The sequence below is a fragment of the Microtus oregoni genome, unplaced genomic scaffold (genome assembly GCF_018167655.1).
Source record: "Microtus oregoni isolate MIOR12 unplaced genomic scaffold, Mior012 000000F_ref0000247, whole genome shotgun sequence".
NCBI lineage: Eukaryota > Metazoa > Chordata > Mammalia > Rodentia > Cricetidae > Microtus > Microtus oregoni.
The window spans coordinates 42,878,683-42,949,124 of NW_024543059.1; the positions used below are offsets into that span (position 1 = coordinate 42,878,683).

The window sequence follows — 70,442 nt, forward strand, 5'->3', positions numbered from 1 at the left end:
GGGCCCGATCTTGACTTTTCCTGTAGTCAGACTGATGAATATCTTAAATGTCACCATAGAACCTTCATCCAGCAACAGATGGAAACAGAAGCAGAGACCGACATCAGAACACTGGACTGAGCTCTCAAAGCCCAGTTGAAGAGTAGGAAGAATGAAAATATGAGCAAAGAGGTTAAGACCATGATGGGTTCACCCACTAAAACAGTCTACCTGAGCTAATGGGAGCTCACCAACTCCAGCCAGACTGGGATGAAACGAGCATAGGACCGAACTAGGCCCTCTGAATGTGGTTGACAGTAGCATGGCTGGGCAGAATTGGAGGGGCCACTGGCAGTGGCACCAGGATTTATCCCTACTGCATGTACTGGCTTTTGGGGAACCTATTCTCTTTGACTGATACCTTGTTCAGCCTAGATATAGTAGGGAGGGCCTTGAACCTTTACCAAAGCAATGTGCCTTACCCTCTCTGAATATTGGATAAAAGTAGGTTGGGAGGGCATGTGGAGGGAATGGAAGGAGGGAAGGGAGATGGAACTTGGGTTGGTATGTATAATGGAAAAAGATAGCTTGTTTACTTTTTAAAAAATAAATATAAATAAATAAATAAATAAATAAATAAATAAATGGCTCTCCGCAACTTCCTGGAGAGCATTAGACTCCGCTGCTCCTGTGACATCACTGGGTCTGAGAAGTCACAGCCTTGTTCCACTTACCTTGCTGTGCATGAGAATCCCTGAGACAGGGTCCTTTTTTCTGCTTCAGTCGAACGGAGAATGGAATGGTGGAAAGTTCATCTTCTCACAAAGACACAAAGTCACTTCATTTAAAAAATAAAAGCATTTTTAGAACACACTAAGCTTGAGGTAATCCTTTCTGATGCCATTAGTACCCGGAGATGCCAAGCTTGGCATTCTACAACCTTCAGAAGCCCGTTTACACTGTGGGCTTGACACTTTTATTTGGAGAGAGAGAGAGAAAGAGAGAGAGAGAGAGAGAGAGAGAGAGAGAGAGAGAGAATATTCTCCACTGGAAAGGAAGAGGAGGAGGATGGTGATGCTTAGATGTGGGATTTAAAACAAGCTGAATCTGGATGAAGAACTGGATACATACAACAAAACATTTAAAGCTTTTAGACTTTTATGACCTCAGAGATAGGGAGAGTTTTCTTAAAATACCCAGAGCCTAGTGTGAAAAACAGGCACATTTCTCAGACTGCAGAGATGGCTCAGTGGTTAAGGACACTCACTGGTCTTACAGAGGATCTGGTTCTAGTTCCCAGCACACACATGGCAGCTCACAACCCTCTGTAACTCAAGTGCCAGGGATCCAACACCTTCTTCTGCCCTCTTTGGGCACCAGACATGCACAGACACACATACCGGTAAAATACATAAAAATTAATTGTTACACTTCTCACTATTGTTCTCCATAGACAGATGAGATGTAAAAGCCTCAGCTGGTCATGGTAGCGCACATCTGTGACCTTAGTGCCTGTGAGGCTAAGGAAGGGGATTGTCACAAATTTAAGACAGTCTACGCTTCACAACAAGCCCCTGTCTAATGATGATCTGTATGTCTTCAAATTGTGAAAAAATTAATCTATAAAAAATGTAGCCTCTGTATCAAAAATAATAAATCTTATAAATAACAAATAAACCAATAAGAAAGAGGCAACTCATTGAGAAAACAGACAGAACATAGAAAGAGCAGTTCACAGAACAGGAAGCAAAGCTGAAGGGACTGTTATCAGGATCTCCAAGTCTGACTTATTTAACATGCATGAAGGTCTGGGGATGCACATGTCTGCCAACAATGCCCGAGGCCTGAGGTTCAGTCACCATTTACAAAGATAAGAAAATCCCATGGAAATGGAAATTTATTAGTATAAGGTACGGCTCTGCATCCACATGGTTGAAATCTGACCACTCCGGGTATAACGAGGACAGTGGAGAAGGGAGAACTTCCACACTGAGGAGAGACTTGACCCGAGCACAATTAGTCTGCAGGACAGGATGACCAAAGCTACTTGATTTCAAGACTGGAGACCTGTTTGGAAGGCGTGAAGTGCATCCTGCCTGCACATTGTTAAAGATGCAGACAAGACTAGGCCAAAATGAAATATACCAGAGGCCATTATACAGACCAAATCTTAGCATCGTTTCATGAAACTTTCATTTCCGTGGCACACAGAATGCCGGTGTTTCATAGAGCTTCTGTCTTGCTACATACACACCACACACATACATCACACACACATACATCACACACACATACATCACACACATATGTACCACTAACAAACATAGGACACACACATAACTATATACACACATACACCACACATAACTATATACACACATACACCACACATACTCCACACACACCACACAACTTCACACACATACATACACCACACACGCATACACTGTACACACATCACACCACGCACAAACACTGCACACACACACACACACACACACACACACACACACAAACCAGATAGGAGGAGGGATCTATATAACAACTGCCATGCTGAGGTATATCAACCATTAGTTGTCTATACATTACAACATCTTAAATTTCAGCATCCACTGTGGGTTTTTCCTTTTGTTTGCTTCTTTCTTTGAATAGAGTCAAGTTATACAGTCTAGGAAAGCCTGGTGCTCGCCATCCTCGTGCCACCACCTCCAGCAGCCAGAATTATAGGCCAGTGCCACCATGCCAGAAAATTCCAGTTAGGTTTTGTTTTTGTTTTTTTTAATTTTTTTCTCTGTGGGTCATACTACTACACTGATGTTTGCATACATGCTTTGTGAATTTTCTTTTCTCTTAGAATCTCAGGGGCACGAAATGGGATTAATTGTGACTCTTGTTTATGGTATCTTCTGATTTGTCATTATCCAACCAAGCTTTCTTGTCTTTCTCTCACAGAATTACATTCTATAACCAGAAAGTAGCCATTTTATCTTTTTTCTTTTCCCCAATACCCCTTTCTGTTGACTTTGGATGAAACCGTATGTCAATTCTCGCTTCTCCAGTGACTCATAGGAAGTCAACCATCCCGCCTGAGTTTAAACCATAACCTTGACAACTTATTTTAATTTACCATTATGACTACACCGCAGCATCACGTGACTGGGATTTCCTGGTCACTTACACTGCATTTTCTCTCCCCCTTCCTAATTTAGTTCATTTTGGATAGGCTCTGTAGGGGGGACAGTGATTTGTTTCCATTCCTTGTTCTTCCTCACACAGATAGCCAGCTGAGCTTTCTGACCTCTCCTGGAAGGAGAAGGGGCAGGCAGAAGTGAGATGGGAAAAGGGAGCAAAAAGCTGTACCCATGAAAATTTCAGAAGATGGTTCTGTGTTCTCTGGGCCTAACCGTTATTTTAGCTGACATCCTCCCCTACTTCCTGTGTGTGTGTGTGTGTGTGTGTGTGTGTGTGTGTGTGTGTATGTGTGTATGTGTGAGTTTACACCTGTGGTGGATTTTTCATATGCTAACAACCCCCCTGTGTGCCTGCAGATATTTCTACGTTTTCAAGATAGGGTTTCTCTGTGGAGACCTGACTGTCCTAGAACTCACTCTGTAGACCATTCTGGCCTTGGATACAGAGATCCACCTGTTGCTGCCTCCTGGGGGCTGGGATTAATGCGTGCAGCACCACTGCCCTGCTCAGCCCCGCTTTCCTATGCAACCCAGTATGGCCTGCCAAAGAACAACACTGTCCCAGGGGCCTATGACCTCTGACATCAACCATTAATCAAGAGAATGCCCTACAACGCAAGGCAAAGTGACCCGCACTTTAATCCCAGCATTCAGGAGAATATTTGTGAGTTTGGACACCACACTTCTCCCACTTCCTTCCCTGTACCCCAGTCGTGGGTTTGTTGAGCTCTGTGCTTCATGTCTCACCGTCGAAGTTTCAGCCCAACACCAACAGACAACATGCAGCAGAGCTCACGTGGGAGGTTTCTTTGGGGAGGTGCAGAGGGGGCCTCAGAGAGAGAGAAGGAGAGAAAGAGAGAGAGAGAGAGAGAGAGAGAGAGAGAGAAGACAGAGAGAGATGAAAGAGAGCTGGTTTACCTCCAAGCATGGCTCAGTGGGGCAGGGCTTGTCCAATATGTGCAATGCCTCAGCTTCCATCCTCAGTCCTGCCAAAGAAGAAAGGAGAAGGAGGAGGAGATGGAAAGACAGACTAGATTTGGGTCAGCAAAATGGGTCTGGGGGTGGAGGTGCTTGGTGCCAAGCCTGGTGACCTGAATCAATCGAGGACTACATGTTTCTGCTTTCTGAGCCAGGATCTCATTGCTGCCCAGGATGACTTTTAATTTGCAATCCCACAGTCTCAGCCTCCTAAGTGGCTGGAACAACAGGCCTGCATCACCAGCCCTGGAGGCTGATGTATTTCTTATGAATTAGTAGTTAAACACACAAGCTGATTAATTTTACATTCAACTTTTAAAATGTTTATTATACATATTGGTCATATATAACACTGGGTATCATGACATTATGCTCTTATATGTATGCCGTGTTCTTTTTTTCCCCCTTTTTAACATTTATTTATTTATTAAAGATTTCTGTCTCTTCCCCGCCACCGCCTCCCATTTCCCTCCCCCTCCCTCAATCAAGTTCCCCTCCCTTGTCAGCCCATAGAGCTATCAGGGTTCCCTGCCCAGTGGGAAGTCCAAGGACCACCCACCTCCATCCAGGTCTAGTAAGGTGAGCATCCAAACTGCCTAGGCTCCCACAAAGCCAGTACGTGCAGTGGGATCAAAAACCCACTGCCATTGTTCTTGAGTTCTCAGTAGTCCTCATTGTCCGCTATGTTCAGCGAGTCCGGTTTTATGCCAGGTTTTTTCAGACCCAAGCCAGCTGGCCTTGGTGAGTTCCCAGTAGAACATCCTCATTATCTCAGTGTGTGGGTGCACCCCTCGCTGTCCTGAGTTCCTTGCTCGTGCTCTCTCTCCTTCTGCTCCTGATTTGGAGCTTGAGATTTCTGTCCGGTGCTCCAATGTGGGTCTCTGTCTCTGTCCTCTTTCATCGCCTGATGAAGGTTAATATTCAGGAGGATGCCTATATGTTTTTCTTTGGGTTCTCCTTCTTATTTAGCTTCTCTAGGATCACTAATTATAGGTATGCCGTGTTCTTTACTCAACCTTTAGTTCCCTCTCCTGCCTCCCCAGTGGCCCTCAGTTTCCTCTCCTGCCTCCCCACTGGCCTTCATTTTCCTCTCCTGCCGCCCCCCACTGGCCCTCACTTCCCTCTCCTGCCCCCCCCCCCCACTGGCCCTCAGTTCCCTTTCCTGACCCCCCACTGGCCCTCATTTACCTCTCCTGACCCCCCTCTGGCCCTCAGTTTCCTCTCCTGACCCCCCACTGGCCCTCAGTTCCCTCTCTTGCCCCCCCCACTGGCCCTCAGTTCCCTCTCCTTCCCCCCTCCCCAATGGTCCTCATACTTCAGACAGAGGGTAGCAGACAGAAATCACAGATCAAAGCCAGGTGCTAACACTGGGACCGGATGTTGGTGGGCCCAGCAGTCTCTGCAGACCTGATGTTGGTGGGCCCAGCAGTCTCTGCAGACCGGATGTTGGTGGGCCCAGCAGTCTATGCAGGACCCAATGTTGGTAGGCCCAGCAGTGCTCAGGTGCACCGCAGGCAATTGCAGTGCAGAGGCTGTGAGTTCAGAAAGCAGAGCATGCCAAGGTAACCCATTCTTCCCTCTCCCCATAGTCAAATGAGATTTTCTAACTTATCCACTATGCAAATACATGGCTCCTGCCCCTCGTTACTGCTCTTTTGTCCCTGCCTACTTCATGCACACCGTCCCCCAGTGATGAACTCACAGATGCCCCCTCTGCAGCTTTTGAGAGGCCAGACACAGCAAAGAAGATGAATTAAGAGGCAGGTGAGATGGCTGAGCAGGCAGAGACACGTGCCACAAACCTGCCAACCTGAGTTTCCAGGGAACAAGATGTGGAAGCTAAGAGCTCTGACCCAGCAAGTTGTCCTCTGACCTCCGTATTTCTTGCTGTGACGGGATCCTAGTGTGGGAATAAATACACACACACACACACACACACACACACACACACACACACGCATGCACGCACACACACAGTTTTGTTTTGTTTGGCTTTGTTTCTGTTTCGAGACAGGGTTCCTTGAAGCTGTAGCTGTCCTGGAACTCACTTTGTAGACCAGGCTGGCCTCAAACTCACAGAGATCTGCCTGCCTATGCCTCCCGAGTGCTGGGATTAAAGCGTGCACTACTGGGGAAATTTAGACCTCCCAGTCTCCCTTAGCAGGTGATGCTGAAGTTTGGGGGACCTCACTTGGAGCAGCGTGGAGTAGCTGTTATCAGAAGCCTGAGTAGAGCCCGTCTCTCAGCCCCCGTGGCCCCTGCTCCTCTCAGGTCTATTCATCCTCTGAACCCTGACCCCCAGATTCTTGACTCCCCTTTAACAGTGCATTTGCCAGCACTACTATGTTTTTGGGGGGGCGGGAGAAGGGGTTAGGAATTGTTCATCTTGAATTTCATGAGATGTCCTTACAATTCTAAATTTGGAGACCCTGTTTTTGTTTTTATTTTTTAAAAAATCTCACATTTCCCACTTTCTCTTCTATTAGGTTCAGTGTGTTCAGATTGATATTGAGGTCTTTGATCCATTTGGACTTGAGTTTTGTGCATGGTGATAGATATGGGTCTATTATCGTTCTTCTACAGGTTGACATACAGTTGTGCCAGCACCATTTGTTGAAGATGCTTTCTTTCTTCCATTGTATACTTTTAGCTCCTTTATCGAAAATCAGGTGTTCATAGGTTTGTGGGTTAAAATCCGGGTCTTCTATATGATTCCATTGGTCGTCTTCTCTGTTTTTATGCCAATACCACACTGTTTTCATCACTGTAGCTCTGTAATAAAGTTTGAAGTCAGGGATGGTAATGCCTCCAGAAGTTCCTTTATTGTATAAGATTGTTTTAGCTATCCTGGGTTTTTTGTTTTTCCATATAAAGTTGATTATTGTCCTCTCCAGATCTGTGAAGAATTTTGATGGGACCTTGATGGGGATTGCATTGAATCTATAAATTGCCTTGGGTAGAATTGCCATTTTTACTATGTCGATCCTCCCAATCCAAGAGCAAGGGAGATCCTTCCATTTTCTGGTATCCTCTTCAATTTCTTTCTTCAATGCCTTAAAGTTCTTGTCAAATAGATTTTTCACTTCCTTGGTTAGAGTTACCCCAAGGATATTTTATGCTGTTTGTGGCTATCGTGAAAGGTGATGCTTCTCTGATTTCCCTCTCTGCTTCCATATCCTTTGTGTATAGGAGGGCGACTGATTTTTTGGAATTGATCTTGTATCCTGCCACATTACTAAAGGTGTTTATCAGCTATAGGAGTTCTTTGGTGGAGGTTTTGGGGTCACTTATGTACACTATTATATCATCTGCAAATAATGAAAGTTTAACCTCTTCCTTTCCAATTCGAATCCCCTTATGTTGTCTTATTGCTATTGCTAAAACTTCAAGCACTATATTGAAGAGGCATGGAGAGAGTGGACAGCCTTGTCGAGTTCCTGATTTTAGTGGAATGGCTTTGAGTTTCTCTCCGTTTAGTTTGATGGGCACAGGTGATCGCTTCCTAGGTATAACCCCAGCAGCACACACATTAAGGGCAACATTGAATAAATGGGACCTACTGAAGCTGAGAAGCTTCTGTAAAGCAAAGGACACTGTCACTAAGACACAAAGGCAACCCACTGACTGGGAGAAGATCTTCACCAACCCCGCAACAGACAAAGGTCTGATCTCCAAAATATATAAAGAACTCAAGAAACTAGACTTTAAAATGCTAATTAACCCAATTAAAAAATGGGGCACTGATCTGAACAGAGAATTCTCAACAGAAGAAGTTCAAATGGCCAAAAGACACTTAAGGTCATGCTCAACCTCCTTAGCAATCAGGGAAATGCAAATCAAAATAACTTTGAGATATTATCTTACACCTGTCAGAATGGCTAAAATCAAAACACCAATGATAGCCTTTCCTGGAGAGGTTGTGGAGGAAGGGGCACCCTCATCTATTGCTGGTGGGAATGCAAACTTGTGCAACCACTTTGGAAAGCAGTGTGGCGGTTTCTCAGGAAATTCGGGATCAACCTACTTCTCGACCCAGCAATGCCACTCTTGGGAATATACCCAAGAGTTGCCCGATCATATGACAAGGGCATTTGTTCAACTATGTTCATAGCAGCATTATTTGTAATAGCCAGAACCTGGAAACAACCTAGATGCCCTTCAATGGAAGAATGGATGAAGAAAGTGTGGAATATATACACATTAGAGTACTACGCTGCGGTAAAAAACAATGACTTCTCAAATTTTGCATGCAAATGGATGGAAATAGAAAACACTATCCTGAGTGAGGTAACCCAGACCCAAAAAGATGAACATGGGCTGTACTCACTCATAATTGGTTTCTAGCTATAAATAAAGGTCAGTGAGTCTATAATTTGATATCCTAAAGAAGCTAAATGAGAAGGTGAACCCAAAGAAAAACATAAAGCTATCCTCCTGGTTAAGGGAAGTAGACAAGATTGCCGGGCAAAAAATTGGGATCTTGGGGGTAGGGTGGGAGGGGGGTAAGGGGAGATGGGGAGAGAAAAGTGAGAAGGGGAGGATGGGGGCAACTTGGGGAAACAGGATGATTGGGATAAAGGAAGGTTGGATAGGGGAGCAGGGAAGCACATATCTTAATTAAGGGAGCCATCTTAGGGTTGGCAAGAGACTTGAACCTAGAGGGGCTCCCAGGTGCCCAGGGCGATATCCCCAGTTAGTTCCTGGGGCAGCTGAGGATAGGGAACCTGAAATGACCCTGTCCTATAGCCATACTGATGAATATCTTGCATATCACCATAGAACCTTCATCTGGCGATGGATGGAGATAGAGACAGAGACCCACACTGGAGCATCGGACTGAGCTCCCAATGTCCCAATGAGGAGCAGAAGGAGGGAGAACATGAGCAAAGAAGTCAGGACCACAAGGGGTGCACCCATCCACGCTGACAGTGGGGCTGATCTATTGGGAGCTCACCAAGTCCAGCTGGACTGTGACTGAAAAAGCATGGGATAAAACCAGACTCTCTGAATATCTCGGACAATGAGGGCTGCTGAGAAGCCAAGGTCAATGACACTGGGTTTTGATCCTACTTCATGCTCTGGCTTTGTGGGAGCCTAGCCAGTTTGGATGTTCACCTTCCTAGACCAGGATGGAGGGGGGAGGACTTTGGACTTTCCACAGGGCAGGGAACCCTGACTACTCTTCAGACTGGAGAGGGAGGGGGACAGGAGTGGGGGAGGGGGAGAGGAGTGGGAGGAGGGGGAGGGAAATGGGAGGCTGGGAGGAGGCAGAAATTTTTTTTTCAATAAAAAAAAAGACAAAAAAATCTCACATTTTCTCAAGTAAGTTCAAAAATAGGATTTGGACCTACATTTTCTAGCTCACTAACATCATAAATCTTTATTCTATCTTCTCCCTCACCTCCCCCCCCCTCTCTCTCTCATCTGCCTCCTTCCTTCCCTCCTTCCTTCTTTCCTTCCTAGCCTGGAACTCCCAGACCTTTACCACTAAAGCGCTGGGTTAATAAGTACGTGACCCTCCACCCTTGGCAGTTTTCCTGGCATCTTTTTCCCTCCTTCATGTGCTTGTGTGAAATCTACCTGGCAACTTGTGACGTCACACAGCCCACGATCTCATCCTCCTGGCAAGTGGCACCGTGAGCCAACACCATGAAATCAGGCAACCAGTGACTTAGCTCCGCCCACACCGAGCCCGAATTCCCTGGCACCCGGGGTCTTCTCAGGCCAGCGCGGGCCAGAGAAAAGTAAGAGCTCCCTGCGCGAGCTGCAGGTCACCGGGCTGTGGCGCCCTGGGTCTCTCGGCCACCTCCGCTGACGTCCACGGGTCGCGTGCCCAGGCGGGTAGGGACCGTTACGCCCTGCTCAGACGCCAGCCTTCCCCTTGGGAGCCGGGCCGCAGCCCTCGAGGCGTTCTTCCTGTCCGCCAAGGGGACGGGACCACTAAAGGGAAGCTGTCGGCGGGGCTGTCTCCGAAGACCCCCAAACGGACCCTAGATTGTGAGTAACCCTTACAAAACACATTTTTAGCTTGGGCCGGACAGCACACTCCTTTAATCCCAATACTGCAGTTGCGGAGGCAGGAGGATTTCTGAGTTCGAGGTCAGCTTGATCTACATAGGGAGCTCTGGGATAGCTAAAGCTACACAGTGAGACCCTATCTCAAAATAATTAGACTCACTCTTTTAATCCCAGCATTCGGGAGGCAGAGGCAGGCAGATTGCTGGGAGTTCGAGGCCAGCCCACTCTATATAGCCAAGTTCTGGGACAGTCAGAGGTACATAGAGAGACCCTGTCTCAAAATAATAAATAAATACGTCATAGGAAATTACACGTGATAATAAAAGAAAATATGTAGAATTGATGAGAAACTCATATAGTACATATGAGATGTTAATACATAGTTTTGTGTATGATAATAATCACCTATAATATACTATAACAAAAGATTCCCTGTTCTCAGTGTTATAGAATAAAAAAAGCTATGTGATATAAGTTTCTAAGTTTAGCTGCCTCCCCTTCTGAAACCTAAAAGGAGCAAACATTTAACATGAAGGATTTGGCAGTGGGGTCTTTTTGTTTTGTTTTGTACTCTTGAGACTAAGTCTCACTGAGTAGCCCAAGTTGGCCTTAAACTCTTGAACCTTCTGTCAGCCTCAGGAGTTCTGGTGTGCTGGGCATAAAATCATGCTAAAAAACTTGTGGTATCTCTTGAAAGTTCACAGTATCTACAGCAGGCACAGACACTCGCAGCAGACTGTAGCTTCAATTCCAGGAGATCTGACCTCCACAGGTACCTATACTCATGTGCACCCCTCCACACACACAATTAAAAAAAAAATCGGCCAGGAGGTACCTCACCAGCAAGTAGCATTCTCTCTTCTCAAAACTGGCTGGCTGGCTCCTGCTCTGTCCCCAAAGAGGATGCTGGCTGCACTCAGCCTACAGAAGAGGCCCAGAGGTACTTCCTAGCCAGAGAAAGCCTGGGATCTGTGATCCTGGAACCAGAGCAAGGCACAGCCATTTACAGCTGGGTGTGCAGTGCTGTTGTCACTGGCTCTGGGAAGTTGTTAGTGTGTAAAGTGCTGTTAAAACCCTCACTGGGGAGGGCACCCCTCTGAGTGCCAGTCTCAGTGCTGCCTCCTGGGGTTCAGACAGGACGCTTACAGCAGCAGGAGCTGGCTAAAGGGATCTGCCATGTCTTCTCTGTGTCCTTATTCAAGGTTTCCCGTTCCCACAGGCCTTCCAGACACAATTAGCAATTCTCTGGCAATAGCAAGGCACATGTTTGACAGGGCCTTGAAGACAGAAAAGTCTGACAAGTCCTTGCCTGTTGTCTCAGAGGGGGCGTGGCTGTAGGCTCCCAGGCAGACACTGGGAGGATTATCAGAGGGTGTTCCATGCGCTAAGGACATTTCATAAGCTGGATGTTTGGGGTGAACAAATGTGGAGAAAAGGGAAGAAAGTTCAGCGTTGCTGTGCATTTTCTTCTGCTTCCTTCTGCTGTGACTGGGAACACAGCATTGTGGAAACCATGGCAACCAGCATACAGGAGGAAACCAGGTGGCACCTCATCCCCATTAGCATTTTTGCTAAATGGAAACCACTCAGCACTAGATCCAAGGCCTTGGTGAGAAGGAATTCCTTTCTCTGGGGCTAATTGAGAACACACACACACAACACACACACACACACACAAATGAGTATAAACTCACAAGAGAGAAAAATACAATTGTTTTCATTACTTAAGATTTACTTTTTTTTTTTTTTGGTTTTTCGAGACAGGGTTTCTCTGTAGCTACGGAGCCTACTGGAACTAGCTCTTGTAGACTGGGCTGGCCTCGAACTCACAAAGATCCGCCAGCCTCTGCCTCCCGAGTGCTGGGATTAAAGGCGTGCGCCACCACTGCCCGGCTAAGATTTACATTTTTAAAATTTATTTATTTATTAAAGATTTCTGTCTCTTCCCCGCCACCGCCTCCCATTTCCCTCCCCCTCCCCCAATCAAGTCCCCCCTCCCTCGTCAGCCCAAAGAGCAATCAGGGTTCCCTGCCCTGTGGGAAGTCCAAGGACCACCCACCTCCATCCAGGTCTAGTAAGGTGAGCATCCAAACTGTCTAGGCTCCCACAAAGCCAGTATGTGCAGTGGGATCACAAACCCATAGCCATAGCCATAAATAAAGGACATTGAGCCTATAATTAGTGATCCTAGAGAAGCTAAATAAGAAGGAGAACCCAAAGAAAAACATATAGGCATCCTCCTGAATATTAACCTTCATTAGGCAATGAAAGGAGACAGAGTCAGAGACCCACATTGGAGCACCGGACAGAAATCTCAAGCTCCAAATCAGGAGCAGAAGGAAAGAGAGCATGAGCAAGGAATTTAGGACCGCGAGGGGTGCACCCACACACTGAGACAATGGGGATGTTCTTTTGGGAACTCACTAAGGCCAGCTGGCCTGGGTCTGAAAAAGCCTGGGATAAAACCGGACTCGCTGAACATAGCAGACAATGAGGACTACTGAGAACTTAAGATTTACTTTTATGCTGGTTGGTGGTGGCACGCGCCTTTAATCCCAGCAATTGGGAGGCAGAGGCAGGTGATCTCTGAGTTTGGGTCCAGCCTGGTCTACAGAGTGAGCTCCAGGACAGTCAAGGCCGCAAAAGGAAAACCTGTCTCAAAAAGCTAACCAAACAAAATCCCAAAATGTACTTTTATTTTAAATGTTTGTGGTGTGTGTGTGTCTGTGTATGGGCGTGTGTGTGCCTAGGTATAGTCATGTGCACATGTGTGTGTCTATGTATGGGCGTGTGTGTGCCTAGGTATAGTCATGTGCACATGTGTGTGCCTGTGTATGGGCGTGTGTGTGTGTGTCTAGGTATAGTCATGTGCACATGTGTGTGTCTATGTATGGGCATGTGTGTATGTGTCTAGGTATAGTCATGTGCACATGTGTGTGTCTATGTATGGGCGTGTGTGTGCCTAGGTATAGTCGTGTGCACATGTGTGTGTCTATGTATGGGCGTGTGTGTGTCTAGGTATAGTCATGTGCACATGTGTGTGTCTATGTATGGGCGTGTATGTGTCTAGGTATAGTCATGTGCACATGTGTATGTCTATGTATGGGCGTGTGTGTCTAGGTATAGTCGTGTGCACATGTGTGTGTCTATGTATGGGCGTGTGTGTGTCTAGGTATAGTCATATGCACATGTGTGTGTCTATGTATGGGCGTATGTGTCTAGGTATAGTCGGGTGCACATGTGTGTATCTATGTATGGGCGTGTATGTGTCTAGGTATAGTCGTGTGCACATGAATGCAGGCTCCTGCAAAGGACAGAAAGAGAGTGTCAGAGTCTCTGGAGTTACAGGTGGTTTTGAGCCACCCCAGCTAAGTCTAGGAACTGCACTTGGGTCCTCTGCAGGAGCACTCTGCATTTGTAAAGGCTCAGTTCATGTATGAAACTGAGAAATACATACTTTATGCATTTTTCGAGGCATAAATGATGTGTGTTTGGCCTTTGCCTGAGCAGCGTGTTTAAGTAACTGCCTCCTTATTGTAAAGATAGTTTGAAGGCAGGAATGGAGGCTCACATCTGTAGCCCAGGACTCAGGAGCAGGAGGCAGCAGGGTGAGGAATTTAAAGCCATCCTCAGCTACATCAGATGCTTAAAACCAGCCTGAGCTAATGAGATCCTCCCTCAGAACTAATATGTCATGCAATCCAAAGCTGGATAAAACCAAACATTCAATGCCATATGTTTTTTAAAAGTATGTCCTATTTAATTTATTGTGTTGTATGTGTGTGCATGCCACGGTCACATGTGCAGGTCAGAGGACAGCCTGCAGCATAACTCCTCTCCTTCCACCATGTGGGTCCCGGGAGTGAACTCAGGTCATCAGGCTTGGTACCTATTTCCTGTGCCTCAGCAATCTACTCTAAATCAAGCATCCCCCCAAAAGGCCAGGCAGTGGTGGCGCATGCCTTTAATCCCAGCACTCGGCTGGCAGAGGCAGGCGGATTGCTGTGAGTTTGAGGCCAGTCTGGTTCACAGAGTGAGTTCCAGGACAGCCAGAACTACACCGAGAGACCCTGTCTTAAAAAGTCACATGCGCACACACATTTACACACACACACACACACACACACACACACACACACACGTACACACACATACACACACTAAAATAAAATAAGTAATTCAAACACCCCCACATCCTAATCCAATCCTGAAAGGAACACTTTCTGTCCCCCTCCCCACACCTCCCACTTCCCTGTGCCTCTCTGGACACTGGTTCTATCTTAAAGTCTGCTGTTTTTGGTGACCTCAAGACCCCTTTAGGTGTGGAACCAGTGAAGAGATTCCATGGACCAATCTCCTAAAGCACTTCCCAAGGATAAGAAGGAGAAAGAGCCTGTGGAGAAAGAACCCATGTATAGGGAGAGGGGCATGAACCCCACATCTGTGTCCCGGGGCGTCAGGACCAGAGAGGTCCGAATTACCAAGATCCCAAACCACTTCCAGGCGAAGAAGACAGAGAATATCCTGATCTTGGTGGCCTTCTCCATTGGACTTGGAAGCGTGTGGCGTTTCCCATACCTGTGCCACCAGAATGGAGGAGGTGAAGCCAGAGCCTATGCTGTGAGGTTAAGGAAGGGGTGTTGAGACCCCCCAGGGAGGAGTGTGAGGGCTGAGGGGCTCCCAGCTGCCTGAGCAAGATCCCACCCCTCCACAGGCAGCTTTCTGCTGATGTACCTCATCCTGCTGCTGCTGATGGGGATCCCCCTGTTGTACATGGAGATGATCATTGGACAGTGGCTTCGGAAGGACAACATCCAGGCCTGGAAGCAGCTGGCCCCCTGGCTAGGCGGTTTGGGCTACTCCAGCACACTGGTAGGTTGGGGCTGGCAGACCCACAAGTTTCTGGTGCCCTGTCTCCTCCATGTCGCCCCTCGGGCCCACCTTGTTCTCCTCAGGCTTGTGTGCTGGTGAGCCTGTATAACAGCGCTCTGATCTCCTGGAACGTCATGTACCTGGGCCAGTCCTTTGGTTACCCTCCACCCTGGGAACAATGCAAGATGCATTCCCGTGACCATGGGAACATCAGTATGACTAGTAAGGAGAGGGACAGGGAGATGGGTTAGTTGCAAGAGCTATTGGAGGCAGCATGTGAGGTGACCTGTAAGTATCTGAATCTCTGCCCCTTCCTCCCCGCAGAGATCCAGTGCCTTCGGACAGTGCCCTACCAGTATTTCTGGTATCACACAACCCTTAATGCCTCCAGCCAGGTGGAAGAAGGGATTGAGATGTTGGTCCTGAACATCACCCTGTGCCTCTTTGCCACCTGGGTCTTCCTCTATATCATCCTGATTATTAGGATGAGGATCTCAGTGCTTGTAAGTGTCCCCATGGCCTCCTTCCTGCTGAGCCTCAGGACCTATCCAGAGGACAGGTTCATGTACACCCACCAGTGTCCCCAGTAAGTGTCCCACGGAAGAGGCCATAGCTACCTCAAGCAAGCTCTTGACGGGACTCTCTGGTCACCATCCCTGACACCCACCTCACTGTGCAGAGACTTGTCCTAGCTCTGCTATCACCTCTACCTCCCTGGGCTTTCTGGTGTGCACGGTGACCCTGCAGAAATGGTTTCCTTCCTTGTGCTCCGTCTGTGTCCCTTTGAGCATCTGGATTCCTCATACCAGTTCTTGGCACCGTTCCTACAAACAGAGACTCTGCTAGGACTAGGGGTTCGGTGTGAAGGGGCCTTTTCCCATTAGTCTTCTCACTGTGACCTGACATGAAGGATTTATTTCGGTCACGGTTTGAGGGTATACAGTGTGGTGAGGAACACATGGCTGGGACTGTGCGCATCCTCGGGTCCCCACAGAACAGGAGGCAGAGGAGCTGTGGTTCTCTTATGGTGTTCTCATCCCTCTTTTATTCCATCTGAGCCTCAGGGATGTTGACACAGACATCAAGGTAGGTCTTTCGCTTTCAGTTAATCCTCTAGCAGCCCCACAGACACACCCAGGGGCATGCCTCAACCTCCTGGATTCTTCTAAGTACAATCAGGTAGACAATGAAGATTGGTCTTCACAGGCTGGGGAGAAAGAAGCATGGGCAGACAGTGATGGTGCACGCCTTTAATCCCAGAGTTTGGGAGGCAGAGGCAGGGGACTCTCTGAGTTCGAGGCCAGCCTGGTCTACAGAGTGAGTTCCAGGACAGCAGCTCGAGGGCCCGAGTTTGGTCTCCAGCACCCATGTGTAAGACCAGACAGAAAGGGATCCTTGGAACCCAGAACTGGGGTGGTGGGGACAGGAGGATCCAGGGTCCTAGTCTAATCAGTGTGCTCCAGGGCAATGAGACCTGTCTCAGGAACAAGGTGGACAGCGAGAAGGAGTGGAATTAGCAGGGCCCAGACTGCGTGTTAGGACGCACAGGTAAAAGGACAGAAGAGAAACATAAGAGACTGGATCCAGGAACGTGATTCTGGGCAGTTTGGGAGTGTGGGTGACATTGGGGTGGGTGCTGGGACGTTCCTGTCATATGTAACATTTTGTGTGTGCAGCGGGGTCTGCACAAGCCTGTGGAGGCCAGAGGTAAACCTTTGGTGTCTTTCCTTAGGCACTGCCCTCCTTTTTCACCTCCCACTGACCGGTTCACTCTCCAGCTCCCTCCCCCAGCACCTCCCTCCTCACAGCGTCTTGCCCACCTTCAACTTTACTAATGTTCTCTCTATCTTCCTTCTCCTGCTTCTTGTGACCTACCTGCCCAGATGCTGATTTTCTCCATATTCTTCCCCTACGTCCTCCTCTGCTGCTTCCTCATCCGCAGTCTCTTCCTGCGAGGAGCGATGGCTAGCCTCAGGCGCCTGGTGACCATAGAGGTGAGTCCCTCTCTACCTCACTCCCCAGGCCTCCCAGGTTCGTTGCTCTGTCGGCCTCACCTCACCTGGGAACCCTCTCCTCCACAGCTCTCTGTCTTGTCATCGCTGGACACGTGGCGTCAGGCTGGAGGCCATGTGCTCTACTCCCTCGGCCTTGGCATGGGCACCATCATCACTTTCTCTTCCTACCAGACTAGAGGTGACAACTACATCAAGTTGGCCTTCTTTGTGGCCATGGCCAACCTGGTGATGTCGTTGCTGAGCACAGCCATCATCTTTCTGGTGCTGGGCTTCTGGACCACAACCAGCGGGCCCAGCTGTGTTGAGAAGTGAGTGGCACATCCTGGCAATGTTAGCAGAAGCTTTCCCTCCTCAGCTCCCCTTCAGCACCACAGTCCTGTCGGTCAGACCCTTCCGTTGAACCCCACTTCACCTCATCCTCAGAGTAAACAACCACTGCCTAACGGAAGAGGACAGTTCTAGAAATTGCAGATGAAGCTAAGGATCATTTTCAAGTTGCTTCTTTAACCCGCAAAGCTGCTGTCACAGCTTGCCATGATGTCACAGCTGCCACGATGCAGGCGGCAGCTGTTGGCACGGGCTGTGTTTGAGTTGGGAAGCACCAGGTGTTTGCGCTTTGCCCAGTTGCTCTGCTTTTTTTTTTCTAGCTGTAGCCAGATACTGGGGTGTGTTTGTTTCTTTTTTTGCTTTGTTTTGTTTTTGTTGTTTGAGACAAGGTCTCACTGTCTATTCATGGCTGGCCTGTACTTCACTCTGTAGACCAGGCTGGCTTCACATTCGTAGAGATTTGCCCGTCTCTGCCTCCCAGTGCTGGGATTAAAGGTGTGTGCCAGGACTAGCGAGATTGCTCAGTGGTTAAGAACACTGACAGCAGCCAGGCAGTGGTGGCACACTCTGGAGGCCCTGGCAGTTGGTTCTCTGAGTTCGAGGCCAGCCTGATCTACAGAGCGAGTTCTAGGACAGCCAGGCCTACAGAGAGAAATCCTGTCTCAAGAAACCAAAACAAGCAAGCAAACTTGCTGCTCTTCCATAGGACCCAGGGTTCAGTACTCAGCACCCACATGTTGACTTCCAACCATCTATATAGGTCCAGCCCAGGGACCCAACACCCTCTTCTGGCCTCTGAGGACATTGCCCACACAAGGTAGACAAACACACACATACATGAAGACAAAACAACCATACACACAAGATAATAAAGGTATGTGCCATCACAATGGGCACAGAACTGGAATTTGTTTTGCATACACCAATTTTCTTATACACTTTGAATTATTTCTTTTATCTTTTGAGATATTGTCATGTAATTCCTCCTCCCTTCCTTCTGGGTCCTCCCACAAGCCTCTCCTTGCTCTTTTGTTTCATTGCTGTAGCTTTCAGAGGCTTAAGAGTTTTCCTTCCAGTTAGGATGTCAAGGGTTAGCAGCAATGTCTGTCTGTCTGTCTGCTTGGTGCATGTGTGCACCTGCACGTGCACGTCTGGGTATGCGTGTGGAGGTCAGAACACAGTTCTGTGGAGTCTGCTTCTCTCTTGTGTGGTTCAGAGATCAAACTCCAAGTTTGAATGGCAAGTGATCTGTCCACTGAACTATCTCATGGCCTAACTCTTTTGAGTTGTTTTGTTTTGTTTTTCTGAGACAGGGTTTCTCTCTGTAGCCCTGGCTGTACTGCAACTCACTCTGTAGACCAGGTTGGCCTCGAACTCAAAGATCCACCTGCCTCTGCTTTCTGAGTGCTGGGATTAAAGGCGTGCATTACCACCACCTGTTTTTTTTTTAAAGGCAGGGTGTCATGTTGCCAAAGCTGGCTTTGATCTGTCTATGTAGCTAAGGATGACCTTGAACTTCTGACCCCCCCTTGTCCTCTTGAATGCTGTGGTGACAGGATTGTGCCACCACACCCAGCTTGCACCTGAGAAGCTGAAGGTAAGGCTGCAGCGAGACCACACTGCCCACGCGCTGCGATGACTGTCAGCTACAGACTCAGAGGTTCAGGCAGAAACTGTGAGAACCAGTGTGCAGGGAAGCTAGAGGAAGCCTTGTGCTTTGTTGGTGGGTATGTAAATTCATGCCACTGCCTTTGAGGACAAGTACTTCTCACAATCAAATCACTTGCACGGGGATTCCATGGCCGCTGCTCACCCACTCACAGACATCTGAGTCACGACTTTGTTCAGTGACCCAAATGATGACTGACCATTGATTTACCTGTAGGTAAACATGGAAGTGCAATCTGAGACCCTAGCAATAAGATTTCATAAAAAAGTTAGCATAACCATCCAACTAATGGAATACCAGGCACAAATGAAAAGGACTTGACTAACACTGTGTTTCGGGGCCTTCATGTCTTAGATGCTGTCTTAGCTCCAGTTACTATTCCTATGAATAGACACCATGACTACAGCAACTCTTGTAAAGAAAACATTTAATTGGGGTGGCCATTTAATTAACTTACACACATATCACATACAACCACACACACCACCCCACACACATCACACACAGACACACAAACACACCAAACACATCACATACCACACACATCACATATATCACACACACACTCACACAGAGCCCCCAACCATGGACTTCCAGAGCCATGATAGTGTATATCTGTATGCGATTCTCCTCCTCCTTGGTTGGTGATGCTTGGAGAGCCAGACCATTCTCTATCGTCTTCTTTTCTCTTCCTATGCTAGCAGGAGTGTCAACAAGCTGGTCGATCTGATAATCAAAGGTGTGCTGTCCCAGGCTGCCTGGCCTCCCCAAGGCATCATTCATAAACCTCCAGTAGAATACATGGACTGGATCAGTCAGCTCCCCAGTCAGCTCCAGGCAGATGTGGTCCGTTTCTCCCCACCCTGCAGCATCCTGGTACAGAAGGAAAAGGTATGTTTGTCAAGGAGGCTGGTCTGGCTACCTCCCTGCAGCCAAAAGTTCTGATCTTGGCTCCCCTCCACATCTGTGTGCCACAGCTACATTGTAGCTCACTTCAAGGGATCCAGAAAATGAATGTCACTCAGGTCGCATAGCCAAGGAGGGACAACTTTGAACACTTTAACCTCCTCGATTTCCACGCTGAGTGGCAGACATGACTAATGAAGTACTCTCCCAACCCCATCCATCCAGACCCTGCCCTGCCTTAGAGCTCTTCTCCCCACAGTTCATGGAGGGCCCTGGCCTGGCATACGTGGCCTTCTCTCAAGTCATCTCGCTGTTTCCTGGCTCCTCTTTCTGGGCCATCATCTTTTTCATTGCCCTTGTCATCATGGGTCTGGCCACACTGACAACGCTCCTGGAGAGTATTGTGCTTCCTCTGCAGAGAAACATCCCAACCTTCGAGAAGTATCCCAAGCTGATACCAGGTACAAAAGCCCCTACCTTGTAATCTTCCTCTCACTTACCTCACTTGAAGCATCCCGGAGTCACATGGACCCCCAGCTCACAACCCCCATTGTACCCCATCCACTTCCACCCTTAGTGACTGTCTGCTTGGGAGGACTTCTGGGCAGCCTTGTCCTCTCCAGTCGTTCCGGCAGCTACGTGGTGTTCCTGTTTGATGACCACCTGGTCCCTATGGTCCTCGTCGTTATTGTGGTGCTCCAGAACCTTTCTCTGGCTTTTGTCTATGGAATCAGGAGGTAATTTCCAATCCCTGGGTGGGGGTGGCTTGGCTATCCAGTCTACCCTAGGCCTTCAGGGGGCAGAGACACTGCACAGGAGTCAAAGTTCTCAGAGAGTGGGCAGATCCTCCAGGAAGATGCATTCCTAAGTGCACTGCAGGCCAAGGGCCGTGGTGGTACCATCTGTGGACTGAACGATTCTCATGGGTAACAAAACATGATCCAGAGCCAGGGAGGCCTGGTCCCCCACACTAAGCATCAGGAGTTTCCAAGAGTTGGAGATAGAAGGTCTACCTATGCCCAGGTATGCCCAGGCCTTACGTCCCGATGGCTGCCTCCTTCATCCAGGTTCAGGGCTGAGATGTTCTACCAGCTGGGCCGCCTGGTGTGGGCACCCTTCACCTTCTTGTGGACTTACGTGACCCTGCCCGCTCTGCTGGTGCTGCTCGCCATCTACTTCCTGAATCTCTACCACAGGAAATCCCTCTACTACATTTCCTGGAATGACAGTATGGTACGCCCTGGGGACCTGGCACCCCGCCCTGTGGCTCTTACACTTAGGGACCTGGAGACCCCAAACCCCAAGCACATAGATTCAGCCCCCCTCCTGCATCTCCTACCCCCAGGACTTGGGGAACCCTGCGCCCAGAGTATTCAGACTGAGTCCTCACCTGTATCTCCTGCCCTGGGGACCTGGGGACACTGCACCCAGACTGAGCGCTTCCCCCTGTGGTCCACTGTCCCTGTCTCCAGAGCCAGGAAGTGAAGCAGCCTTACCAGAAGATAGTCCTGGGCTGGATCACCTTCCTCAGCGTCCTGGCTCTGCTGCCCATCCCTGTGTATCCGCTGCAGCACTGGTGGAACCAGGACAACCAGGTCGTCTGTGAAGTCTTTAAAAAGCCTTCATCCTCCAAAAGGACAGAAATGGGATCCAACAAGGTCAGCCAGCTGCCTGCATACGCGCTAAGAAGACTCACAGTCAGAGGCCAGGACAAAGGTGGCCAGGTTCCACTCCCAAGAAAGAACCCCACAGATGACATCCTCCTTCAACCCCTAAACCTGTTGACAAGAAGTGACACTAAAATTTTCTCCAGTTTCAGCCTTCGAGGTGACTCCACTGTCCCTAACAATCCTGAGGCACCAAAGCCCACTGTCCTCCCAGCAGGTGGCCAAAGCACTGGACAGAAAGAACTGGCATAAGGCTTCTGAAGTGGCCATGTTATATGTTTTTAGTCTCTGCTGATGCACATCAAGCCAGTCCCTGCCCCACAGACAGCAGAAGACAGGTGTGTGGAAACCCAGTGGGAACTTCCGTGAGAGCCTCACTGGGGTTGAGCTGACATGCCAACTCAAAGCCGGTCTTCCAGCAGTTTAGATGCTGTGCCCAGGGCCCCCTGACTCTCTGAGATATGGATACAACTTTGGTGTGCCCAGGTCGGACAGAGTGCTCCCTCTAGCCCTGCCTAGCCCTTTTGCCTGTCAACTGTATGGACAGTGATCTCACGTGCTGCCAAGACAGCATTTGTGGTCTGTTAATAAATGAGGTTGGTGAATTACATACCCACTGTGGGCACATGCTTCTCACTCTCTCAGACACACTTCAAACAAACCCGCTATGGGCACAGTGTTCTCTCTCTCACACACACACTTCAAACAAACCCGCTGTGGGCACAGTGTTCTCTCTCTCACACACACACACTTCAAACAAACCCGCTGTGGGCACAGTGTTCTCTCTCTCTCACACACACACACTTCACACATACCCGCTGTGGGCACAGTGTTCTCTCTCTCTCTCACACACACTTCAAACAAACCCGCTGTGGGCACAGTGTTCTCTCTCTCATACACACTTTACACATACCTGCTGTGGGCACAGTGTTCTCTCTCTCTCTCACACACTTCACACATACCCGCTGTGGGCACAGTGTTCTCTCTCTCTCTCTCACACACACACACTTCAAACAAACCCGCTGTGGGCACAGTGTTCTCTCTCTCTCACACACACACACACACTTCACACATACCCGCTGTGGGCACAGTGTTCTCTCTCACACACACTTCACACATACCCGCTGTGGGCACAGTGTTCTCTCTCACACACACTTCACACATACCCGCTGTGGGCACAGTGTTCTCTCACACACACACTTCACAAATACCCGCTGTGGGCACAGTGTTCTCACACACACTTCACACATACCCGCTGTGGGCACAGTGTTCTCTCTCACACACACTTCACACATACCCGCTGTGGGCACAGTGTTCTCTCACACACACACTTCACAAATACCCGCTGTGGGCACAGTGTTCTCTCTCACACACACACTTCACACATACCTGCTGTGGGCACAGTGTTCTCTCTCACACACACACACTTCACACATACCCGCTGTGGGCACAGTGTTCTCTCTCACACACACACTTCACATATAGCCGCTGTGGGCACAGTGTTCTCTCTCTCACACACTTCACACATACCCGCTGTGGGCACAGTGTTCTCTCTCTCACACACACACTTCACACATACCCGCTGTGGGCACAGTGTTCTCTCTCACACACACACACTTCACACATACGCGCTGTGGGCACAGTGTTCTCTCTCTCTCACACACACTTCACACATACCCGCTGTGGGCACAGTGTTCTCTCTCACACACACACACTTCACACATACCCGCTGTGGGCACAGTGTTCTCTCTCACACACACTTCAAAAAAGCTTGAGGTAATCTTTTCTGATGCCATTAGTACCTAGAGATGCCAAGCTTGGCATTCTACAACCTTCAGAAGCCCGTTTACACTGTGGGCTTGAAACTTTTATTTGGAGAGGGAGAGGGAGAGGGAGAGGGAGAGAGAGAGAGAGAGAATATTCTCCACTGGAAAGGAAGAGGAGGAGGATGGTGATGCTTAGATGTGGGATTTAAAACAAGCTGAATCTGGATGAAGAACTGGATACATAAAACATTTAAAGCTTTTAGACTTTTATGACCTCAGAGATAGGGAGGGTTTTCTTAAAATACACAGAGCCTAATGTGAAAAACAGGCATATTTCTCAGACTGCGGAGATGGCTCAGTGGTTAAGGACACTCACTGGTCTTACAGAGGATCTGGTTCTAGTTCCCAGCACACACATGGCAGCTCACAACCCTCTGTAACTCCAGTGCCACGGGATCCAACACCTTCTTCTGCTCTTTTTGGGCACCAGACATGCACAGACACACATACCAGTAAAATACATAAAAATTAATTGTTACACTTCTCACTATTGTTCTCCATAAGACAGATGAGATGTAAAAGCCTCAGCTGGTCATGGTAGCGCACATCTGTGACCTTAGTGCCTGTGAGGCTAAGGAAGGGGATTGTCACAAATTTAAGACAGTCTATGCTTCACAAAAAGCCCCTGTCTAAAGATGATCTGTATGACTTCAAAATGTGAAAAAAATTAACCTATAAAAAATGTAGGCTCTTGATAGAAGAGAAAGTGGGAAGTACTCTACAACACATGAGCACAGGAGACCACTTCCTACGTATAACCCCAGCAGCACAAACATTAAGGGCCTCATTGAATAAATGGGACCTCCTGAGACCGAGAAGCTTCAGTAAAGCAAAGGACACTGTCACTAAGATAAAAAAGGCAACCCACTGACTGGGAGAAGATCATCACCAGCCCCGCAACTGACAAAGGTCTGATCTCCAAAATATATAAAGAACTCAAGAAACTAGACCGTAAAAGGCTAATCAACCCAATTATAAAATGAGGCACTGAGCTGAACAGAGAACTCTCAACAGAAGAAGTTCAAATGGCCAAAAGACACTTAAGGTCATGTTCAACTCTCTTAGCGATCAGGGAAATGCAAATCAAGACAACTTAAGATACCATCTTACATCTAACACCAATGATAGCCTTTGCTGGAGAGGTTGTGGAGAAAGGGGTACACTCACCCATTGCTGGTGGGAATGCAAACTTGTACAACGACTTTGGAAAGCAGTGTGGCAGTTTCTCAGGAAATTCGGGATCAACCTAGCCCTGGACACAGCAATACCACTCTTGGGAATATACCCAAAATATGCCCTATCATACAACAAAAGTATATGCTCAACCATGTTCATAGCAGCATTGTTTGTAATAGCCAGAACCTGGAAACAACCTAGATGTCCTTCAATTGAAGAATGGATGAAGAAAGTATGGAATATATACATATTAGAGTACTACTCAGCAGTAAAAAACAAGGACTTAGCAAATTTTGCATGCAAATGGATGGAAATAGAAAACACTATCCTGAGTGAGGTAAGCCAGACCCAAAAAGAGGAACATGGTATGTACTCACTCATATTTGGTTTCTAGCCATAAATAAAGGACATTGAGCCTATAATTAGTGATCCTAGAGAAGCTAAATAAGAAGGAGAACCCAAAGAAAAACATATAGGCATCCTCCTGAATATTAACCTTCATCAGGCGATGAAAGGAGACAAGAGACAGAGACCCACATTGGAGCACCGAACAGAAATCTCAAGCTCCAAATCAGGAGCAGAAGGAGAGAGAGCACGAGCAAGGAACTCAGGACTGTGAGGGGTGCACCCACACACTGAGACAATGAGGATGTTCTACTGGGAACTCACCAAGGCCAGCTGCCTGGGTCTGAAAAAGCCTGGGATAAAACCGGACTCGCTGAACATAGAGGACAATGAGGACTACTGAGAACTCAAGATCAATGGCAATGGGTTTTTGATCCTACTGCATGTACTGGCTTTGTGGGAGCCTAGGCAGTTTGGATGCTCACCTTAGTAGACCTGGATAGCGGTGGGTGGTCCTTGGACTTCCCACAGGGCAGGGAACCCCGATTGCTCTTTGGGCTGACGAGGGAGGGGGACTTGATTGGGGGAGGGGGAGGGAAATAGGAGGCGGTGGCGGGGAAGAGACAGAAATCTTTAATAAATAAATAAAAATGTAGGTTCTGTATCAAAAATAATAAATCTTATAAATAACAAATAAACCAATAAGAAAGAGACAACGCATTGAGACAACAGACAGAACATAGAAAGAGCAGTTCACAGAACAGGAAGCAAAGCTGAAGGGACTGTTATCAGGATCTCCAAGTCTGACTTATTTAACATGCATGAAGGTCTGGGGATGCACATGTCTGCCAACAATGCCCGAGGCCTGAGGTTCAGTCACCATTTACAAAGATAAGAAAATCCCATGGAAATGGAAATTTATTACTATAAGGTATGGCTCTGCATCCACATGGTTGAAATCTGACCACTCCGGGTATAACGAGGACAGTGGAGAAGGGAGAACTTCCACACTGAGGAGAGACTTGACCCGAGCACAATTAGTCTGCAGGACAGGATGACCAAAGCTACTTGATTTCAAGACTGGCGACCTGTTTGGAAGGCGTGAAGTGCGTCCTGCCTGCACATTGTTAAAGATGCAGACAAGACTAAGCCAAAATGAAATATACCAGAGGCCATTATACAGACCAAATCTTAGCATCGTTTCATGAAACTTTCATTTCCGTGGCACACAGAATGCCAGTGTTTCATAGAGCTTCTGTCTTGCTACATACACACCACACACATACATCACACACACATACATCACACACATATGTACCACTAACACACATAGGACACACACATAATATACACACATACTCCACACACACCACACATACATATACCACACACACCACACCACGCACAAACACTGCGCGCGCGCGCACACACACACACACACACACACACACACACACACACACACACACACAAACCAGATAGGAGGAGGGATCTATTTAACAACTGCCATGCTGAGGTATATCAACCATTAATAGTCTGTACATTACATCATCTTAAATTTCAGCATCCACTGTGGGTTTTTCCTTTTGTTTGCTTCTTTCTTTGAATAGAGTCAAGTTATACAGTCTAGGAAAGCCTGGTGCTCGCCATCCTCGTGCCACCACCTCCAGCAGCCAGAATTATAGGCCAGTGCCACCATGCCAGAAAATTCCAGTTAGGTTTTGTTTTTTAAAATTCTTTTCTCTGTGGGTCATACTACTACATTGATGTTTGCATACATGCTTTGTGAATTTTCTTTTCTCTTAGAATCTCAGGGGCACGAAATGGGATTAATTGTGACTCTTGTTTATGGTATCTTCTGATTTGTCATTATCCAACCAAGCTTTCTTGTCTTTCTCTCACAGAATTACATTCTATAACCAGAAAGTAGCTATTTTATCTTTTTTCTTTTCCCCAATACCCCTTTCTGTTGACCTTGGATGAAAACGTATGTCAATTCTCGCTTCTCCAGTGACTCATAGGAAGTCAACCATCCCGCCTGAGTTTAAACCATAACCTTGACAACTTATTTTAATTCACCAGTATGACTACACCGCAGCATCACGTGACTGGGATTTCCTGGTCACTTACACTGCATTTTCTCTCCCCCTTCCTAATTTAGCTCATTTTTGATAGGCTCTGTAGGGGAGACAGTGATTTGTTTCCATTCCTTGTTCTTCCTCACACAGATAGCCAGCTGCACTTTCTGACTCCTCCTGGAAGGAGAAGGGGCAGGCAGAAGTGAGATGGGAAAAGGGAGCAAAAGCCGTACCCATGAAAATTTCAGAAGATGGTTCTGTGTTCTCTGGGCCTAACCGTTATTTTAGCTGACACCCTCCCCTACTTCCCGTGTGTGTGTGTGTGTGTGTGTGTGTGTGTGTGCGTGTACAGATGTGGTGGATTTTCATATGCTAACAACCCCCCTCTGTCCCTGCAGCTATTTCTACACTCCCCTGTCACAGTGATGTGATCTGCTCCAGCTTGGCTCTGGCCTCTTCTTCAGCCCTGTGTTGCTCTCATCCACAAACACCACAGACTATTGTCGTGGACTTCATCAAGATCCCGCAGAAGACTAGTTGGGGTGATAGATGGAGTACATCTATTAGAGGAACGATGGACTGAACTAATTATATGCACATGGTGTGTGTGTGTGTGTGTGTGTGTGTGTGTGTGTGTGTGCATCTGTGTTTGCCTGTGAGCATTCCCTGTTATTTTTCTCCAAGGTGCTAGAACTTGAACCTATGGCAATGCCCCAACTGCTGAGATACACTCCCAGCCTATGAAAGTGGTTTATAAAATGTCAACTCCAATACAATTGCTAGTTCTAGCAAATCATTAAGAATGTTGTGTCTAGCTTCAAACTAGTTGTGTGACTTGGATTTGTGATGTAAGCTGTTACCGCCCAAAGTTGCCAACGGGGGGTAATTAAAGTGTAAGAATCCTATCGAATAGGAAAATAAAGGATTGAGAACAGTGCTCACCTAGACAGGAATGGGAACAGCCAGTCAAGTCTTTCAGCTGTTACCTGGTGTTAGAACAGGAGGTCAGATACACTCAGCACAAACTCTGACATAGGAAAAGAGATTTTGAAGAAGGCCTGGACAGAGTGCTATGGGAACAGAAGATTTAGGTTGTGGACCTACTATGCTGCAGGTGAGATTCTCTCCCAATCTAGAGCAGGGAGGGAGGAAAGAGCGAGGAGAAATAGCTTTGAAATATTTTGGGGGCAGGTAAGATTATTTTTACTCAACCGAAAGGCAAGGACAAGTAGCAGCAGTGTTTGGTGAGCCAGGTCAGGAATAAGCTGGAGTCCCACCAGCTACCTGAGAAGTCCTTTCCACAACTGCCCGGTGGGATCCCTGGGAGAGGACTGAGTGACTGGAAGAAGGCACAGGATGTCTGGGCCTAACTGATCCCCACAGAAAGGACAGGATCACAGGAAAGGAGCCATTGCTAAGCCAGCTGACCTTGGAACCAGGGAGAGTGAAGGCAACACAAGCCTCAGCTCCAGAGGAAGCTGGAGGGTGGAGGTCTGAGAATCCACTCTGTTTGGGGCTGAGTGCCTGAGGATGCATAAAGGTCCCCAGCTGTATGTGATGCTCCCCTTCCTGGATAACCCTTAGGCTGACTGGCCGTGGGCAAGGGCCTTCTATGGGGATATTCAGTGTGTTCTGAGATAGAAAGTTCCAGGGTAGAAACCTCAAGCACGAAGAGAAGAAAGTGGAGAACTGCACCAGCCTGGTGGCGTGTTCATGAGGGGGTTGACAAGGGACCAACGGAGCCTGAAAGTTAAAGTCTGTCTGGGCAACATATCAAGCCACTATCTTAAAAAATGGAATCTGGCATGTTGAGATTCACCCATAATCCCAGCACTTGAGAAGCTAAAGTGGAAGATAAAGAGTTCAAAGAAAACCTTCCCACAAATCACAATCCCAGAGAACCTAGACAACAGTGAGGACCCCAAGAGAGACATACATAGATCTAATCTACGTGGGAAGTAAAAAAGACAAGATCTCCTGAGTAAATTGTGAGCATGGGACCTTGGAAGAGGGTTAAAGGGGAGGGGAGAGGTAGGGAGGGGAGCAGAGAAAAATGTAGATCTCAGTAATAAAAACAATAATGATAATAATAGTAATAATAATAATAAAAGAGTTCAAACCTAACCTGGACTACATAACAAAACTAGAAAATAGAAATAGAAACAGAAAAACGCAGAGCGCTTCACAGCAGCAGGTGTTCTGGCTGCTCACAAGATAATGGCCAGCTGCCCAGGCGTGGACCAAGTCACAGTCTCTGCCCTTTGGAGGATAGGGGTTAACTTGTCACCCCACAACAAAGACACAGTGTGCCACGGTAATGTACATTTCTTGGCAGTGAAGCCACACACAATCCCTTCATCCTGTATGAAATTGGTCCTAACACCGAGGTCAGGCACATTGCAGTGTCCTCTGTGGCAGGGCTATCATCAACTCCATTGAAAAGAAGCTGACAGCTTCCAAAGTCATCCACTGTACGACCAACACCCCAGTCACGGTGCGCGATGGGGTTACTGTGTATGCTACATGCACTCATGTTCAGGTGGAGGATGTTAGGCTCACAGAGCGGCTCATTCCCTCCAGATGTGGAGGAAGATGTGATTTATGCTGTCACAGGGCTCGGTGGTAGTGAACCTGGCCATGCTCTCGGATCCTGGACACTCTGGCAGATGTTGGTGTGAAAATGGGGCTTTCAAGGCATCTGACCGTCTGGTGGGGGCCCGGGCCCTGCTGGCCGCAGCAGAGATGCACTGGACTCAGCATCACTGGAGCTCAAGGATGACGGCTGCTCTCCTGATGGGGCCGCCATCCATGCTCTGCATGCGCTGCTCATCAAGGTGTGGATGCCGCATGCACGCGGGCGCTGCAGACCATGGCAGATCAGGAAACTGTCTCTTCTGCCGCCTTCAAATGACTGCTGGACAAGGTGAAACTGGATCCTTCTGCTGGGGCCTCTCTGTCTTCTTCTGGCTATGTTAATCCCTGCGGCCTGGCCTCAGAAGGTGTGCGTGTGTGTGCGTGTGTGCGTGTGTGTGTGTGTGTGTGCGTGTGTGTGTGTGCGTGTGTGTGTGTGTGGTGTGGGAAGTCCTTCTGTCTATGTGTTGCTTTTATTGGTTAATGAATAAATCTGTTTGGGCCAGTGGCTTAGCAGAATAGAGCTAGGTGGGAAAACTAAACTGTATGCTGGGGAAAAAAAAAAGCAGTGTCGGTGAGAAACCATGTAGCTGCCACCAAAGACAGATGCTGGATGGAACTTTACCCAGTAAGCCACAGCCATGTGGCAATACACAGATTAATAGAAATGGGTTAATTTAAGGTATAAGAGTAAGCCAGAAATATGCTTAAGCTATTGGCTAAACAGTACTGCAAACAATATAATTTCTGTGTGATTATTTTGGATTGGAGCGGGTGGGAACAAAAGAACAGCTTTGGTCTATCTGTATGTGTGTGTGTGTGTCTGTTTGTATGTGTGTGTGTCTATGTATGTATGTATGTATGTATGATGTGTGTGTGTCTAGGTATGCATGTATATATGTATACATAATACAAATTAGTTTACACCTCAGGGAAGAAGGTGAGTTTTTCAAGAACTCCTGAAGCAAGGAAGGGACCAACAAGAGACCAGAAGTTGAAGAGGCAGCTAATGACAGAGGACATAGCTGCCCAGTCACAAAGGGAATGCCTGAGCCAGAATGACCCAGGAAGGGCGTGGTTTGGTAAAGAAATGACATATGATATCTGAACCCCAATTTCCATGATTCAAGAATCTTCAGGGATTGTGTAAAGGGAGAAGCCCAGGCTATACTTCGAGCCTGGAGCTGGTCGCAGCTGGAGTCAGTACATCACAGATCCCTGTGCTTTTGCTTTTTGGTCATTTCTTTCAGGTTGTGGAGAAGAAGTCAAAGCTTTCCTGTCCCAGACAAAATGGGTGCTGAATATGATGTCTTCTCTACAGAATCCTTTTACAAAATGGTCATACTTTCTTTTTTGAAGGGTTAAAATTATCTATAGAAACATCTAGATCTGATGCTTTCTTTGTGGGAGGTGTCAAACTTTTAAAACCGTTACTGTGTTTAAAAAATGCTTTGATTTCATTTTACCGCTTTTTAAGTTATATTTTGCTAAGTAAGAATTTATTTATTTTTTATGAGGAGGCACGGGGTGGAAGCTTGGGCCTCATGCATGCTACACAATCGCTCTGCTATTAGGCTGTGTCCACAGCCTAGCATGTGCTGGTTTTTATCTAGTTTTAACTTCATAATTGAAACCATACACAGGGCTTTCTGCTATCTGCCTGTGTTTAATGGGACACATACACATGTTTTGGTCCATGTATAGGCATAGACAGTAATATTCCAATCCCTATCTTTTCATGACTCTTTCTTTAAAAAAATAATGGTGTAGTGTTTCTTTTTTAAACTTTTTTCTTAAAAACATAGACTTTATTAAATGCAGCTCAATCCCCAGTGAAGGTCTTTCATTATAAAACATTTTTCGTACAACAGCAAGGCAAGAGGTTGGAAGGAACTGGTAACAAATGAGAAATACTGACCAGGTAAGAACGCACAGGGCTTCTGCATAGTCAATGCATTTCCTCCGAATAAAGTCGGGCAGTGACAGCTAGCTGTCTGCCTCACATCGTGGGACTCAGAGCCTCCACCTACAGGCAGGCCTGAGGTCAGGCAGTCAAGGGCTGGGAAGGCCCTGCCTTGTTGACAGGTTTCTGTCCCCCAGTCCCCCAGTCTTTCAGTCACAAAGAAACACACAGAAACCTACATTATATATAAAGTGGTTGCCCATTGGCTGGAGCTTTCTTGTTAACTCACTCTTACATGGTACATTAGCCCATTGTTCTTGTCTGTGTTAGCCACGTGGCTTGGTACCTTTTATCAGTGACACATCTCATGTTGCTTCCTCTGTGTCTGGGTGATGACTGCAGACTGAGTCTTTCCTTTTCCCAGAATTCTACTGTTCTGGTCGCCCCACCTCTCTCTCTTTTCTGCCTGGCTACTGGCCAATCAGCATTTTATTTTATTTTATTTTATTTAGTTTTTCGAGACAGGGTTTCTCTGTAGCTTTGGAGCCTGTCCTGGAACTAGCTCTTGTAGACCAGGCTGTCCTCGAACTCACAGAGATCCGCCTGCCTCTGCCTCCCGAGTGCTGGGATTAAAGGCATGCGCCACCATGCCCGGCTGCGTTTTATTAAACCAATACAACTGACAAATTTTTACAGGGTACAGACCATTGTCCACAGCACTGCCTCCAGCCTTGGAGAGGAAAGGAATGAAGGAGAGGTGATCCTCGGGTCTACCCACAATGCTACATTCTGGGGTGCTGCTGCTGCTGAAAGGGGTATTTGGGAGCAGAATTTTTGTTTACTTTCCCCCAGTTTTAATACTTTGTGCTTCAAAATCCTGGAAACGTAGGTGTTGCAAATCGCAGATTTTGGCAGTATCTTTAAGGAGCCTGGGCTTTGTTCCCGCCATCTCTAGGAGAGGGAAGGGAAGGGCAGCACCTCAGTGGATCTTACAAAAGTTCTTTCCTCAGATGGAACCAAGGTCTGCAGCCCTGTGAAAGATGACTTGGTCTGTGTGCAGCATGATCAAGAGTTCAAGTCGTGATCCTTGCCACTCCCAGGGCGACCTCACATGTAACACGGATGATAGAGTTCAAGTCGTGATCCTTGCCACTCCCAGGGCGACCTCACATGTAACACGGATGATAGAGTTCAAGTCGTGATTCTTGCCACTCCCAGGGCGACCTCACATGTAACACGGATGATAGAGTTCAAGTCGTGATCCTTGCCACTCCCAGGGCGACCTCACATGTAACACGGATGATAGAGTTCAAGTCGTGATCCTTGCCACTCCCAGGGCGACCTCACATGTAACACGGATGATAGAGTTCAAGTCGTGATCCTTGCCACTCCCAGGGCGACCTCACATGTAACACGGATGATAGAGTTCAAGTCATGATCCTTGCCACTCCCAGGGCGACCTCACATGTAACACGGATGATAGAGGGACACAGTCGTGATCCTTGCCACTCCCAGGGCGACCTCACATGTAACACGGATGATAGAGTTCAAGTCGTGATCCTTGCCACTCCCAGGGCGACCTCACATGTAACACGGATGATAGAGTTCAAGTCGTGATCCTTGCCACTCCCAGGGCGACCTCACATGTAACACGGATGATAGAGTTCAAGTCGTGATCCTTGCCACTCCCAAGGCGACCTCACATGTAACACGGATGATAGAGTTCAAGTTGTGATCCTTGCCACTCCCAGGGCGACCTCACATGTAACACGGATGATAGAGTTCAAGTCGTGATCCTTGACACTCCCAGGGCGACCTCACATGTAACACGGATGATAGAGTTCAAGTCATGATCCTTGCCACTCCCAGGGCGACCTCACATGTAACACGGATGATAGAGGGACACAGTCGTGATCCTTGCCACTCCCAGGGCGACCTCACATGTAACACGGATGATAGAGTTCAAGTCGTGATCCTTGCCACTCCCAGGGCGACCTCACATGTAACACGGATGATAGAGTTCAAGTCGTGATCCTTGCCACTCCCAAGGCGACCTCACATGTAACACGGATGATAGAGTTCAAGTCGTGATCCTTGACACTCCCAGGGCGACCTCACATGTAACACGGATGATAGAGTTCAAGTCATGATCCTTGACACTCCCAGGGCGACCTCACATGTAACACGGATGATAGAGTTCAAGTCATGATCCTTGCCACTCCCAGGGCGACCTCACATGTAACACGGATGATAGAGGGACACAGTCGTGATCCTTGCCACTCCCAGGGCGACCTCACATGTAACACAGATGATAGAGGGACACAGTCGTGATCCTTGCCACTCCCAGGGCGACCTCACATGTAACATGGATGATAGAGGGACACAGTCGTGATCCTTGCCACTCCCAGGGCGACCTCACATGTAACACGGATGATAGAGTTCAAGTCGTGATGCTTGCCACTCCCAGGGCGACCTCACATGTAACACGGATGATAGAGGGACACAGTCGTGATCCTTGCCACTCCCAGGGCGACCTCACATGTAACATGGATGATAGAGGGACACAGTCGTGATCCTTGCCACTCCCAGGGCGACCTCACATGTAACACGGATGATAGAGTTCAAGTCGTGATGCTTGCCACTCCCAGGGCGACCTCACATGTAACACGGATGATAGAGTTCAAGTCGTGATCCTTGCCACTCCCAGGGCGACCTCACATGTAACACGGATGATAGAGGGACACAGTCGTGATCCTTGCCACTCCCAGGGCGACCTCACATGTAACATGGATGATAAGGTGATGCAGTCAACGGTCAGACAAAGGTGACCACACACTGTGTCTGTGGTCAGCCAGGGCTATGTTTAACCCATACTTTTTTCACTTATGCTTCCCAGGGAAAACTGGCCTGCTAATAATATTATACTGATGGGGTTTGCTTTGAAGTTTTTACATATTCCAAAAGAGTGTACAAAACTCCCCACCCAGCAGAGGCGGGAGCTGATCTTACTTGGCACTTGTATTTCAGCCGAGAATGCCCTGCATGTTGTATGCCCTGTCCTATTTCTCGAGAGCCGTCTTTAGCTTCAGCTTTTCAGGTTTTCCACAGTTCTTCACGTTCCAATTCTTTCATTTTTTTCTCTCTGTCTCTCAGCTTTGTAGGAACTCGTAAGATCATCAAAAAGCTTGTCGTTTGTCTCCATCAGGGTTTTCAGCACGTGTACACAATGGTCTGATTCCAGGGTTCTTTGGAAATTTTATACAAACTGGCAAACATCATCAGCAGAATTTTATCAGTATTCTCTCCAATCAAAGTAAAAATACATTCATTATTCCAGAAGTACAGTGCTCTTTCTGCAACCTGAAAATGAGAACCAGAGACACACTTGGACATCTGCTTTAAAAGGCTCTTCAAGTGCTTTGAATTGTGTTGGCTCAATGACATCTAAGATTTCTTCAATTTTTTTCTAAAAAACATCACCTCTTTCTGTCTGCATGTTTCAGCCAAAATCTCAGCAGTCCTTTGATACCAGGCTCTGTCCATGCTGTGTCTTTCTCCAGGAGCTGTACGACACAGTGTGCCAGGTGAGCATGAAACAAAGCAGTGTGCATAGGAATAAGGACCTGCATTAGAAATTGTTTATGTTCTGCTTTCAGTGGCGACGCCCAGCCACCGATGATACTTCCTAAGATCTTAAGGAGTTCAGCCACAGCGTTGAAAGGTTCTGTTCCATATATTAACCCCGGGAAAATGTTGTTAATTTGCTTTCTGATGAACGCTCTCAGCCCAAGAAACTTCCCATGAATTTGATGTAGAACCGACTTCAGGAAGTCGCGTTCTCTCGGGTCTTCACTATCAAAAAGCTCCAGGAGCTGTTGTACAAACTTCTGGTGAATGTATCAATTTGCAATGCTGGGCTGGAAATCAGGACTCTTCGAGAATCTCAAGAAGAATCCATACACTAACTGTATGTGAGCCCAAGAGCCTCAAGTGTGGACTCGTCGTCTTCTGGATCAAAATCTGGATTATCATTTGAAGGAAGCGAACGGAAGATGTTAGCACTGATCATCTTTATTATAGCAGAATACTGATTCGACAATGACACCACTACTAGTTGAAACACACTCAACCAGTTGATTCAGTGCTGCTCATTTTAATTTCTTTGCTCTTCAAGTCTGAAACAGTCACTGAAATCCAACAGTACACAGCACCGCTGTAGCTTCTGACAGAGAAGCTCTTGTTCTTTTGAAGCTGCATCTTTGAGGTGGGGCAGGGGCGCAGCTCTGCCTGGCTACCCTGACTGGGAACTGCGAGGAGTCTTGCAAGCACTTCTGCCTCTGAGCCTTGGGCTCGCGTGCACCGAACACCTGGGGGAAGTCGTTCAGTTTCTCCGAGGCCGAGATGGCGAACGGCGCGGGCGGGAACCTTAACATCTCTGCGACCCGGGAGGTGCCCGGTGCCTTGGCTGGCCCGGGAAATCTGAGAGGGACGGGCGCGGCGAGGCTGCACCCCTGAGTCCAGGGCCCCGGGCGCGCCTCCTCCACGCTCCGCGAGCTGCTTTCCCCGACCATCCCCCCCCTCCCCCGACAGCGTCTCATGGCTGCATCCCTGCCTCACGGAGCTGGCGGAGGGGAAGCTGGGGCCGCTCAAGTAGCTGACGCCGGTGCCAAGGGCGGGCGGAGGGAACCCGAATTTGGAGGGCAGGGGCAAGCGAAAGCGGCTGCGGTCCCCTGAGCACAGAGCCCCGGAGTCGCCACAGTGGTCTCTGCCGCGCTGTCCCCAGGGCTGGGAGCCTCAACCCGGGGCGCTCCCATCGCGGGGCCTCAGGAGCCGCCGGCCAGAGCTCTCCTCTCCTGTCAACGCCAACCACTTGCGCCCCTATCCTTGCAGTGTCGCCCTCGCTCTCCCCCGCATGCCCAACGACCGCCCACGGAGCAGCCTGGCCAGTGACTGCTACAACTTCAGAGGGTGGATGCTCCCGACGACGGGAGAGTGGGGCTGGTGTGGTGTTTCTTGTCATTCCCATGACCCACAATCTTGTGCGATTTCAAAATGACAGTGAGAAGTTGCATTTCACAAGTATTTATTCAACATTTTGGTGGTGCTTAGGGATCCAGATTTTAGTTAGGAACTAATTCAATTCAGTAATTGCCTCTTTTCTTGGGGTCTGCACGGCTGGGAACATCAAGAGAAAACTCAGTATTTACTAGGCAGGCCAACAGGTCGGAAGTGGTTGGGGTCTCTACCACTCCGGCCCCATCTGTTGGCAAACTGGTCAGCTCTTGAGTCTGCTGCTCCACGTCCTGTGAACCTCTGAATATCCTCTCCGGCATCACTGCAATCAAGACAGACAAGAAGAAGACCCATAACCAAGCTGATGACAATAGCTCCACACTCTGGACTCGAAAACATGGCTGTACTAGGAGCCCAGGAACACCAGAGAAGGAGAGGCTGGTACTGATTCTGCCTGAGCAAGCACCTACTCAGCCCAGGATTCCACCCTCATGCTGGACGAGCAGCACCAAGGGAGAGAGGGTGGGGTTCATGTATCACTGCCAACCGTTCCCAGTACTGTACACAGAGAAGAGGAAGGCTACAGGCAGTGTGCACGGGATGCAGAGGAGAGCCCCTCCTGACTGTCCAAAGCAGTCAAGCTCTGTTACCTGATCACTTTAGCAGCCCAGGCTCCTCCTGGTCCCCTTTGGGCAGCATCGTAGTTCCCTCTAGCATGGAAGTATTTGTCCGCACCTTTCCAGTTGGCCTCTTTCATGTCAGAGTAAGCTCGCCACATGTCTCTAGTTCTTGGAGAGGGAAGAGAATGGCAAGGAAGATTGTGTTTAGGCAAAGCAGGGTGAAAACTTCTGTCCAACTCATCCCAATGACTTCAGCCTTTCACAAGCCCAGAGAACTATGGCTTGACGTGAATGGTTCTTACTTCCCCATGTCCGTGAGGAAGCATATTTGGAGTGAGTTTTATTCTGAGGGATTCCTGTCTTAGCTCTGTTGTTATTGGTCTTTGGCTGCTCAAGAAAGCATATAGGGGAGAGATGATCTCTAGGCGGTGTTTCATCAGACGATAATGAAGCCCTCTCCGAAATGATCCAGGGAAACTGTATACATGGTGTGAGCACATGAGGCCTCTTCCCTTCCTCATCTCCCCTCTCTCCTTTCTCCATTCCTTTCCTTTCTCTTATGTTCTCTTCCTTTAGAGACAGCATGCATCTCTATATGACCCTGGATGACCTGAAAGCCACAATCCTACTGCCTCAGCCTCCCAAATGCTAGAGTTACCACTGCAGCCACAACTCTCTCCCAGCACAGGCAACGGGAGAACCTGCTCTCCAGGCAGAGTGAGTGCAGCTCTGCTCGGAGTCCACAGATGTTCAGGATCTACTGCAGCCTGAGCAGTTCCCAGCACTCCATCAGCAGGAGACAGCAGGGCATTCTCTGACAGACTGAAACAAGCTGGGTGACCAGAAACTCTAGGTGACAAAGGACACCTAGGTTTAAAACTTCTGTATCCTCTATAAGAACAGGGAAGAGTATTAGCCACCTTGGTGGTTATGCAGAATAACTGAGAAAATGCACGTGGGATGTTCATGGAAGATGCTCCATCTATTCGCATCTTCTCACTTCTCTGCTCCTCAGGAAGGTGCCACAAAGATCAAAAGGTCTAAAGCAAGGACAGGAGTGGTGAGCTGCGCACTGAAGGAATCAGACCCAGTAACAGTAAATGGGAAATATCTTCAGAAGTAACGAGTTAAGGAAAAAGGGCAAGGCCAATATCTAGGTTGATTTAACTTTTATTGTGCTGTGGCTGGTGGGATGTCTTTCCCTCGGTGATAGTTCCCTGCCCGTGTCTCGGCCCCAGCAGACTGGTATCCAGGTAAGTAAGTCATGGTCATCTGCCGGTGGAGGATCTGAAGCTCCCTTTAAAGGCAGCTGCCTTCCCCAACCCATGAACTGCCGCTCTCAGGTAAAGAGTGGGTGTGTGCTCATGAAGTCCCTGCTCTGTTCTGGGAGCTGTCTAGTGGACTCTGAGAAGCTGGCCAACCAGGGATAACATCTGCTCTTCTTTGGGTTTTTGTTAGACAGTTTATGTCTGCTTTTGGCCTCAGTTTCCTTAAAAGATAGATGGGGCTCTTACACCACCAGGTTAATTTAAACATTACTCCATTTTAACAAGTAATGCTTCTTGGACAACGCCTTTTCACAGTGTGAAGAGCTCAGTTAGCCTTCGCTGCTGTCGCTGTGTTTGAGGACTCTACTGGAACACTGTACAGGTAAGATGCTCTACATTTCACGGCCGCAAGACATAGAGGCGAGCTGTTCATCACCTTCCACAAGGGGGCAGCAGATCCCCTTTCCTGCTGGCGAATCTGCATCTTTCAGGTACAGATTGCTCCTATATTGCTGTGGAAAAGCTGCTGTACTCACGTTATGTGCTCTTAGGCTAGGGGTCCTCACACAAAGAGGTCAACACTGACCATGAAAGTTCAGAACTACATAGGAAAAGCAACAATATTCCCCTATCCAGGATACGTCACAAGAATGTTTGCCCTGAATTTTGTGGTTCCTGCTCTGGACAATACTTGGAATCCACAAATCCAACCTCCTGCCCCCATCCTTTGCTCTTACCTTGACCAGCTTCTTTAATGAACTCGAGCCACCTTTGGCTGTCAACTCCCAGGACCAAGAGACACAAAATGATGGCAATGGAAGGCTTCATCCTGCTGTAGGGTCAGGGAAACACAAGGATGAATGTGCCATTTCATGGGGTGGAGGATGCTTCTATAATGTTGAGCTGTGCTTGTATGTCAACACCAAATCCCACTGGATTTTATACAGAAATCCACACACATGTAGAGAGATGATGTAAGTGGATTCCAGAAAGTGTCTTGCTCCCCATTTCCACGTGTTTCATTCGACTCCCAGTGCCTGAGAGTTTGCAAATGGACCCCTAGTATAGAGCACTTTGCATTCTGATCTTGCCAGCCAAAACCCAATTCTATAGGAATCTTCCGGAGCGGGATGTGGTGGCTTTATAGCCATCATAGGTCTCTGCAGTCTATCTGTAGAAGGCTGACCCCACCCTTCCCTGAATTCACACAGAAGCGGACAACAAATCCCTATGGCAACAGCATTGCCTCCTGTGAATTCTAATGCATCTAGTAGATTCAGGAGAGAGACCGAGCATGAAAACACAGCCAGTGAATGCTGGTGGAACAGAGTCTGCAAAGAACAAATGCTGGAAAGTTCTGACAACTCACCTGGGGCTGTCAGTTCCTGCTGAGACCTCGGGCAAGCAGCTAGTGCTATTCGGTGAGGAGATGTGGCTGGGGCTACCTATATATACTGTCACTTGGCTAGTGGAGAAATCCCCTTTTTGATCTTGCATAATCCCACTTGGCCATAGCTCATCTTTCAGAATATAAAGATTTCTTTTGACACAGTCTGATTTACCCAGATTGTGCAATCTACCTATGCTCAGGAATACATCATGTTGAGCTTCCAGAGTCTTCCTCATCCTGACTGGAAATAATCAAGGTAAGCACTTCCCATCAAATCATGCGGGGCCAGTGTCTAAGGAATGAACATTAATATTGGAAAAAGAAATCTGAATATATAATAATAATGGGGGTGCATGCCAAATCCAAAACCTGAGATTATGTCCTTTCAAACTATAGTTCAAAATTAAGCTCTTAAATAGGAGAAAGAACAGAAGAAATTGACATTTGAAATCCACAGGGGTGAACTCAACACTGGGAAAGGACTTCTCCAGACTCAAGTGTGCTTATTCATGAGCAGTCGCTAAGAAAGATAATAAAGCAGATTAATTCAGATACTGTGATAAGCCAGGAACACAAAACAACAGTACAGGAATTTGCTTCAAAGTCATGAAGAACTAAGACACCATAAGCAGGCATGAGCAGAGCCCACAGGTTGTTAATACAGGGGTTCAGGCAGAAAGTGGCAAAGCACAGAACAGGAATGCTGGGAGAAAACATCAGGAAATAGCTGTTGGAGATGGAGAAGCAGCACTAGGTGTTTATGGTAGTTCACATATGACTCAGTTTCCATCTGGAGTTGATTCTGACTCATGAGTCATTCGAGTTAAAGCTTGCCGGCTCTGCTTTTTCCAATAATATTGAGAACGGTTAGAGACTCCTGATTTAGCCCATGGGAAAGAGCATTTTGCCCATGAGAAAAGAGCATTCTATCTACTAGAAAGAGTACGGCCGATGCCAAACCTTAGGAACATCAGGATAGAAAGTAAGGCTGCTTCTGAGCCTTACTTACTGAGAGGAGGCTGCTCACTCAAGGACCAGAATGGTCTTGTGCTTAGATACTGACTGACCGTCTGTGCTGTGCAGTTTTCTGCCTTTGCTTATAAGCTAGTCCTGGAATAAACTCTGGGCTGTTTGGCGGTTTCAGCATGACCAAACAGACCTCCCAATGCTATCCTGTGTTTCTGTCTCAGTTCCTTTCATCTGATATTTCCTTAGCCTTAGCGTCCCCCCAATCCAGAAACCCTAGCTGACTTTGTCAGTAAGAAGAGCTCTTCATATGAACTTGTTCTTTATTAACAGTTTAAATAACTCCCTGAGGATTTTATCCAGTGTGTTCTTATCATATTAACCCCTCATCCACAACTCCACTCTCACCTCCATACCCACCTGACTTAAAGATCTCTTCTTTGCCCCTTCATCAAGTCTAGTTCTTATGAGACAACTATCCTGGGGAATGGGGTCTCCCTAGAGGGGGTGATCAACAAGGGGTCATAGCATTAAAACCTTCCTCTCCTAGAAGCAATCAAATGCCAATGGGTTCAGAGTTAGGGATGGATTTCATGTCCACCTAGCCCTCTCCGTGCTGGGATTTTGTCTGCTTTGAGCTTGCACAGGTTTTGTTCACGCTGTCATGATGGCTGTGAGTTCTTCTGTGCAACTGCCCTGTCATACGTGTGGAAATCACTCTGTCCTGCAAGTCACCTTCACCTCTCCCTTTCTTTCGGCCCCTATGCCTGAGTGTTGGGGGATGGGTGGATAAGTATGTCCAGGGATGCTTTTCTTTATTGTTCATTTTATTATCACACAAAGTTGCCCTTGGTTCATTTATGTGTCTTCATGGGATGGGATCTCAGGAGAAGGCTGCTGTCTGCCTTGTATTGCTATCATTCAGACACCTCTCTTGGTTCCTTTACCGGGTAGTGAATAAATACAGAGAGATGAGTGCGTTCTGCAAGCTTATTTACTTAAAGGTGAAACTGGAAGGGAATTTTAAAGGACTGCAAATGTTTGAGAGAAGAAGAGAAATGTTTATTTTGGAATAAACACAGATGGGTGCACAGTCATTGCATCACTCCAGCACATGCAGGAGCATCCCACAGCAGACCCAACACCAACTTACTGTAAATGGGCGTAACCTGCATTTCCCATAGAGTACTCCACAGCATTGAGTTCTTGCCTGCAAGTTTGGAAGGACTCCACAGATAATGAACTTGTGTCTAGATGTAGCACAAAATGTCCTCTGAGTGTGAGCCTGAATTCTTCCTAACTAGAAATTTCAAAATGTGAACCTGGGAAGTTTAAGAATTATGTAATGTCTTCTTTAGCAGCCAAGTTTGTAGTTCTGCTGATGAGCCCCTTTTCCTTGTTGCCTACAGCTGAGAGGACAAAGAGGCTCTGATTGGCCCACATCCTAGAGAATTAATACAAGAAGTTGAGCCAGCCCCAGAACTCCAAGGTCTGAGAGGAGGCAGGAACACAGGCTCTCAGCCCCAACCTCTCCTTACCTCTCACTCCTGCTTCGTGCATATGGAAAGGACTGAGGGAGTGGAGGGGGAGCTAGCCCACAATGCTTATGGGGTGTCTTAGACCGACCTGCCATTTGAGTTGAACAGGGACTGCAGGGACTTTCAGTAGCTGACAGAGTCGAGCTGTCCTGTGAGGAAAAAGGTAGTTGTGTAGCTGGATCTCTTCATGGGCGTTCACGAGCCCAGAAAAGGAGGACAAACTTCCTCAGCCCCCAGGAAGTTACATAGAGGTCACAAAGCAGCCGGCTAGCAGACGCCATGCCCTGCCTGACACACAGGAGCGTGGTGAGGGGGGTAGTGTGCCAGGCAGATAGGGCGATGCTCTGTTCATCTCTGCCATTGTTCACTCGGGTTGGAAGACCACTGGGTTTCGAGTGAAGACATTGGCATGGTGAAGGGATCAACACCTTAGCCCGGGAGCAGTGATGCAGCTGCTTCTCTTTCCAGGAGTGACCTCCATTGCTGAGGGCACGGTGGGAAGGTAAAATTCCTCTCAGGAGCAGCCATGCACACATTTCTGCAGAGACTCCCAGGTCAGGCGAGAATAGGAGTACCCCAGACTCCACTGAGGCCCTGGCAACATCCCCTCCCTACGACATTCCCCTAAGTCCTAAGACTGGGAGGCCTGGTGGCAAGACACCTCCAAGTCCCTTGCACGGGAGACCCAGAGCCCTCACTCCCCCAAGTGTCCCAACAGCCAACTAGCTCATAGTGTGGGAGGGGCACCTTACAGCAGACCTGCCACTGGACTGCAGGGACTTTCCATAGCCACCCGTGACCCAGTGTTATGAACAGAGAAGAGAATTTTAGCTTCACAGTCAAAGTAGTGTCAGGGAAAACAAAGGCACGTGGTGGTGAAGCCTGCTGAGCCAGCACTCTAAACTGGCTCTGTTTCGGTAGCACATGTCATTCTTCAAACTATGTTCCTTTGCACTTGGTACATCTGTCTCACACCCTCTTCCCCCAAGGCTCAGAGACCATTGCAAAAGAGGAGGCAGAAAGACTGCAAGATCCAGACATGGTGCCTGACTGCAAGGAAGCTCTTTTCCAGACACAGCCCTACTTGCACGTATGGACTCACAGAGTAGCGGTAGTGACAGCATGCTCAGTATCGGCACACGCTCAGACCAAACAAAATCTCCACTTGGAGAGAGGAGAGACACAAAGTCACCCCTAGCCGAGGAGCTAATAGCAATTGATAGCCACTGGGAGAGGAAGAGTGGCTTTTCTTTTAAGGGTTCAGGCCCTACTAAGTCAGCCATGCTGCAGTGAATGGCGACACACTCAAGTGTGTATGAGCAGAACAAATTGGGCTTGGTGGATTAAAATAATTCAAGAAAACACAAAGGTGGGTTGGTAGAGAAGGCTGGGTGGGCCTGGGAGGAGTTGGGGGGAAGAGAATTAATGAGTTTTCTATTGCTGTAATAAACACCATGACTGGGGTGGCCTGAATGAAATCGGTCCCATAGACCTGAATGCTTGGTCCACAGTTGGTAGAACTGTTTGGGAAGTGTTAGGAGATGTGGCTTTGTTGGACAAGGTGTGTCACTGTTGGGTGGGCTTTGATATTTCAAAAGCCCACACACCATTCCCAGTAAGTGCACTCTGTGCGTTCTCTCTCTCTCTCTCTCTCTCTCTCTCTCTCTCTCTCTCTCTCTCATCTTAACAAGTAAGCTCTAGCCTATTTCTCCAGCACCGTGATGGTCAGCCTGCGCCGGGTTCCACACTGCGATAAGACTCACCCTCTGAACTGTAAGTGAGCCCCCAATTAAATGCTTTCTTCTATAATTTGTCTTGGTTATGGTGTTTCATCACAGCAATAGAAAAGTAACTAAAACAATGACCAAAAGTAGCTTGTGGAGGAGAGAGTTTACATGGTTTGTAGGTTACATACAGTTTATCCTCAGGGGAAACTAAGGCAAGAACTCGAGGTAATAACTTGGCATCAGAGGCCATGGAAGAATGCTACTTACCAGATTATTCTCTACAACTTGTTCAGCCCACTTTCTATCTGTCTGTCTTTGTTTTTTGCTTTTGTTTTCAAGATAGGGTTTCTCTGTGGAGACCTGGCTGTCCTAGAACTCACTCTGTAGACCATTCTAGCCTTGGACACAGAGATCCACCTGTTGCTGCCTCCTGGGGCTGGAATTAATGCGTGCAGCACCACTGCCCTGCTCAGCCCCGCTTTCCTATGCAACCCAGTATGGCCTGCCAAAGGACCACACTGTCCCAGGGGCCTATGACCTCTGACACCAACCATTAATCAAGAGAATGCCCTACAACACAAGGCAAAATGACCCGCACTTTAATCCCAGCATGCAGGAATTTGTGAGTTTAGAGACAACCTTATCTATACAGTCAGTCCTAAGCCAACCAGGGTTACATAGTGAGAATTTGCTTTGAAAGAAAGAGAGAGAGAGAGAGAGAGAGAGAGAGAGAGAGAGAGACTCACTTCTCTATTGAGGTCCCAATTCCCAGGTAATTCTAGCTTGTGCCAATTGAGAAAAGGCCAGTCAGGATGGAATGATAGGATAAATTAAATTATTGGAAATTCTCAAAGAAATAATAAACAGTGAGGGGAAAGAAAACTAAATTTTAGTCTGTTCCTCTAGCTTTGTCAGGCATGCTTTCACACGCACATGCACACACACACACACACACACACACTTTCTTTTTGAACATACTCAAAAACAACTAAGACAGACCCATTATATTAATAAGATATATTTTCATTGAGTGTAATATAAAGGATCTGAATGATAAGAACCCATTATCTTAGTCGAATTGGAACCATGTTTTTCTTGCCAGTGTGTACATAAGTGTGCATCTTTCAGGCTTTGATTTTTCACCTCTACATGGTGTGTTTCTGATAACCTTCCCTGTGAGAAAACAGTGTGTGTGTGTGTGTGTGTGTGTGTGTGTGTGTGTGTGTGTGTGCCTTATTGTGACACAGGGTATCATATATCCCAGGCTAGCCTCAACTTACAATACAACCAGGGCTGGCCTTGAGCTTCTGGTCGGTGAGCCTCTACCAACCCCAGTGCCAGGAATATAAGTGTGTACCATCACCAGGTTTTTACAGCTCTAGGGATATCTCTAGGGATTCATGCGCGTTATGCAGGCACTCCTAAACTGGGATCTACCTGTGGTCCTCAGTGCAGTGTCTAGGATAGGATTCCTAGGGTAGGATGAGGCTTTCTCAAAGCAGTTTCTTCTCTATATGAGAAGGGGCCACAAGTGACAAGGTCTGGAGTCAGACCATGCACAGCATGTGACTGATAAGGCAGAGTGGCATCACTACACAGAAAAGCCTGGGAACAACCATGACAAAAACAGAGAGGCCCAGGTATGACCAGAAGATGTTGGGGGTTGGGACACACATCTGATCTATATCAAGGAGGAAACTGGTGGTCAGCAGACCAGAGCACATTGAGAGCAAATTTTGCTTGCAGAGAAGCCTGACTAGGTTGGCAGTGCTTTGCTAGCAAAGTCTGCTTGACAGGGGAAGCTGATAGGGTTAATAGCTGGAGCAGATTGGCTGGGGCTGTGTGAGGGGCCTGCCTGGCTTTAGACTGGGGCCCAGTCACAGCTCTTCCTCTACTTGTTTTCTGTGTGATGATACATAGCAATTCTTCGCAGAAAATATTTCTGAGAGTTCCCAATATCCATCAACAAATTCCATTCGCAAAGTACTTGTTGGCTATCTCTAGATTCTCTGTGGATCCTGTGGACACCGAGAACAAGGACATACTGTCATGTGGAGGGGAATATGTCTTATGGCCTAGTCCCCTCAGGGCAGCCTGTGTAGGAGGCTCAGAACTTCTCAGGGAGGCCATTGGGTCTGAAGTAATTAGGGTTCTTGCCACTTCGGCCCCATTCCTCGGCTTTCTTGGTAGACTCCAGGCTTTCCAGTCCAAAGTTTTTCATTCCAAAATAATACCGGTTTAGGAGGCCTTGAAAGTATTTCTTGCTGGTGCTGAAATCCAAGGAAGGGAGACAGGATATGAATGCCAGAGTGAGACAGCCCCACCTCAAAGGTCCCTCCTCCTCACCTATCAAGGAATGACTAAGAAAATACTGGAGGAGGAAAAACTTAGCCACAGGAAAGAGGAAATATCAGTCCCTTGGGGAAGGGCCTCAGCCTGCTTGTCCTTTTCACACCCTGTGACAAGATGGATTTGAGACCGCATCTTGGTGTTCAGCGTTTTGTTGTGGGTGTTATCCATCCCCACTCTCCATCCTTTCCCTCCCTTTCTTGCTCTCCAGACCACCCAGACCCTGCAAGCACAGACAGTGGGAGAGGCCACAGGTAGGAACAGTGAGAGGCATGAAGAAGCAGCAGGACCATTACCTGATTATTTTAGCAGCCCAGATGCCTCCAGCTCCCCTCTGTTGAGCCTCAAAATTTCCTCGAGCAGAAAAGTATCTGTCTGAGTTTGGATAATTGGCTTCTACATTGTCCCGATAGGCTCTCCACAAGTCCCAAGTCCCTATAAAGAAAGGAAAATTACAAAGGTCAGCCTGGGGTCATTGGAGAAGTGGAGGAATGCAAACTTTCTGTGGATTTCCACATTTCATCCCTGACAGCTTAATTCTTTGAAATGTCCATGGGGGCGAGTGTATGTCCCTGGGATGTCTTCCATGGTGTTCATAAGCAGGGCACTGCTCCAAGGATTATTTTGGCCTGGACTGATTGAGAGATGATGAGTCCTGGCTGGGTGTCATATAGATCTGTGTGTGCTACACAATGTAGGGGTGGACCTGTCACGTAAGAGAACCAAGAGGTGACATTGACATCATACAGGTAAGATCCAGCGACAGATTGTGCCACAAGAAGAGATGGAGAATGTATTTTAACCATGGCCACTAAGAAAAACACAACCAATAATGTGTATTAACTACTTTTCTCATGGTGGTGACGAAATCCCTGACAAGCAGCTTAGGGAACTGGGTGGTATTTTGTCTCCCAGTTTGAGGAGAACACATGGCGGGGTGACCAGTGTAGAATACATAAGTAAACTGCGGTATTGAAAAACACGAGGACTTGCAATGTTGAGTGTCCAGGAGTCCTCCATCCTTGTTCTTGGTTGTTGTCTAGAAAAGGAAGGGAACTGTGTAGAAGGCTCTATCTGCAGGTTTGTGCACATTTACTAAGTGCATGTGTCTCTAGGACATACTGAGTGCTCACTTACATTCCAACTCTGGTAAATTTGCAGTCTGTGAATTTGCTCTCTGGAAGTCCCGACTCCTCTGGATCAGTATCAGCAATACAGAATGGACCTTGTGGCCCTGTCTGAGGATCCCTCAGAAGGTGCCAAGTGACCAGTGTAGAGTCAGGAAGCCACATAAAGCCACAGTCCTTCCCTGACTCCTTTCTAGGTTTTAAATGCGAACCTGCACTGGACAGCAATGTGGCCTCTGCTCAGCGTGAGTCCTGGAACAGTTAACTGTGCCCATCACCTTTACTTCTTACCTTGTATGGCCTCCTTGAAGAACGAATACCAGCCATCACCACTGACTCCCATGAACAAAGAGCAGAAGACAAGGACTGTGGCAAGCCTCATGGCACTGCAGAACTGTGAGAACAGACCCGCAGGCTGATGGTGCCCACACCTGTAGACCCAGAACTCTCAAGGCAAAGACACGTGAATCTCTGACTCTAAGGCCAGCCTGGTCTCCTAGGCAAGTTCTAGGCCAGCTGGAGCCACACAGCGAGACCTTGTCTCAAAGAAAGACAGATCCACACTTTCAGCAGTAAAGACAATCTAACCTGCATTTTTATCTTTCATCTCTGAATCCTTGCTGCAAGGATGAGAATACTGGACTTTAGAACTCTCCTCCAGATCACTGATTGAATAAACAGGAGTTTCAGGGAACTGTTGGCTCGCAGCCCACTTGAACGTAGTGAAGCTGACTAAAGCTGATCAACAACAGCCTTTCCAGAGGCCCTCTCAGCTGAGACCTCAGTAACACAGACATGCACTCCATACCGATGTCAGTCCATAGCCTGTGCTCCTAGGATGTCTGAGGCCCAGGCTTTCACCCCCAGCCTCACTACACAAAACAATTCCAGCAGCAAAGGCCTTTGTTCCCAGCACTTGGAAGGTGGAAGCAGAAGGATCAGATACTTAAGTCCATCCACAGCTACAAAACTGGTTCCAAGCCAGCATGGGCTCCGTTAGACCCTATCTCCAAGAGGAAAGCTGCTAGAAAACATAATTGTTCCCAATTAGAACTTACCAACTTTATATGAAGTTGTTCTCAGGAGCACAAGACCAACACTTCCTGGAAAGGAGTGCCAGCTACGTCCCTTTCTCCAGCTGAAGTTCCAGAGGACGCAGGGCTGCTAGGACCAAGCGGCCATGGAGCAGCTGCTCTCTCTCCTGGCTGTAACACTGATAAGAAGAGCGCTGTTAAATCCAGCTTGGCAGAATCCCTCCTGCTCAATCATTCCTGTAAATAAACAGCACGGGCTGGGACGACAGTTCAGTGGAAGAGCACTTGTCTAGCATGTGTGAGACCCTGAACTCAGTAGCCAGCAGCAGAAAGGAAGAAAAGCTAGCGTACTGAGTCAAGTGCTGCCGTGTTCATAATAGAGTTTTTCTGAATTACCCCAAAATGTTTGTCTTTTGATTCGTTTTCTTAATTCCTACCTCCTTGCCCTAACTACCCTGGATGACACACTGCAAGCTGTAAGCTAAAATGAACCCTTTCTTTCCCAATTTGTTTGGGGCATGTTTCTCACACCAATAGAAACCCTTAGTAGACATGGGCACAGTTCTGGAAGGCCAGACTCCTAAAGGTCAAGGTCTTGGTCACCGTAGTTGCTTACATGGAGTCCTTGTTACTTGATACAATGCCCACCCAGCCTCTCGTTTCATTTCTGTGGCCGGGATAAACACCCAGATGAAGAGAGACGCAGAGGAGGAGGGGGTTTATCTGGCTCACAACCTAGGTTGCAGTCCATGACTGCAGGGAGTCGCAGCAGTAGCAGGGTAGACAGCTCACCACGCCACGTCAGGTCAAGGGCAGAGAGAAACGAATGCACCCATGCTGTCTGCTTGCTGTGGCTCTCGGTTAGCTTTTTTCTTTCTTACACAGCTAGGACCCAGCACATGAAAGGGAACCGCTCATGGTCAGGGCCGGTCTTCCCACCTCGCTTAACCATCAAGACAACCCCCACAGACAGACCCACAAGCCAATCCAATCAAGCAATCTTTAATTGAGACTCCCACCTTGGGTAATTCGAGGTTATGTAAATTTAAAATTTAAAACTCACCAGCCCAGGGCAGACTGTGGGGCCACTGGCACTGAGACCAGGATTTATCTCTACCATTTGTTCTGGCTTTTTGGAAACCATTCTCTCTGGAGGGATACCTTGCTCAGCCTAGACATAGGGGGAGGGCCTTGTTTCTGTCTCAAGGCAATGTGCTAGACTTTGTTGACTCCCCATGGGATGTCTTACTCTCTCTGAGGAGTGGATGGTGGGTGGGATGGAAGGTGGGGGGTGGAAATAGCAGGAGAAGGAGAGGAAGTGAGGGATGGATTTCGCACATAAAATGAAAAAGGCAGCTTTTAAAAAATATTTTTTTAAAAAAGTTTAGATTTGTGATTTCTTTAAGAGCCCTCAAAAGATTATCTCTCAAAATAAGCAACAAAGTGATTGGTCCTTTCTTTGTAACTGCAAAATACAGCTTGTCAATAAAGACCTGATGGGGAAGAATGTCTTGCTTGCCTACATGGTTAATCTCTAACAAGTTGTTGGAGTATAAATGTACATTGTTTTTGGGATAATTTGTATTTCACCTCTAATACATCAAATGATTAATCATGTAAAAACTCCTATTTTTACTGTAAAAAATAAAAACTCCCAGCCCACACAGCTCTAGTACGTCTGCACACATTGGCCAACTGTACACATGGAAGGACCTAACTGAAGCTTCTAAATATTTCCTCATGCAATGATAAGTAAAATGACAAGTAGCAACCAAGTCAGGGTGCTGACCCAACATTTAGGAGGCTGAGACAGGAGACATGTGAGTTCTGAGCCAGCCTTGGCAACATAATGAAAACAAGTCTCAAAACAATACTAAAAAGGCAAAAAGCAGGCAGTCATGGTGGTAGGTGCTTTTAATTCCAGCACTCAGGAGGCTGAGGCAGGTGCATCACAGATTTCAAGACCAGTCAGTCTGTACAGTGAGTGAGTACCAGGATAGCCTTAGCCAGGGCTACACAGAGAAAACCTTTCTTAACACAAAACAGGCAAATTTCTTTATTTGTCTAAATCATGAGGCACATGAATTGAAGCCATAAATTAGCTTTCATGGATAAGGCTGCAAACGATCTCTCTCTCTCTCTCTCTCTCTCTCTCTCTCTCTCTCTCTCCTTCTCTGCTGGAGACCTAGGTAGCTGATGGGCTCAGGTTCTCATTGGCTTACCTGATGCCCAGTCACAGAAGAGGAAAATCTAATTTGCTGTGTACCTGAATTCAAATGCAATCCCACTCACAAACATTCCCACACACAAACTAGCGCTCAATCTGCACACACCCCAGAATATGATCCATTTGAGGACACCAGTTCCCTCACATGGAAACACCCTGGGACTTAGTTTAATCAAGGTACATTCTGAAGACTTGAGGGGGCCTTGAACTTTAGGTTGTCTGCTGACGGGAAAGCTGTCTTTGGTGCGCATGTGTGCAGACTGCTGCTGCAGTCACTTCTGTAGTCCTTCCTGCTTCCCTTCCTCCCTTTCTTTCTCCCTCCTCCCCTTCCTTCTTTCCCTTTCTTTCTTTCTTTCTTTCTTTCTTTCTTTCTTTCTTTCTTTATTTTTTTGGCTCTGACAATTAAAGCTTGCCTGGAGATCAGAGGGCTAGCTAGCCACTTGTTAACTAGGGGCCAAGCAGTGGTGCTGCACACCATTGACCCCAGCACTTGGGAGCTCACGCCTTTGGTGAAGTACTTGGGAGGCAGACATTTATCCCCGGCACTAGGGAGGTGGAGATAGGATTTAAAGCCCATTCAGTCTGAGGATTCATAGAGACAGGACCCCCACCCATTCAGTCTGAGGATTCATAGAGACAGGACCCCCACCCATTCAGTCTGAGGATTCATAGAGACAGGACCCCCACCCATTCAGTCTGAGGATTCATAGAGACAGGACCCCCACCCATTCAGTCTGAGGATTCATAGAGACAGGACCCCCACCCATTCAGTCTGAGGATTCATAGAGACAGGACCCCCATTTGGTTTTAGATTTAGTAGAGGAAAGAGGAAAGCTGCTCTGCGTCTCTGATCTTTCAGCTTTCACACTAATATCTGACTTGAGATTTTTATTGATTAAGATCAATTAGGATCACACTCCACTTTCTTTCTTTTCTCTTCCTCCATCTCTCCCTCCCTCCCTTCCTCCCTTCCTTCCTTCCTTCCTTCCTCTTCTATATGTTTAAAGTATAAATGTCGTCATTATTGGTGGAAATGATAAACAAACAGAAGAGTTCTGAAGGATTGGTGAGGACTCAGTGACTTGTACACACTGTGGAAATGCTCTGAAATTGGTGGACTAAAGGACAAGTTGGAAAGGTGAGGAGATGGTGTGTTAGGAATGATCAGAAGATGCATATAGACAAGAGAGGATGTGCTAATTGCTGGGATTTTTACTTTCAATTTCTAGTGCAGAAGCTAAGCTCATGCTAGGAAACTTTTCCTGCATTTGTCTTGGAAGCAGACACTCCTGACACAGATTTGCTGAGAAACTTAATGACGCACAGGACAGCTGTGTTTATATAAGAGGAATTACTTTGGAAGATGTCAAGATGCCTAAGAGTACTTAGGCATGGGTAAGGGTGCAGGATTCAGAACTACGGTGAAATCTTTTCATGGAACCAGGACACAGCAGTAGCCAGTGCTGTTGGACCAACATACAGAACTTTGGAAGGAGTCCTGAATTGTGCTCTGCACATAGCACTGGGGAACCAGGTTGTAGCACACCAAGGATTGTCAGTGATGCTGACAGGGCTAGAAGAGGAAGAAGGGACTAGGAAGATGATGTTACCAAGGAGAGGATCCTGAGAGGCTGAGTCTGGTCACTGATTGAAGTCTGTGCACTGAAAGCCAATCCATGTGAGGGGCGAAGGAAATAAATATTCAGAACTCAGGACTGAGGCAACAGCCTCCCTTCTTTACTATTTGTGGGCTCCATGGGATGGTTGATACTCTGGTGTCATAATGACATCCTTCCCAAAGATGAAATAGACTGAAATTTGAAACCATGAGGATGCCTTGTTGGTTTTCCCGATTAGGGCCCAGTCTGTTTTTCAAAGCAGTTTCAGGGTGTGTGGAGGAATCAAGGTGTGGCTAGCAGAGATAGATTTGGAGTTGTCATATTTTTAATTATCCCTAATAATAAGTGTGTATAAGCAAGAAATTTTTTTAAAGATGACATCCAGCATGCAACTGTACCAGAGACATGGTCAGGGGTATAGGGTTTGCTTTATATCTGAGGTTCTGAGTAACATAAAATCATATAAAACACCCAAAAACTCATTCAGAAGTGCTTGTAGGATACCTCTGCCCTCAGTGATCCTTGAATACAGGACAGTGTGTTCAAGTTTCACCCTAAGGAATGGGATTCATGTGTGAGACAGTCACACTCAACTCATTTCTTCTGTCATGATCATGACCATTTGAGGACAGACACTGTTGCACAGGAGAAGAAACAATCTATGTCCAAGTCCATTTCTCTGAAAGAGCCTGTCGGTCTACAGTAGGACTACAAGGGACTGCAGGATTGATTCAAGGACCAGCACCCAGGACACAGCAGCACTCATCAACTTCTATGACTACTCCAGTTCTCTATTTCAGAACCCTATGAGTGTACTGCTTCCTGGAAAAGATGAAAGGTGGCTCACAGAAATTCTAGGATGGGTGGCTTAGTTTGAAAGAAGATCACAACGCTCTAGCTTCAGGCAGCAAAAACCAGGACATTGTCCCTATGGGTGTCCTTCCATGACCCAAGGGAAATTTCTGTTACAAAACACCAGAGAGCCTGTCCAGGAAAGGCCTTGACCCTGATTTCCCATCACAGATGATAAAATCCAGCTACATAGATTTGGAAACAACATGGTCCTGAGTTAATGGGGCACTTTGTTTCTTGGGTTTTTAAACCTACAGGGACTTCAGCTATGCCCTAAATTGATACTGTGGGAGACATTGAAAGTCATGCAAAAGAAGAGCCATGACTAAAGGAAAGGGCAGGACGCAAAGGTCCCATTTATGTTCACTCACAATCCCATTGGGATTCACAGTCTAGGAAACTGAGCATCAATGGATCCATGCTTCTGTTCTCCAGGCACTGCACAATGCCCTCCACAGGGGTGCTCTCCTGCACTCATGCATTGCTGAAGGAATGTTGTGGGGTACCCACCAGAGAAGACCACCAGACGCAGGTTTAAGCTAAGAGAAAGTCTTTATAAAAGAAGGGTAGGTTGGTGCATTCTCTTTTTTTCTTTTTTTTTTATTGATTGTTATTGAGCTCTACATTTTTCTTTGTTCCCTCCTTGTCTCTCCCTTCTCCTTCAACCCTCTCCCAAGGTCCCCATGCTCCCAATTACTCAGGAGAGCTTGTCTTTTTCTACTACCCATGTAGAGAAGATCTATGTATATCAGCACTTGGAAGGCAGACCAGGTGGATCTCAGTAAGCTTGTGACCAACCTGCTCTTCATAGTGAGTTTCAGAGCTGTATAGTGAGACCCTTTCATGATAGGAAGAACCTATATCATGAAAAACCAAAATCCAAAGATGAAGAAAATAGGTCTTTGTTAGCTAACCTGTGACTGCACTTGGTTTTGGGAATCCCATTGAAGCTCCAAGCCATCCTCAGGGTCAGTACAAATACCAGGTTCTGGGTCAACATTCTTTACCTATTTAGCAAGAACTGTTAGCTAGAGACAGAAACAGAGAAACCAAAAAGCAAGGTCAATACATTTAGAGACTTTCCCAGAACTATGGACTCTGATGGATTAGTTACTTGTTTTTGATTTGGTAGGTGAGGCCAGCAATGTGGTGAGTTGTTATGGCCTGAATGAAGCTTCCATCATGGATGCACTTGTGCCAAGGTCTGTGAGCCTAGTGTGAGACAGGAATGCGTTCTGAGAGGCACAGATTCATAGTTTCTGTGTGTTGCTATAAAAAATATCTTAAACAAAGAAAATAATTAAAGAAAATTAATTATACTTACGATTCCAGAGGAATAAGAATCCATCATTCCTACTGGCTGAGGTGTGGGTGAGCCATCCCTGATGTTGTGTGTATGGGAGAATGCCCCCTCCCCATTAATCATCTTCATTGGAGGCATGGGTGGCAGGAAAATGCCCCACCTCACACCATCAACTCCTGACTTAGGTGGAAGAGCCTGCCCCAAGGTCAGAATAGTGAGAAATGCCATGTCCCTCATCAGCTGCTGTACTTGGCAGAGTAGCTCCTACACCTCACCTGGGCAACACAGCAGAACTGGACCTGAAGATGCAGATGTAGGTGAACTGACCCTGAGGACTTCAAACCAGGAGAACTGGCCCCACTCCTTGCTCATTTCTGCAAGGGGTGAAATAGCAAGGACAACGCTGGAGAGCTCCCTCTGGTGGTGAAGACGAGGAAGAGCTGGCAGGCTGACCAACCACGCAATTACAGAGGCCCAGAACCAGGGTTGTGTTGTACCGCCCAAAGGTTCACCCCATCTGTAACCTGATGGAGCACAGGAGAGTGACTGGGTGTTCCTGCAGACACAGGGCTTTAGGATTTCTAGGACGCAACAACAGGATGATGACCCAGTGTCAATGGTGAAGCAGAGACCAGGGATCTTGAACTAGACTAGCAATTCCTTGCAATGAACACATGCTTGCAACATTGTATGGATAAAGGGGTTATGGCTCACTGTCACACAAGAGCTCCCAGGACTGGATTTTTCTTTCTTATTTCCTTCCTTTTTTCTTCAATTTTGTTTTACTGTGAAGGTGGGGCAGATGGGTTGGATTTGAAGGCATGCATGATGCAAAAGATCCCAACAGAGGCAGAGGCTTGGTCATGTGGGTGTCTTCCTTACAAGTTCCCATGTCAGAAATTTATCCCCAGTTTCTGGTGGCAGTGGGCTGTGGTGGTTTGGTCATATGGATGTCTTCCTTACAAGTTCCCATGTCAGAAATTTATCCCCAGTTTCTGGTGGCAGTGGGCTGTGGTGGTTTGGTCATGTGGATGTCTTCCTTACAAGTTCCCATGTCAGAAATTTATCCCCAGTTTCTGGTGGCAGTGGGCTGTGGTGGTTTGGTCATATGGATGTCTTCCTTACAAGTTCCCATGTCAGAAATTTATCCCCAGTTTTTGGTGGCAGTGGGCTGTGGTGGTTTGGCGGTAAGTAGGAATAAGGAAAGGCCATAAAGTTTGGATGCCAAATGCTGGCTTTAACATCTTTGTGGGAAGAGAGAGGGACCTGAGCTACCAGGCTTGAACTGTCTCAGAGTGTAGTGTTCTCAGAGGGGATTTGATACCAGATCATCAACCCCAGGGACCAGATTCCACCTTTGGACATCACAGCCTATAGCATCCGGAACTAAATATACTTCTACATTTTATAAAGTTTCCAGGTGTTCATAGTAAATACAGCAACAGAAAACACACTTAAACTTTATTTACTTAAAAATAGATTTATCTCATTGTATATTTCCATGTCCCGGCCTCTGTGTGTGTACCTGTGTGTGTGCCTGTGTATGTGTGTCTGTGTGTGTGTATGCGTATTTTATTAAGACACAGGAATGGACAAGAAAATGTGGTACATTTACACAATGGAGTACTACACAGCAGAAAAAAATAACAGCATCTTAAATTTTGCAGGCAAATGGATGAAAGTAGAAAATATCATTTTGAGTGAGGTAACCCAGATATCACATGTACTCACACATAGGTGTTTTTTAAACATTAAGCAAAGAAAACCAGCACACAAATCTCGATGCCAGAGAACCTAGACAACAATGTGACCCTAAAGTGTCCACAGAAGCATGCGAAGTGCAGGGCTGATCTGTGGGAGCAAAAGGCATTTTTATTGAAAGTGTAGGCTACTGTGTCAGCATGTACAATCACTCACACGCTCTGCAATTGTTACACAACATGCAATTCCTCGGACTCCCCACAACAACAGATACTTAACTTTCTTCCAAACATTATGCGCATTTGCTCTCATTATTCCCTGTATTAGAAAACTCTCTATCCAGAACTCTTGTGGCAATGGGAAGAAAACCCATGGCTGTCACAGGTTAGGTGAGTCCTCTGTCACTCACCTAGTTCTAACAAGAGCCAAGGCTCTGGCCCAGGGCAGCCTTTATGAACAGAGAGAGCATGGCCTTTGGGTTGAACTCCTACTGACCCCGCATCCTGCTCTAAGCTGCATTAGCACCAGCTGTCCCTTAGTCTGTCAGAGCAGTGATTCCCTCATCCTTTAAATGGGGAACAAAACGGGAACTGCTATCCTAGTGTATGATGATATATCAGTGAGAATCTTTGCAGCCACTGGATGGAGTTTTGCACAACAGTTTAATGTGGTAGACATTTAAATTATTAATATTATAGTGTCATAAACATTTTAAGTAAACGACAATCAATTATCTACTTTGCAAAGATTTCCAAGGTTGTTTATATACTTCAGAGAGCCTAAAATGATGTTTGTTTGTTTTTATTTAAATTGAGACAGGGTCTGCTTTGTTAAGAAAATTACCTTAATTAATACTTTTCATATGACATGGTGCTCCATTTAAGATTCTCTTTTTCTAACATTTTAGCTCACCTCAAATTGGAACGTGATTGACAATTCATAATGTACAACGATGACTGCTAACACTTAAAAGCCGTTTTAGTACACAAGGTAGAATGCCATCATGCAGACCATGGCATGTTGCACTAAGTGAGATGTGACATGTGGCTGATATTCCTAGGGTTTCAAGATGGATTTTCATAAATGCTAGTTCCAAATTACGAAAGATAACAGCTGTGGGCTTGAAAATCTTTATTTTGCTTTTTAAGAAACTTTAAGAAAAGGAAGCTTGGGTTCAAATAAGTAAGTGTGCCTCATTCTTGACAATAGCTGGATTCACAGAATATATAGAAATCAGATATTTGCTATGCTAATGTCAGTATCTAGTAGCAGTTTCACAAGGGAGATTTAGGACACTGTGGGTCACCTTGAGTTAGCCTTTAACTGGAAAAGCAAATGAGCTTGATGCTTTGTCAGTTATGAAACTTCTAGTGAGCTTTTTAGAATACTCTGTTCTTTTCTGATGTCCCTGATCATGGGGGATGGAGTATAATAGAGATATTTCATTTGTGGATGAGCATCCCACTGTCATTTATTTTCTGTATTTTGAAAATTATGAGTTTTCTGTTAACAACACCACACTCCACAAAACCCTGATGAGACTGGAGATCTGAGCTGTTACATGAGAGTAAACACAACAACTTGGTGGCAGCTTGGGACTCTGTCCATTTATCATAAGAGTAGTAGGTTCACCCATAGGGTCAGCAAGCTCTACAACTACTGGCTCATGGCCAGATTTACAGTACTTTTTTAGTTAAATTAATTATCAATATTAAACAGTAAGAAAAATCATACACATGAATATACAGATATTTTGGAAAAACCATGGAAGCCTTCACAGAACAAAGACACAGCAGCATGAGATGCAGCAATCACTCCTGGGCTCAGATCCAAGGGACACAGAGCCAGCAGCTCAAAACTGGTTCACACGCCCACAGCTGTGCCATTCACAATAACCAAGGAATGGGAATCACCAAATGTCGGTCTGCTGGTAAGAGGAAAGACATGGAAGAGCAACACACTGGGAAACTCCTCAGCCATCTCAGCCTCCGGTTACAAAACGAGACACAGCAAATACGGAACATATTTGTTGAAATTCTCTTCAGAAATAACAGTAATTTATAGCTTAAATTGTGCTTTCTACTAATATCCCTCTTGTTCTTGTCCATCACAGCGATAACTACACTGCGTCACGTGTCAGTTCTAATGCAGATGTGCAGGGTAAAATCTGGGTCCTGTAGAGACTGGAAATGGTAGTGGGAGATCTGAATCCCCACCAGAAACCATAGTGCAACAAAGCTCACACTATTTCTACTGTCAAAGACATAAAGAAACAGGTCATGAGAGAGAACAGACTAATGGGAGAATACACAAATGTCACTATGGGGGTCATTTAATCCAAATCACACTTAAGTGTGAGTTTCAACATACAACTTGCACAACAGTGTACCCATTAATGTTACTATGGCTGCCTTGAAAATTTACTTCTCTTGAAGTTCTCATTCCAAGATTTGAATCAGGTTTGGCCAGAATTTGTCCTTTCACCCACAAGGGAAGGTGATATTTTGAGTAGAGGGAACAACTTCTCAGAATAATGAATGACACAGGTCACTCTGTGCCCAAATATTTCCACATAGAACCTGTGTTCTATCTCTGATGTCCAGCTTCATCCACAAGATTCTGTACAGGACAGAGCAATATGACAAGACTTAGGACCCAGCAATGGCCACTCCTTCATCTGCTGTAAAAGCCTGTCCTTCCATCAGGCGCTCTGTGTTCCCACAATCTCCAAATGACACCCAGAACTCCTCATGATCATAAGTCACCTAACACGAGGAACTAAATGAATGCGAAACCCAGAGTAACTCTCATAAAACATCCTCATGGCAGAAGCTGGACACGCTGTTGGTAAGGACAGAGCCAAGCAAATTCAGTCAAACATTTAAAGCTTTTCATGATCATCTGCTGACCTTTGCAACAATCTGAATCCCTGTAGAAAATGTACAGTGGCCCCATTGTCCGGAGTTCCCAGCAATCTCCAACACTGGGTATCAGTCATGTTTCCCATCCCCCCATCCCTTCATGAGAACACTGGAAACATGGTGGTTGAGAGACCGCAGCTCCAGCACAGGAGAAAGAGTCCCTAGTCAGAAAAGGGCTGACAAAAACAGTTCCCAACACTGCATACCATACACGTGCATGGGGATAGTGGCTGGAAACATACCTGGACAGTGTGATCATTTACAAACACTTTACCAGGTATAAGGTCCACTAAGGATGGGACAAGTTAAAGCATGCACCTCCAGGATTCTCTGCACCTCACACTGCACTCTGCCTGCAGGGTCCTCCACTGTGATGTGGTCATGCTCTGTGTTTATCCACCATGTAGTTATTTATTTCTGTAAGTTCCTAATAAAACTAAGGGCCGCTGAGGCAAAGACTCAGCTAATAATTCACAGGGCACTACATGCTAAAATATTAGTGCAGACAGGTAAGGTAGAAAACAAGGTGTGAGTTTTGTTAAAGCCAGATACAGGGACAAGGAATGTGCCTTGCAGGTGAGTGCCGGCAATAAACCAGAATCTGAGATGATGAGGAAGAGTGTGGGCTCAGATACCTGAGATGAGGAAGCAGCATTGTCAACCATGCATCTCTCAAGCAGAAACCTCAAAAAGATTGAGGGCTGACAGACCATGTATGTAGGTGAATCCCATGGAGGTGTCTTTGTGAAAAACTTCCATCTAGTACCCCTAAGTTAAGTGTTCCCAAAGATGCTTGACACAGTTTTGGAGAGAATAAGGAGGGACCAAGCTGAAAGTAACTGAGGCCATGATGCCCTTTGAGATTCCCAGAAGGCAGTGAGGTGAGCCTTCTGTGATGTCACAGGTAAAGCCCTGCCCTAGCAACAGCAGTGTTCTCTGCCTGAAGGGAACACAGTATCCACCAAGGAGGGTTGGGATGTGAAGCCAGCCCAAATGTCTGGGTAAGTTTGGGCTGTTTTCTGGGAGGGACACTACCTGAAATTCAGCACATGAGTGACTCACTCAGTGGGAGACACTTCTTCATCGGAACCTTAAATATGGAGACTAAACAGAGTGAGGGACTGGAAATGTTCCTGCCCGAGAATAGTTCATTCTAAGCAGGATGAGAAAGAGCAGGGATGAGAAGTCTCATAGCAGTGAGCCTAGCCCCCAACGACCACAGGGAGAGAAAACCTCCTCTCACCAGAGACAGGGGCCTTAGAAGGAAGCTGCAAAGGTGTCTCTGGACCAGGTAAAAAAGGAGGAACATTGAAGTTCAAATGCTCACATTAGCCCTTCACTTAGAGCTTGTCCAGGATGGGGGAAAAGCATCTAGGATACTGATGTCGGCTTCACTAAGGACTTCTGTTGTACCAATGTCTTCATTTGTACGCCTAGCTGATGCAGTCTCTGAACAAACATTACTGACTGTCACTGTCATAAGAAACATCACGACAGACTACACCCTCTCATTCACTCTAGTACATGGTTTTCACCTTCATGTGTGCTCATTTCTGCAGGTTTATATGCTAGGTAGGAAATTACATAGAGAGGACATTGAATGTTGTCCCATTGCTTCCCTACAAATATCCACATTGTTGTAAGAGTCAGGGTGATTTTTTTAGTCAGACTTTGTTAATAATGATGACCTCACCACATGGACAGCCTTCTACGCTGCTGGGACAGTGTGCTCAGCACAGTGTGGGAAAGCATGGCTGTTCCTCAAGCTATACTCAGATAGAGAGGAAGAAGCTGGACAGAGGTGTGGTCAATTTTCTGTTACCTCATAAAATATTCAAGGAAAAGGCTGTGCAGTTAATGGGAGGGAATCCTGTGTCAATGGGGGTGGATTGGATTCCAAAGGGAATTGCAGGTATTCTGTGAGGTTTGAGGCATGTGGAGGGAGACATACATACAGGATATCTGTGAATATGGAGTAATTAAACGTCATTGTGCTATACTGGGAAGTAGAGAATGAAAAGGTATGAGGCACAATGTGGTTTTGAGGGTCCTTTTTTTTTCAATTCAGCGTTTCCCTCTGTAGCTTTGGAGCCTGTCTTGGAAATAATTCTTGTAGACCAGGTTGGCCTCAAACACACAGAGATCCACTTGTCTGGGTGCTGGTATTAAAGGTGTGTGCCACCACTGCTTGGCCAAGGTGCCTTTTAACAGGACCTGTGCCATAGCAGTAGAAATGATTTATCTATTGTGATATAAGCTGAGGAACTTGCCAAACAAGTATTCATGGAGATGACACCCACGACTCACCAGAGAATGAGGTCCAGAGATGACATCACCCAAACTGAATAACTGACTGATGCAGGATGAAGCCTGTGGTTGTGCTCTAAGTCCTGGCAACTGTCGGCTATGGCAGCCCATAGTGTCCATGGCAGGTGGGAAATGCTACACAGACTCCCACTGTAGAAGTCCCAAGGGACTTGTGTCTTCCCATCATTAATCTTCTCATTTCTAACTATGGATTGTGCCCACTATGACTGAAGTTAGAGACAGGATATGAAACAGAACTAAAGCCATCTTCCTAACCCCAAACCCTGCCCACTATGGACATTTATATTGAAATGCTATGTTATACCATGTATGATCTGGATATGTGTGTATGTGTGTGTTTATATGTACATATGGATGAGGGCATGTGCCTTCAGGTATTACAATCATGCAAGTAGGTGTAGGCGCAAAGACCTAAATGATGGTGACAGGGGCTCAATGTAGTTCTTGAGGTATCCTGCTCTAACACACAGGGATCCTAGTAAGAAGCCAAAAGAGCAGTGAATACAAGCCTGTCTGCAGAGTGACATGCCACACAAAATATCCAGGACAGAAACCTATACACAGCAGAAAGAAAAGGTCTAGGGATAATCTGGTCTAAGGCTCAAGCATAGAACCTACAGAAGGTTAATGATCAACAGCGTTCAGCATCAACTGTGACAATCCCTCGGGAGGCACGAGCAGCACAAGGAGGACAGGAAGTGCTTCACTGGGACCTTCTCTTAGGCTTCTCCAGACGTGAACTTGCCTGAAAACAACCATCTTTATTCAGGTCCCAGGCCTTCACTACTGGGCCATATGTAGTTATATCACACTCTCAATATCGACTTTTTACACTTGTATTTTCATTTAAGAAACTTGTGTTACTATATATGTTACCTGTGCATGAATCTCTACATACATGTTCATGTGCGTGGCTACTATGTTAGTTCTTTATTTCTACTAATCGACACCTGTACCTTTTGAGAAAAGGTGAAATCAGCTGTGTCAGCCACTACCTCTGTCAGGACTCCTGGTTCCAAACTTCAACAGGAGGAAGCTCTGCTGCTATTCTGTTCTTCAGGGACTGACATTCTCAGAAGCCATCGACTACAATGACAGGGTCATGTTTGGAAATGTCATGATATCCGTTTCCTAGGCAATCCTACCTCAAGCTGTGTTCAGTGGTGGTGAGGGGACAGGTTACAGGGCAAATTTAACAGTCAGCTTGGTGTCCAGGTTGTATCAGAGGGCAAAGTCCAATTCAGAGGTCTATACAAATTTCCTGACAACCTTAGAATCAGAAATGATAGACCAAACATTATATCTTGCACATTTTGGATGAGTTTGACTGATGGCCATGGAGCTGTCTCCTGCCAGGTGTGAAGTCCTCTCGAGGAGGAGGAGGACTGGGTGTGAGCTTGTCCCCAGCCATGGTCAGAAATGGAGTCTGTGGGTACTTCTGTAAGTACAAGGCCAAAACCACATGTGTACAACAGTTATGGATTACCTGTCTCTCCTCACTACATATTTCATCTTTCTATTCATATCATGTATAATTTATATCATCTAGATGGTGGGGAATAGATGTCTGTGTTTGTGCATGTTTCCATGAGCACGGGTCAAGAATATACCAGAAAAGAACAGCAATATTCTCCTCAATAAGTATCTGTACATCTGTTGTGTTGATGTTTCTCTTTCTCCTTTTCAGAGAAGGTTACCTGATATGAAGACTATTGTAAAAGTGTTCATCTTTTACAACACATGTCTTTTCAAAATCAATCACTTAGCCTCAGACATACAAGGCCCAATGAAGAAAAGATGTGGGCCTAAGCCTAACATTTACGCTGAAGTGGCCTGGGCCCAATAGAGAAAAAAAGAGTCTGGCCATAACATTTACGCTAAATTGGCGTGGGCCCAATAAAAAAAAAAAAGATGTAGGCCTGGACCAAATACCATGAAGAGGCCGGGGCCCAATGAAAAAGATTTAGGCCTGGGCCTAAAAATTATTTGTAGAAGCCTGGGCCCAATGAAGAGAAAATGTGGGCCTGGGGCTAACATTTACACTGAAGTAGACTGGGCCCAACGAAGAAAGATGTGGCCCTGGGCCTAAAATTTACACAGAAGTGGCCTAGCCAAAATGAAGAGAAAATGTGGGCCTGGGCCTAACCCATACGCTAAATTGGCATGGGCCCAATGAACAAACGATGTAGGCCTGGGACAAACAATATGAAAAGGCCTGGGCCCAATGAAGAATAGATGTGGACCTGAGGCTAACATTTACACTGAAGTGGCCTGCGCCAAATGAAGAAATATATGGGCCTGGGCCTAACATTTACGCTGAAGTGGCCTGGGCCCAATAAAGAGAAAATGTGGGCTTGCGCCTAACCCTTACGCTAAATTGGCCTGGGCCCAATGAAAAAAAGATGTAGGCCTAGGCCAAACACTATGAAGATATCTGGGCCCAATGAAGAAAAGTCGTGGGCCTGGGCCTTAAAATTATCCTGAAGAGACCTGGGCCCATTGAAGAAAAGCTGTAGCCTAGGCCTAACCCTTACCCTGAAGAGGCCTGGGCAAAATGAAGAAAATATTTGGGCCTGGGCCTAACCATTATCCTCAAGAGGCCTGGGCCTAATGAAGAAAAGATATGGGCCTGGGCCTAACATTGTCGCTGAAGTGGCCTGGGCCCAAGAGAGAAGATGTGGGCCTGAGCCAAACCATTAAGCTGAAGTGGCCTAGGCCCAATGAAGAAAAGATATGTGTCTGGGCTTAGCTAAAACTTACCCTGAAGAGGCCTGGGGCCAATGAAGAAAAGATGTGGGCCGAGGCCTAACCCTTACCCTGAAGTGGCCTAGGACAAATGAAGAGAAGAGGTGGGCCTGAGCCTAACATTTACGCTGAAGTGGCCTAGGACTAATGAAGAAAAGATTTGGGCCTGGGCCTAAAAGTTATCCTGAAGAGGCCTGGGCCAAATGAAGAAAAGATTTGGGCCTGAGCCTAAATTATTCTGAAGAGGCCTGGGCCCAATGAAGAAAAGATGTGGGCCTGGGCCAAACCCTTACACTGAAGAGGCCTGGGCCCAATGAAGAAAACATATAGGCCTGGGCCTAACATTTACGCTGAAGTGCCCTGGGCCCAAAGAAGAAAAAATGTGGGCCTGGGCCTAACATTCAGGATAAATAGCCTCGACACTATGGAAAAAAGATGTGGGCCTGGGCCAAACACCATGAAGAAACGGGTCCACTGAAGAAAAAATGAGGGCCTCGACCTAACCCTTATGCTAAATTGGCCCGGGCCCAATGAAGAAAAGATGTGGGACTGGGCCTAACATTGCGCTGAAGTGGCCTGGGCCCAAAAAAGAAAGATGTGGGCCTTGGCCTAACATTTAAGGTGAAGTGTCTGGGCATAAAGAAGAGAAGATGTCGACCTGGGCCGAAACATTATCCCGATGAGGTCTGGGCCTAATGAAGAAAAGATGTGGGCCTGGGCCAAACCCTTATGCTGAAGAGGCCTGGGCCCAATGAAGAGAAGATGTGGGCCTGGGCGTAACCCTTACCCTGAAGAGGCCTGGGTACAATGAAGACAAGATGTGTGCCTGGGCCTATCATTTACACTGAAGTGGCCTGTGCCCAAGGAGAAAAATGTGGGCCTTGGCCTACCACTTACGCTGAAGTGGCCTGGGCCCAATGAAGAGATGTGGGCCTGGCCATAACATTAACACTGAAGTGGCCTGGGCCCAAAGAAGAGAAGATGTGGGCCTGGGCATAAACATTATCCCAATGGGGTCTGGGACTAATGAAGAAATGATGTGGGCCTGGGCCAAACACTTACCATAAATAGGACTGGGCTAAATGAAGAGAAAATGTTGGCCTTGGCCTAACCCTTACGGTCAAATGGCCTGTGCTCAATGAAGAAAAGATATGGACCCGGGCCAACCCTTACCCTGAAGAGGCCTGGGCACAATGAAGAGAAAATGTGGGCCTGGGCCTAACATTTACACTGAAGTGGCCTGGGACCAATGAAGAAATATGTGGGCCTGGGGCTAACATTTACTCTGAAGTGGCATGGTCACAATGAAGAGAAGATGTGGGCCTGGGCCTAACATTTATGCTGAAGTGGCCCTGGGATTAATGAAGAGAAAATGTGGGCCTGGACCTAACGCTTATGCTAAATTCTCCTGGGGCAAATGAAAAAAAGATGTAGGCCTAGGCCAAACACCATGAAGATGCCTGGGCCCAATGAAGAAAAGATGTGGGTCTGGGCCTAACCCTTAACCTGAAGAGGCCTGGCCCAGTGAAGAGAAAATGTGGGCCTGGGCCCACCCCTTACCCTGAAAAGGTCTTGGCCCAATGAAGAAATGATTTGGGCCTCGGTGTAACCATTACCCTCAAGAGGCCTGGGCTCATGAAGATAGATGTGGGCCTGGGCCTACCCCTTAGGCTAAATTGGCCTTGGCCGAATCGAAAAAAGATGTAGCCCTGGGTCAAAGACCATGAAGAGGCCTGGGCCCAATGAAGAAAAAATTTGGGCCAGGGCCTAAAAATTATCCTGAAGAGGCCTGGACCCAAATAATAAAAGATGTGGGCCTGGGCCTAACCCTTACGCTCAAGTGGCCAGGGCCCAATGAAGAAAGATTTAGCCCTGGCCTAAACATTATCCCGATGAGGTCTGGGCCTAATGAAGAAAAGATGTGGGCCTGGGCCAAACCCTTACCATAAAGATGCCTGTGGAAATGAAGAGAAAACGTGGGCCTGGGCCTAATCCAATACCTTAAGAGGATGGGCCCAGCGAAGTGAAGATGTGAGCCTGGGCCTAACCATTAACCTGAAGAGGCCTGGGCCCAATGAAGAGAAGATGTAGGCCTAGGCCTAACATTTACACTGAAGTGGCATAGGCCTAATGAAGAAAAGACGTGGGCCTGGGCCTAACACTTAAGCTGAAGAGGCCTGGGCCCAAAAAAGAAAAGATGTGGCCCTGGGCACAAAATTAACGCTGAAGTGGCCTCGGCCCAATGAGGAAAGATGTGGCCCTGGGCACAAAATTAACGCTGAAGTGGCCTGGGCCCAATGAAGAGAAGATGTGGGCCTGGGCCTACAATTTACTCTTAAGTGGCCTGGGCCCAATGAAGAGATGTGGGCCTGGCCAAAACATAAACGCTGAAGTGGCCTGGGCCCAATGAAGAGTAGATGTGGGCCTGGGCCTAACATTTACTCTGAAGTGGCATGGCCCAGTGAAGAGAAGATGTGTGCATGGGCCTAAACATTATCCCGATGAGGTCTGGGCCTAAAAAAGAAAAGATGTGGGCCTGGGCCCAACCCTTATACTGAAGTTGCCTGGACCCAATGAAGAGAAGATGTGGGCCTGGGCCTAACATTTACACTGAAGTGGCCTGGGCCCAATGAAGAGAGATGTGTGCCTGGGCCTAACATTTACTCTGAATTGGCCTGGGCCCAATGAAGAGAAGATGTGGGCCTGGGCCTAACCCTTATGCTAAATTGGCCTGCGCCTAAAAAAGAAAAGATGTGGGCTTGGGCCAAACACTATGAAGTGGTTGGGGCCCAAAGAAGACAAGAAGAGGGCCTGGGCCTAACCATTATCCTGAGGGTCCTGGGCCTAACCCTTATGCTGAAGTGGCCTGGGCCCAAGAATAGAAGATGTGGGCCTGGGCCTAACCCTTAATGCTAAATTGGCCTGCACCTAAAAAAGAAAAGATGTGGGCTTGGGACTAACCTTTACCCTGAGGAGGCCTGGGCCCAATGAAGACAAGATGTGGGCATGGGCCAAAACCATACCCTGAAGAGCCACGGGCCCAATGAAGAAAAGATTTGGGCCTCGGCATAATCATTATCCTCAAGAAGCCCGGGTCCAATGAAGAGAAGATGTGGGCCTGGGCCTAACATTTACACAGAAGTGGCCTGGGCCCAAAGAAGAGAAGATGTGGACCTGGGCATAAACATTATCCCAATGGGGTCTGGGCCTAATGAAGAAAAGATGTAGGCCTGGGCCTAACACTTACCATATATAGGCCTGAGCTAAATAAAGAGAAAATGTGGGCCTGGGCCTAACCCTTACGGTCAAATGGCCTGGGCTCAATGAAGAAAAGATGTGGGCCTGGTCTAAACCATTACCATGAAGAGGCCTGGGCCCACTGAAGAATTGTTTGGCATGGGCCTAACCATTATCCTCAAGAGGCCTGGGTCCAATGAAAAGAAAATGTGGGCCTGCGTCAAACATGATGAAGAGGTCTGGGCCCAATGAAAAAAAGATTTTGGCCTGGGATTAAAAATTATTGTGAAGAGGCTTGGTCCAGTGAAGAAAAGATGTGGGCCTGAGCGTAACATTTACGCTGAAGTGGCCTGGGCCCAATGAAGAGAAAATGTGGGCCTGGGCCTAACCCTTACACTAAATTGGCCTGGTCCAAAGGAAAAAGATGTAGGCCTGGGCCAAACAGCTGAAGAGGCCAGAGCCCAATGAAGAATAAATTTGGGCCTGGGCCTAACCATTATCCTCAAGTGGCCTGGGCCCAAGGAAGAAAAGATGTGGGCCTGGGCCTAAACCTTACCCTGAAGAGGCCTGGGCCCAATGAAGATAAGATGTGGGCCTGGGCCTAACATTTACATTGAAGTGGCCTGGGCCCAATGAAGAAAGATGTGGGCCTGGGCCGAAATGTTATCCTGAAGAGGCCTGGGCCAAATGACGAAAAGATTTGGGCCTGAGCCTCAATTATCCTGAAGAGGCCTGGGCACAATGAAGAAAAGATGTGGGCCTGGGCCTAACCCTTACGCTAAATTGTCCTGGGCCCAAAGAAGAAAAGATGTGGGCCGAGGCCTAACCCTTACCCTGAAGAGGCCTGGGCCCAATGAAGAAAAGATGTGGGCCTGAACCTAACATTTCCGCTGAAGTGGCCTGGGCCCAATGAAGAAAGATATGGACCTGGTCTTACCCCTTACACTAAATTGGCCTAGGCCCAATGAAAAACAGATGTAGGCCTGGGCCAAACACCATGAAGAAGCCTGGGCCCAATGACGAAAAGATGTGAGCCTGCACCTTAAAATTATCCTGAAGAGGCCTGGGCCCAATGAAGAAAAGATGTGGACCTGGGCTTAAAAATTATCTTAAATATCCTGGGCCCAATAAGGAAAATATAGGTGCCGTAACCTAACATTTCTGCTGAAGTGGCCTGAGGGCAAGTAAGAAAGATATGGGCCTGCGCTCAACCCCTTACACTATATTGGACTCGGCAAAATAAAAAAAGATGTAGGCCTGGGCCAAAAATTATGAAGAGGCCGGGGCACAATGAAGAAAAATGAGGGGCTGGTCCTAACATTAAGGATAAGTGGCCTCGGCACTATGAAAAAAAGATGTGGGCCTGGGCCAAACATAATGAAGAGCCCGGGCCCAATGAAGAAAAGATGAGGGCCTGGGCCTAACCCTTACACTAAATTGGCCTGGCCCAAAGGAAAAAGATGTAGGCCTGGGCCAAACAGCTGAAGAGGCCAGAGCCCAATGAAGAATAAATTTGGGCCTGGGCCTAACCATTATCCTCAAGTGGCCTGGGCCCAATGAAGAAAAGATGAGGGCCTGGGCCTAACCCTTACACTAAATTGGCCTTGGCCAATTAAGAAAAGATGTGGGCCTGGGCCTAACATTTACGCTGAAGTGGGCTGGGAGTAATATTCACGCTAAATGGACTCGGCAAAATAAAAAAGAGTTGTAGGCCTGGGCCAAACACCATGAAGAGGAAGGGGCCCATAGAAGAAAAGATTGGGGCCTGGGCCTAAACCTTACGCTAAATAGGCCTGGGCCCAAAGAAGAAAAAATGTGGGCCTGGGCCAAAACCTTACCCTGAAGAGGCACGGGGCCAATGAAGAAAATATTTGGGCCTGTGCCTAACCATTATCCTCAAGAGACACGGGCCCATTGAAGAGAAGATGTGGGCCTGGGCCTAAAATTTACGCTGAAGTGGCCTGGGCCCAATGAAGAGAAAACGTGAGCCTGGGCATAACATTTACACTGAAGTGGCCTGGGACCAATGAAGAGAAAATGTGGGCCTGCGCCTAACCCTTTTGGTAAATTGGCCTGGGGCCAATGAAAAAAAGATGTAGGTCTGGGCCAAACACCATGACGATGCCTAGGCCCAATGAAGATAAGATGTTGGCCTGGCCCTAACCCTTAAGCTGAAGTGGCCAGGGCCCAATGAAAAAAAAATGTGGGTCTTGGAAAAAACCCTTACCCTGAAGTGGCCTGGGACCAATGTAGAAAAGATGTGTGCCTGGGCATAACCCTTATCCTAAAGAGGTCTGTTTCCAATGAGGAAAGGATTTGGGCCTGGGTCTAACCATTATCTTCAAGAGGCCTGGGCCGAATGAAGAAAGATGTGGGCCTAGGCCTAACATTGATGCTGAGGTTGCCTGGGCCCAATGAAAAAAAAATTTAGGCCTCGGCCAAACACCATGACGAGGCCTGGGCCCAATGAGGAAAAGATGTGGGCCTGGGCCTAACCCTTATGCTGAAGAGGCCTGGGCCCAATGAAGAAAAGATTTGGGCCTGGTCCTAACCATTATCCTCAAGAGGCCCGGGCCCAATGAACAAATGATGTGGGCCTGGGCCCAACATTTACGCTGATGTAGCCTGGGCCCAATGCAGAGAATATGTGGGCCTGGGCCTACAATTTAGGCTGAGGTGGCCTGGGCCCAATGAACAAAGATGTGGGCCTTGGACTAACATATACACTGAAGTGGCCTGGGCCCAATGAAGAGAAGATTTTGGCCTGGGCCTAACATTTACACTGAAGTGGCCTGGGCCCAGAGAAGAAAGATGTGGGCCTGGGCCTAACATTTATGTTGAAGTGGCCTAGGAACAATGAAAAAAAGATGTATGCCTGGGCCAAAGACAATGAAGA

The 70,442-nt window shown here is 47.2% G+C and overlaps 3 protein-coding genes and 2 pseudogenes across 5 annotated transcripts; 2 read left to right on the forward strand and 3 right to left on the reverse strand.

Annotated features, from left to right (window-relative positions):
• Nucleotides 1-9,804: 9,804 nt before the first annotated feature.
• LOC121436880 (orphan sodium- and chloride-dependent neurotransmitter transporter NTT5-like) lies at nt 9,805-22,203 on the forward strand. The gene is made up of 12 exons (XM_041636807.1): nt 9,805-10,145; nt 14,477-14,766; nt 14,881-15,038; nt 15,122-15,260; nt 15,363-15,541; nt 16,922-17,032; nt 17,120-17,361; nt 19,754-19,940; nt 20,215-20,416; nt 20,533-20,692; nt 21,023-21,188; nt 21,428-22,203. Exons 2-12 carry the CDS (start codon nt 14,511-14,513, stop codon nt 21,872-21,874), a joined length of 2,247 nt encoding a protein of 748 aa, XP_041492741.1. The 5' UTR covers nt 9,805-10,145; nt 14,477-14,510; the 3' UTR covers nt 21,875-22,203.
• Nucleotides 22,204-29,225: 7,022 nt separating this feature from the next.
• On the forward strand, nt 29,226-31,035 carry LOC121462912 (annotated as a pseudogene).
• A 3,639-nt stretch (nt 31,036-34,674) lies between these two features.
• LOC121462995 lies at nt 34,675-36,152 on the reverse strand (annotated as a pseudogene).
• Nucleotides 36,153-36,647: 495 nt separating this feature from the next.
• On the reverse strand, nt 36,648-39,892 carry LOC121436735 (serum amyloid A-3 protein-like). 2 transcript variants are annotated; one of them, XM_041636748.1, is made up of 4 exons: nt 39,852-39,892; nt 39,220-39,314; nt 37,245-37,383; nt 36,648-36,916 (listed from the first exon to the last, which is right to left on the reverse strand). In XM_041636748.1, the coding sequence occupies exons 2-4, from the start codon at nt 39,308-39,310 to the stop codon at nt 36,778-36,780; spliced, it is 369 nt and encodes a 122-aa protein (XP_041492682.1). In that variant the 5' UTR covers nt 39,311-39,314; nt 39,852-39,892; the 3' UTR covers nt 36,648-36,777. The 2 variants fall into 2 exon arrangements, with proteins under 2 accessions (XP_041492682.1, XP_041492691.1); XM_041636757.1 differs by having other exon boundaries at nt 39,220-39,311; nt 39,852-39,882.
• A 5,213-nt stretch (nt 39,893-45,105) lies between these two features.
• Nucleotides 45,106-48,792, reverse strand: LOC121436366 (serum amyloid A-4 protein). 2 transcript variants are annotated; one of them, XM_041636304.1, is made up of 4 exons: nt 48,638-48,792; nt 47,871-47,973; nt 46,749-46,887; nt 45,106-46,373 (listed from the first exon to the last, which is right to left on the reverse strand). In XM_041636304.1, exons 2-4 carry the CDS (start codon nt 47,959-47,961, stop codon nt 46,211-46,213), a joined length of 393 nt encoding a protein of 130 aa, XP_041492238.1. In that variant the 5' UTR covers nt 47,962-47,973; nt 48,638-48,792; the 3' UTR covers nt 45,106-46,210. The 2 variants fall into 2 exon arrangements, with proteins under 2 accessions (XP_041492238.1, XP_041492160.1); XM_041636226.1 differs by lacking the exon at nt 48,638-48,792 and having other exon boundaries at nt 47,871-48,227.
• Between the last annotated feature and the right edge of the window lie 21,650 nt (nt 48,793-70,442).

What these genes read in the sequence shown, in the direction of transcription:
- LOC121436735 (XM_041636748.1), bottom strand. Translation starts at nt 39,310, where the DNA reads ATGAAGCCTTCCATTGCCATCATTTTGTGTCTCTTGGTCCTGGGAGTT. An exon ending in CATTAAAGAAGCTGGTCAAG is followed by an intron (nt 37,384 to 39,219) that starts GTAAGAGCAAAG and finishes TTCCCTCTCCAA; the next exon opens with GAACTAGAGACATGTGGCGA. An exon ending in TGGGCTGCTAAAGTGATCAG is followed by an intron (nt 36,917 to 37,244) that starts GTAACAGAGCTT and finishes TCTTGATTGCAG; the next exon opens with TGATGCCGGAGAGGATATTC.
- LOC121436366 (XM_041636304.1), bottom strand. Translation starts at nt 47,961, where the DNA reads ATGAGGCTTGCCACAGTCCTTGTCTTCTGCTCTTTGTTCATGGGAGTC. An exon ending in CTTCAAGGAGGCCATACAAG is followed by an intron (nt 46,888 to 47,870) that starts GTAAGAAGTAAA and finishes CTTTCTTTATAG; the next exon opens with GGACTTGGGACTTGTGGAGA. An exon ending in TGGGCTGCTAAAATAATCAG is followed by an intron (nt 46,374 to 46,748) that starts GTAATGGTCCTG and finishes CTTGGATTTCAG; the next exon opens with CACCAGCAAGAAATACTTTC.
- LOC121436880 (XM_041636807.1), top strand. Translation starts at nt 14,511, where the DNA reads ATGGACCAATCTCCTAAAGCACTTCCCAAGGATAAGAAGGAGAAAGAG. An exon ending in TGGGCTACTCCAGCACACTG is followed by an intron (nt 15,039 to 15,121) that starts GTAGGTTGGGGC and finishes TGTTCTCCTCAG; the next exon opens with GCTTGTGTGCTGGTGAGCCT. An exon ending in GGCGCCTGGTGACCATAGAG is followed by an intron (nt 17,033 to 17,119) that starts GTGAGTCCCTCT and finishes TCTCCTCCACAG; the next exon opens with CTCTCTGTCTTGTCATCGCT.